Source organism: Theropithecus gelada, chromosome 19, assembly GCF_003255815.1.
Source record: "Theropithecus gelada isolate Dixy chromosome 19, Tgel_1.0, whole genome shotgun sequence".
NCBI classification, from domain to species: domain Eukaryota; kingdom Metazoa; phylum Chordata; class Mammalia; order Primates; family Cercopithecidae; genus Theropithecus; species Theropithecus gelada.
In genome coordinates, this window is record NC_037687.1 from 35,704,257 (window position 1) to 35,765,099 (window position 60,843).

General features: G+C 39.6%; 2 protein-coding genes across 5 annotated transcripts; both read right to left on the reverse strand.

The window, feature by feature from the left end:
- Window positions 1-24,342: 24,342 nt before the first annotated feature.
- ZNF226 (zinc finger protein 226) lies at window positions 24,343-36,560 on the reverse strand. Of its 2 annotated transcripts, none has more exons than XM_025369359.1 (7): window positions 36,518-36,560; window positions 35,859-35,909; window positions 32,022-32,027; window positions 31,314-31,369; window positions 29,484-29,606; window positions 28,746-28,838; window positions 24,343-26,530 (listed from the first exon to the last, which is right to left on the reverse strand). In XM_025369359.1, the coding sequence occupies exons 5-7, from the start codon at window positions 29,515-29,517 to the stop codon at window positions 24,354-24,356; spliced, it is 2,304 nt and encodes a 767-aa protein (XP_025225144.1). In that variant the 5' UTR covers window positions 29,518-29,606; window positions 31,314-31,369; window positions 32,022-32,027; window positions 35,859-35,909; window positions 36,518-36,560; the 3' UTR covers window positions 24,343-24,353. The 2 variants fall into 2 exon arrangements, with proteins under 2 accessions (XP_025225144.1, XP_025225143.1); XM_025369358.1 differs by lacking the exon at window positions 32,022-32,027 and adding an exon at window positions 31,791-31,854 and having other exon boundaries at window positions 29,484-29,610; window positions 36,518-36,557.
- A 6,513-nt stretch (window positions 36,561-43,073) lies between these two features.
- ZNF234 (zinc finger protein 234) lies at window positions 43,074-59,138 on the reverse strand. 3 transcript variants are annotated; one of them, XM_025369315.1, is made up of 6 exons: window positions 58,940-59,066; window positions 58,320-58,373; window positions 56,053-56,143; window positions 53,413-53,539; window positions 51,807-51,899; window positions 43,074-45,822 (listed from the first exon to the last, which is right to left on the reverse strand). In XM_025369315.1, exons 3-6 carry the CDS (start codon window positions 56,065-56,067, stop codon window positions 43,958-43,960), a joined length of 2,100 nt encoding a protein of 699 aa, XP_025225100.1. In that variant the 5' UTR covers window positions 56,068-56,143; window positions 58,320-58,373; window positions 58,940-59,066; the 3' UTR covers window positions 43,074-43,957. The 3 variants fall into 3 exon arrangements, with proteins under 3 accessions (XP_025225100.1, XP_025225102.1, XP_025225101.1); XM_025369316.1 differs by having other exon boundaries at window positions 43,958-45,822; window positions 59,058-59,138; XM_025369317.1 differs by lacking the exons at window positions 58,320-58,373; window positions 58,940-59,066 and having other exon boundaries at window positions 43,074-44,751; window positions 44,920-45,822; window positions 56,053-56,137.
- Between the last annotated feature and the right edge of the window lie 1,705 nt (window positions 59,139-60,843).

Genomic DNA, 60,843 nt, shown 5'->3' on the forward strand with positions numbered 1-60,843 from the left:
GAGTCTCGCTCTGTCGCCCAGGCTGGAGTGCAGTGGCCGGATCTCAGCTCATTGCAAGCTCCGCCTCCCGGGTTCATGCCATTCTCCTGCCTCAGCCTCCAGAGTAGCTGGGACTACAGGCGCCCGCCACCTCGCCCGGCTAGTTTTTTGTATTTTTTAGTAGAGACGGGGTTTCACCGGGTTAGCCAGGATGGTCTCGATCTCCTGACCTTGTGATCCGCCCGTCTCGGCCTCCCAAAGTGCTGGGATTACAGGCTTGAGCCACCGCGCCCGGCCTAGGAGTGTAGTTTTATACAACCACTTTGCAATAAAGTTTTGCAGTAATTACTGAAGCTGAGTAGTTTTAATGCTACTAAAACTTTTAGTGCTATTACTAAAACTGTCATATAACCCTTAGATCCATGCTTTTATATATATATATAATCAATAGAAGGAGATTCATATGTTCAGCAAAAGACATGTCTTTTTATGTTTATACAAACACTATTTTATTTTAATCATTTTTTATTTATGTATCTTTTATTTTTTAGATGAAACCTTGCACTGTCGCCCAGGCTGGAGTGCAGTGGTGCGATCTCAGCTCACTGCAACTTCTGTCTCCCGCGTTCAAGCAATTCTCCTGCCTCAGCCTCCTGAGTAGCTAGAATTATAGGCACATGCCACCAAGTCAAGCTAATTTTTGTATTTTTGCTAGAGATGGGGTTTCACCATGTTGGCCAGGATGATCCGGAACTCCTAAATTTGTGATCCAAACACTTGTGATCTGCCCACCTCGGCCTCCCAAAGCTCTGGGATTACAGGCGTGAGCCACCGCGCCCAGCCTACAAGCACTGATTTTAATAACCAAGGACAAGAAACTACACAAAATCTATCAACAATTAAATGAATTAATAAGTTATGTGATATTTATACATTAAAATAATACACATTAATGAGAGTAAACCAGTTATATTCACTTCCAACAGTATGGATAAATGTCATGGACATAATGTGGACAAACAAAGAAAACACAAAATTGCACGTATTTTATTATTCTATTTATATGAAGTATAAAAAACAGCAAAGTAAATCTATGCTATTATAAATCAGAATAGTGCCTACCTTCAGAGAAAAGTAGGGATTTGAATTGGGCATGAACGTTTTTAGGGTGATGTGCTAATGCACGTCCTCTTAGAAATAAAAATGCAGCCAGGTGAAGTGGCTCACGCCTGTAATCCCAGCGCTTTTGGAGGCCGAGGTGGGCGGGATCATCTGAGGTCGGGAGTTCCAGACCACCCTGACCAACATGGAGAAACCCCATCTCTACGAAAAATACAAAATTAGCCGGGCGTGGTGGTACATGTCTGTAATCCCAGATACTCAGTAGGCAGAGGTAGGAGAATCGCTTGAACATGGGTGGCCGAGTTTGTGGTGAGCCGAGACCTCGCCATTGCACTCCAGCCTGGGCAACAAGAATGAAACTCCATCTCAAAAAAAAAAAAAAAAAAAAAGAAAGAAAGAAAGAAAGAAAGAAAGAAAAAGAAAAAAAATGCAAAGGCAGGATTAGTTGTGTCAGAATTTTATTAGGGGAAATGACCGTGAGAGAAACCAGGAGAGAAGCTGGAAGAATTAATTGCCAGACCACGACGTAAATCTAACACTGAGTAAAGAACAAAAGGCAGCCTAGGGAACAAAGTGAGACTCTGTCTCTACAAAAAAATACAAAAACTAACTGGGTGTGGTAGCACATGCCTGTAGTCCCTGCTACTTGGGAGGCAGAGGCTGGAGGATCACTTGAGCAGGGGAGGCAGAGGTTGCAGTGAGCCAAGATTGTGCTATTGCACTTCAGCCTGGGTGACAGAGTGAGACCCTGTCTCAACAACAACAACAACAACAACAACAACAAAGGAAGATTGGATACAATCATTCTGGACTTCCATACAGCCTAAGAAAAGTTACATTAGGCTGGGTGCAGTGGCTTACACCTGTAACCCCAGCATTTTGGGAGGCTGAGGCGGATAGATCACCTGAGGTCACGAATTCAAGACCAATCTGGCCAACATGCTGAAACCCTGTCTCTACTAAAAATACAAAGATTAGCTGGGTGTGGTGGTGTGCCTGTAATCCCAGCTACTCAGGAGGCTGAGGCAGGAGAATCCTTTGAACCCCGGAGGCGGAGGTTGCAGTGAGCTGATACCACGCCACTGCACTCCAGCCTGCGTGACAGAGTGAGACTAAATCTCAAACAAAAGAAAGAAAAGTTACATTAAAGAAAAAGCCATTAAAGTCAGGTATTCACAATCTTATCTACCCAACAGAGAAGATCCATGTCTCCCTGAACAGGTCTACCTTAGAAGCCTTACTGCTCTCAGACATTGATTGGGAGCAGCAGCCCCCAGAAAATCTGGTCTTGGTTCTAACACAGGATTTACCTCAAAACACAACAATAGGGGTCTTTGGTTACTTGCATTAAAATATTTGTGAAGTACATTTTCATGGCTACCACATGCTGGTTATGTGCAGTTTCTTGATACAGATGCTGGTATTTTGAGTGTGTTGAAAATTAAACAATCATGACACATATGACATATACATTTTTATACATCTATTTATACTTCAATGAAAATTTAAAATACGTGGTGCTATTCATATACTGGAAAATTCAATGTTATAAAGCTATCAGTGCTCCTTTGAATAATCTATATATTTAATAAAATTCTTAGCAATTTTTTGGTGAAAACTAGCAAGCTGAGTCTAAAATCTGTAAAGAAAAGCAACAGTCAAGAATAACCAAAGCATCAAAAGAGAATAGAAAGAGGTAGGTTTATGCAATAAGACATCAAGACTTTTTATGTATTTGTAGTAACTAAAACAGTGTGTTATATATGCAATATGAATAGACTAACGGACGATAACAGAAAGTTCAGAAACAGATTTACATATATCTAGTCATTTGGTATTTGACAAAGATAATAACTGAAATAGAGAAATCTCTTAAGAAGTGAGGATAGGTCCTTTGTATATTCTTCAATGGAAAAATAATTCATCTTGACCTTTAGCATGTCTCATATGTAAATATCAATATGAGATGGAATATGGATCTTAAAGGATTTTAAAAAATAGCTACTAAAATATCTTTGTGGGCTTCTCTAATGTTGGCAAAGATTTTTTAAAGCACCAACTGAAAAATACAATAGAGAAACTTAAAATGAGAATGGTTGTTCACCAAGTGTACCACAAGGAAAGTGAAAATGCTGGCCACAGTTGAAAAGATAATCACAATACACACACACATGTCAAAAGGCTTATAAGCAGAATATAAATAAATCCTATAAATACAAGAATAAAACTGACAACCAAATAGACAAATCAACAAATCACTTGACTAAGTAAGCACTATACAAAGAAGAATATACAAATGTACAACAAGGCTTCAGATACATGCTCTGTTTGCTCAACTTCATTAGTCATTACAGCAGTATAAATTAAACCTTCAATGAGACAACTCTATTGACACACCAGAATGACTAATTTAGACTCATATCTAACTGACATGTTATATCTTTTGACCAATATGTCCCAATCCCTCCACTCCAATCCCTGGAGTTGGAGTAGCTACTCTAGTGCCCCTAGAGTAGCATTATACTCTATTTCTTTTAAAATGTGAGAATGATGAATTTAAAAAATAATTTTAAAACAATTTACGTCTGACAACACCAAGCATTGGCAAGGACATGAAGCAGATGGAACTCTACCACAGTCCTTGTAAAAATGTAAATTGGTACAATCACTTTGGAAAATGTTTCACAGTATCTGCTAGAGATAAATTTATGCATTCTCCATGACACAGAAATTCCACTTCTAGCAAGCAGAAACACACACACACACACACACACACACACACCCGAAATATATACAAGATTTCACCCATGGGATGTAGTGTGCCTATACTTGCCCTACAGTAACAAAGTAAGTAAACAATTGCTATAAAACAGCAGCATAGTTCAATCTCACAAACATAATGTTGAGCAAAACAGAGACACAAAAGGATATATACAGTATGATTTCATATATATAAAGATATACAAAAGGAAAAGTAGTCAACAACGATAGAAGTTAGGAAAGTGATTATGGTTGAGAGAGAGGGGTAGTGTCTGAAAAGGAGCAGAAATGGTTCAATATCAGTCAGGGTTCAATCAGGAAAGTGGAATCACTAGGATTTTAGGGACAAGGACATTTTAAAGTAGGAATTAGGAACACAAACATGGGAAGACAAATCAGAGATGGTAGGACTCTGAGAATTGAGGCATGTCCCACTACTGAAATGGAACTGGTAACAGGAATCATGGTAAGTTTAGTGAATTCTATGAACATGAGCCCAATAAACGCAATTCATTTTTTGAAAAATGACTGCCCTGGTCACAAGCAATGCTGGGTGGAATTCCATAGGAGAGAATAAAACATTTTGTAAAGTCCACAAGTGATGCTTTTATCAGAAGCATTGGAACAGGAAAAGCAAATTCCCATCTAGAGTAATTGTTTTTTCCATTGAAAACAAAGTGCTGTCTCCTTCATGATGAAAGTGGTTCGGTGTAATCAAATTCCAGCAGGAGATTGGTAGTCCCCTTTGAAGAACAGTGCCTATCTGAAGTCCAGTGTTAGTCTGTATTTTTGATAGATTGGCCATATAAATGTGATTGTAGCCAGATTGGATTCAGTGAATGGAATTTCATAGTACTGAACTAATAAGCTCCATTTCCTCCACCATGACTACACTGTTCATGCACCCACTGAGAATGGACATGGTTGGCTAGAGAAAAATCTTGAAGAACATTCACAGAATGTACCATCTTGATCACCTGATTTTTAAGCTCATCTTCTTGTGAGGTTGCTCATTATTGACAATTAAATAGGACACAAGTAATTTTATACTCTGCTCATTAAAAGTAGTCCACTCACACACCATTGTCAATTTGCCTTGTCACCAATTATCAATCAGGCTTATTTGAAGTCCATGACCATCTAGCAAAACTATTCGTTCCCCTGGCATCTTTCCTTCTGGAAAAAAAAAAAAAAAAAAAAAAAACTGAAGTACACTACTCAAAATTCTAACAAATGGGAATATTTTCTTTTACCACTCTCCTTTGGGGCCACCACAGCATGAGGCTATAGTGTGCCAGTTGTCCAGTTTTAGGTGATGCTAGAATATTATGAAGAATTACCTATAAACCAGGTCCACATGTTTCTTTCATTCAACTGATTATAGCAAGCTCCCCATGAAGTCAAATGTATGGACTAAAAGACTGGTGTCACTATAGCAGGACAAATGGAACCAGGGAAGGTCATGAAAAGAAGGTTCTCATGCACATATGCCTGATAAGAGGAACTTTTGCACAAAAGACTGAAAAAATCACAATCTTGCACAAAGGCCACCACAACCTTACACACACAAAAATACTTTGGTTAGGACAGCTGCCCAGCAACTGGCTGTCCAACCTTGAACTACTACCACCTTTGTTACTGATCCTTGCAGTCAAAGATAATTGTTTCAAACAACTCATGTAACCCTCCTCATTTCTCCTTTAAAAGTCCTTGTCTTTCTTTACCTCCCTGAATACACCCACTATATTCCCATTGCAATACTCATTCCTGAATAAATACAATTTTCTTTTAGACATCTTCTCTCTGTGTCTGCTATTTAGGTTGACATAAAGTTTGTGTCAAGAAGTGAGACTGAAGTCAGCTGACCTCAAATGGGCCAGCATCTCCTGGAGCCTAGTGAGATACCAACGTTGACCCCTTTTGAGCCCATGCTTCTATGGCCTTCCTTTTCTGCTCTAGTGAATCTTCGCTTAGATTCTCAGATGTCCTTTGTTCGGTAAGTTCTTTTGACTTTATTCAGGATCTGGGTTTGGCTATAAGGCCACCTTAAATTAATGACCTTGCAACGCTTGTGGGACTACAAAAGACTTTTTGTCTTTTCTGGAAAGCCTCTTCTGGTATAAGGCCAAGTGTTCTTTTGGAGACTACTCTGGTTCCTACAGAACTTACGTTCTGTGAGGCATGTATTTTCTAGTGAATTTGCTTTGGTTTTTCTGCAAACACGGTTTTATATTGTTTGATCTGCAAGCCTGGCTTAAAATTTTTGTGAGCACGCTTCATTTGGTTTCATGTCAGTTTGGTTACATGCAACTGTAAATAATTTGGCTCTTTTATTTGTTTTCCCTACTTGTTTCCGAACATCTTCCAAGAGAAAAAATAAACATTCTAAATGGCACAGTATATTACTGTTTTAATGTATCATGACTAAAATTTTAAAGGGAAAATATCTTTTTGTGTTGTCTGTATGTTCTTGTGTCTGTATCTTATATGTGTATAATATTTTCTACCAAAATATATGAAAGAGCTCTATTTAATTGACTTAAAGAAAAAAAATTAAGCATTTAAGTAATTTATCAGAAAAAGAGTAGTTAACCCACATTTTAAAAATTTCATATGACTTGGGTAAATCTTTGGTAAATAAACTGATTCTAGTGGACAATTAAAGCCACTAGGACCAGGCATGGTGGCTTGTGCCTGTAATCCCAGCCAGTTGGGAGGCTGAGATGAGAGAAACACATGAAACCAGGATTTTCATACCAGCCTGGGCAACATAACAAGACCCTGTCTCTAAAAATATTTCTTTAGAAATTAGCCAGGTGTGGTGATGCACGCCTGTCTCCCCAGCTACTCAGGAGGCTGCAGTAAGAGGATCACTTTGCCCAGGAGTTCAAGGCTGTAGTGAGCTATGATTGCACCACTGCACTCCAGCCTGGGCAACAGAGTGAGACCTTGTATCTAAACAAAAACAACAACAACAAAATAAGAATAATAATAAATGCCACTAGGAAGGTCACTGCCATCTATGAGGGACTCCAGTCTCCAAAGAAAACATCTCCCATGTAAGGATAAAACAGTCACAGACAAGGAAGATTACCACTGAGGCACCGGCCAGTCTCAAGAAAATTTCTGTGCAACCGGGGACAGAAAAAAAAAAAAAAGTTAGACAACTTTGACCAAGGTTAGACAACTAGGACAAAGGCCATCTGCCAAGTATAAAAAGATGAATTCTGTGCCAGGTACACTTGTTAAAATAGTTTGCTCAACGCTTTTGACAAAATTTATGGACTTTTCTTTGCTCTTGAGAGACTGATAAGAAATGCAATGGGATCTTCAACTTCTAAAGAATGCCAAGCCCTCTGGTGCTTGAGGCAGCTATACATTTGAAATGTATCATCCTTTCTCATGCACATTTAAAAAATAATTGGCAAATTACACTAAGGATAATGTATGGCCGTTATGGAAATTATTTAAACTCTCTAAGCTTGTTTCCTTAGAGCTGAATTAAGAGAATGCAACTGTAGGATTAACATGTAGGGGCTTCTAAGTTCTCTCTCTTTTTTTCTCTGCTTGCTCTGAATCTGCTGACTTGTTTGCTTGTATTAAATTTGTTAATAAATTCAAGGATTCTTGGAAGTTTATTTTTCTAGCCAATCCTAACTGAAATGTAAATATCCAGAAGTTAACTAAAACAACTCATTTGAAACTGAGGAGGAAAAAAGGGTAAAATATTTTTCAAAAACAAAAACGCTATAAAAACAGCTTTACCCAAAATCTGGTCCACTTCCCTCGTAAGATTACCTATCAAAGGCAAAAAAAAAAAAAAAAAAAAAATTCACAAGATGAACAACTGATCTTAACTTGTCCCATTTTTTCAGAAATATAATTTGGATCCAACTGTCCTTTTTTATATACTAGTGAGTTTATATTAGTATATTTTACTGTTTCTTGACTACAATTTTACAGTGACAAGCTGTAAGATCTTTTTGTGTTTCTGTATGTTTCTGGGTCTGTGTTATATATACATAGTATTTTTCTACAGAAATATATAAAAGAGCTCTATGTAATTGATGTAAAGAAAAAAATAAGCAATTTATCAGAAAAATAGTAAATAACTATTTACTAAAAATAGTAATAAACCCAACTTTTTAAAATTTGTGTGACTTAGGTAAATCTTTGGTAAATAAACTGATTTTAAAATTGTTGGTAAAATAGTGAGGTCTTCAGAATTGCTAGCATACATTTTGCCTGGATATATTTGTCAGATAGTTTTATATTTTTCTCTGATAGATATTTTATGCTATCAGGTTTGACTCAAATGTATAACTATAAATCCAGCTTAAGAGTAAAATGGTCTCTGCTTATGTACTTCTTTGATGAATAACACTAGTTTAATATTGTTGATTTAATGAAGACAGCTGTGTCTTCTGAGTTACTAGCAAAATACCTATGTATTTTACTTTGAGGTTATTATTTAGGTGAACATCTAACATTCACATACTGTAAAAATGGTTAACAAGGTAATAACTTGAAGTAATGACAAGCTCTGTTTAATATTTCAGGTTTCATAAGCAATCTGTTAAAAATAAGTGAATTTGGGCCGGGCGCGGTGGCTCAAGCCTGTAATCCCAGCACTTTGGGAGGCCGAGACGGGTGGATCACGAGGTCAGGAGATCGAGACCATCCTGGCTAACACGGTGAAACCCCGTCTCCACTAAAAAATACAAAAAACTAGCCGGGCGAAGTGGCGGGCGCCTGTAGTCCCAGCTACTCGGGAGGCTGAGGCGGGAGAATGGCGTGAACCTGGGAGGCGGAGCTTGCAGTGAGCTGAGATCCCGCCACGGCACTCCAGCCTGGGCGACAGAGCAAGACTCCGTCTAAAAAAAAAAAAAAAAAAAAAGTGAATTTGGTGAATTTAAATGGGATATACATTTATAAACCAACTTTTCATGTAATTTAAAATCCTAAAGATATGATATGTTAAATTACATAACAGATATTCATTAAATACCTAGATCATTTCAAATTAAGTTAAAATACTAAAACATTAATTCCTAAACATAAGTTTAAGGTATATATATATTGGGCAGCTTCTTTTTCTATGGTTCAGAGAAACTAAAATATCTTGATCTGTTAATAAACACGAAAAAATTGGGCTGGGTGTAGTGGCTTATGCCTGCAATTAGAATACTTTGGGAGGCTGAGGCAGGAGAATCACTTGAACTTAGGAGTTCAAGATCAGCCTGGGCACACAGTAAGACCCTGTCTCAAAAAATTAAATAAATAAACAAATAAATAATAAACATGAAAAAAACTATGTTATGGGGAAACATGTTTCTGAAAATTATAAAATAGTTCTCACCTACAAGATGCTGATACAAAACAGTTCAAAGTTTGCTTACTTTCTAGGGTTTTCAATAGGAACTAAAGTTATCAAAAGTTAAAAATTCCAGCATATATATAATTATGCATAAAAAGTGTACTAGAAAACAGGGTTTTTCATCAGAGAAATTATACAAAAGGTATAAAATGTTGTTTTTTATTGCAAAAAATAATTTTGTCTAATTCAGAGGTAATTTAAAGCTTGTTTTAAAACATAGATTTTAAAAATACTATAGAATCAAGGCAGAAAAGAACCAGTCAGCAAGAGAGAGATATATGAAAAACATTATATGTAAAAGGATAAATTTTTTTGTTAGGAATTTAATAGAGAATTAATAGAGAAAGAGAATTTCTTTTCAAAAGAAAAAATTTATTTTCAGATAAGATGAATCTTATGGAAAAAATTTGTGTTTAATCAAGTTGCCTATAGTTAAAAGGGAATTATTCATAGGTTTTATCAAAAATTGAGTATTAATACCGTGATACACAACCAGAATCTAGTCATCCATGTTTAAAGCAACAAGGTTTTCTTGAAGTATTTACCTGATTTTAGTTAAAAAAAATCTGCAAGAGGTTTTGATATTCTGAAATCTGTTTCTTTAAATTTTCAATCGTCTTCTGAACTGCAGCTTTTTCCTGCTTTATACTTTCCACTTAATTTCCCTTATTCCAGCCTCAGAATACTATCTCCTTCACTTAAAAATAGTAATTTAGTTTCTCAAAAAAACTTTCCTTTTGAAGCTTTTCAAATTCATATCTCAGTTTGACTTTGCTGTATCTCATTGCACATGATTTGATGAGAAACATGCTTCATGTTGTCTTTATTAGGTTTTTGATTACTTAGGTGCTCTGAAAGAATTAAGGTTTGTTTTTTTTTTACATCTATGGAATGTTCTGTATCTGTTTTTGGAAGCTTTTTTCACTCTGATTAAGAGAACGACGAAAATCATGCATCATTGCCTTCAGTTCTTCCTTGTCTCCTTAGGGATGATAACCCTCTCCCTCAACTTTGGTGTCAGCTCCTGTAACCTCTTCTCTCTCTCTCTCTATGGCTCTCTCTCCAGTTCTGACTCTGCTATTGCGGCCTAACACTAAAAATGTTTGTCTTTTAAGGCCTAGGAGAATCTAGGGGAATATTATTTTCTTCCAGAATAACTTGATTCTGTAATTTTGTCTTTTCTTGATGTGTCTGAATTGCTGTTTAACCAATAAATTCCACATTCTTTTACTTTTTCTAAGAGCCACATATCCCCCTGCTCAAGGTACTTATCTTTTCTATAATATGGTACACTCATAACCTTGGATACACACTCTTCCAGTGTTTAGTTGAATTCAAGTACCTTTTCATCAGGCTCAACTTCCAGGTTTTTGAAATGAGTTTCCCATAGGGAGAAGCAATCACAAGGGGTTTTTAAATATGTAGAAGGTTTTTATCTTTTGGTAACTGGCCTAGGAAATAAAGATTTTTTGTTTTATCAAAATAATTTCTCATGCTTCATGTTGTCTTTATTAGGTTTTTTATTACTCAGGAGCTTTGAAAGAATTAAGATTTTTTTTTTTTTTTTTTTTTTTAATCCATGTAATGTTCTGTATTTGCTTTTGGAATCTCTTTTCACTCTGATTAAGTGAATGACTATTATTCCACAATAATCTGTGATTCTGTTTTAATTAAATGTTTTAAGCATTTTGACATTTTGGCAGGTCTCTCCAGGATCAAAGTTCTAAATGAAGTCTTTTTGACTTTTTTTTTTTTTTTTTTTTTTGAGAGGGAGTCCCGCTCTGTCACCCAGGCTGGAGTGCAGTGGCCGGATCTCAGCTCACTGCAAGCTCCGCCTCCCGGATTCATGTCATTCTCCTGCCTCAGCCTTCCGAGCAGCTGGGACTACAGGCACTCGCCACCTCGCCCGGCTAGTTTTTTGTATTTTTTAGTAGAGACGGGGTTTCACCGTGTTAGCCAGGATGGTCTCGATCTCCTGACCTCGTGATCCACCCGTCTCGGCCTCCCAAAGTGCTGGGATTACAGGCTTGAGCTACCGCGCCCGGCCACTTGACCTATAATTAACTGAGAGATTTTCCAGTTGGGCCCCTGGAGAACCTTAAAGGAGGTATCATCTTGTAGAGATGTTAATTTGGCTTATTTAATTAATTGTACGGGAATCAATGTCAAGTAATAAAGTGATGCTAAATTTTCTTTAAGTTACATGGATATGTTATTTATGTATGTTAAATATTATGTGAAATTTATAAAGGTGTGATGGTCCTGATATAATGCTGTCAACCACGATTCTGGTTGTTACCTTAAAATGCTAAATACAATAGAAATAATTGAATTTCCTTCTCAATTGCTGAACTCCCATCAGATTTTTAATGATGGTCATTTTAAGTCTTTGACATCCACAGTTTTGATTTTTCTCTAAAGGTATCTGCAATCAGATTCATGGAAAAGACTCTAATAAGTACTCTTAAATATAAATTTCTAATAACTTCAAGATTAATGAACTAAATAAAACTTTCACAACTGCACTGAAGAAATTGATGAATTTGTGAAACTGCTAATCAAGATCAAGCATAACAAAAACTAATTACATGAAACTGAATAACTGATAATGTTTTATAACTTTAATTTAAAAAACATCGTTGGTTTTTTACTGAAATGTTTTGTCTTCCAAGTTTAAGGAAACATTTTTTCTTAAGCTATATATAGTTTACAACAATTTAGTAAAATATACTTTTGTGAACAAAGGTGGAAATATTTATTTTTTTCTCTCTATTTGGTCCCTTCAAAATCTGGAAATGATTTGTGTTTTGTAAATGATAATATAATTATTTGCATACATATGAATCTGTACCTCCTTGTAACATGATACAATTAAAAACATTGGTTGTATTACCAAGGTTTTGACTGGAATGCCATATTTAAATTTTTATTGGTACTGCAAACAAAGTCTGAAGTCTGCCTTTGTTTGGCTTTCTAGACTCAAGGGGTTTTAAAATCTGAGATTCTTATATTGTCAATTTACTACTCTTGCTGTCTTATGTAAATTATTAGGTTAAATAATAAACTTTAAAAAACTAAAATAATAAAACTAATAAAATAATACTAGAAACTAAAATAATAAAAAAACTAAACTTATTTATAAACAAATCAATCTTACCGTAATTATCTTTGGTAGAAATTAGGATAACTATACAGAGACAAAATTATGTTTCTAGAAAAGGACTATAATACATCTGTTATTAGACTGTAGTTCTGTGCATTGTCTTTGAGTTTTTATTATCTACCTGTAGACGAGACTGGATCCTAAGTTATTCTAGGTTCCCTAATCCAATTTTCTCCCATGTTATTACTAAGAATGGGAACTATTCTTTCCTAAAGCCTGGTAAGCTGAAGCTAGAAAACTTGATGTAAACTTTAAGAAACAAGCCTCATGCCTAATTTGTGGGTCATGTAGAAAGTTCACCAAACCACCCAATGCTATAACCAGAGATATTCAAACTACAAACCAGGATGAGAAGTTGATGTCTTTATGTTGTGGACAGTTTTCTCAAGATGTCAGAACAATCTTTATCATAATGAGACTGTTGCTCCTCTTAGTTTGTTCTTGCCTATGCCTAACTTTTTCACTGGGCACAATAACGGTGTAATTAAAATTTCACAATTAGTAGCTTATGTGGACAATTTGACAAAATGTTAGATCTGTTATGCCAACCTTAGATCTTTACATGACCGAAGAATCCTTTAGTCCAACTTTAAAAATATTCCTAATACAACTGTCACTCACTCTATGCTTTTAATTCAACCCAGTCATGAGATATCAGATGACAAAATTTATATTATCTATTGGTTAAATAAGGTAGTGTTTATGCTATTGCTAGGACTACATGCTGTACCTGGACAAATTCCTCCGGGGAAGTTGAGACCCAAATACACAAAATAAGAAAACAGGCACACAGTTACATTAGGTCTCACCTAATTGCCAATGGTCATTCGATTCATTCAGTTGCTTGCCTTTAAGCCCAGGTTCAAGGCTCGAAACCATTATGCAAACTGGGATGATCATAAATTTTACTTTGTATCTTTCTTTTTAAACTTTGTACCTGTTGCCTGTCAAATTTCTGTGGAAGTACAACTCCTAACACAGTAATGCTGACCCACAGCTTTGAAATAATAGTCAACACCTACAGAACAAACAAAATTGAACTTAACAATGGACTCCAGGTAGACCTAGCCTAAGAGCCACTCCCTCCAAACCTCCATTGTTGCTCAAATGTCATGACCTTACACAAACAAAACTACTTCCATGAAGACATCTGCCCAGGAACTGGCTGTCCAACTTCGGACTGATATCACCGCTGTTATTGATCCCTGTGGTCAAGAAAAATTGTTTTAAAGCAACTTATGTGGCCCTTTTCATTTTTCCTTATAAAACTCTTGTCTTCATGTACCTCCCTGAATATACCCACTGTATTCCCATTGAAATGTTCATTCCTGAATAAATGTAATTTAATTTTAGAGAGCCTCTTTCTCTTTTACTTAGATTGAAATTTATATCAGACAAAATAGACTTAAGACAAAAACTGTCACAAGAGACAAAGAAGGATATCATATAATGATTACAAGTTCAACTCACTAGGAAGATACAACAATGACAGTTGTTCCTCGGTATTCACAGGGCATTAGTTCCAGGACACTCTGTGGATACCAAAATCCATGGATACTCAGATCCTGTACACAAAATGGCACAATATTTGCATATAGCCTATGCACATCCTCTCATATGCTTTAAATCATCTCTGGGCTATTTATCCTAATAAAATGACGAGTTGATGGGTGCAGCAGACCAACATGGCACAAGTATACATATGTAACAAACCTGCACGTTATGCACATGTACCCTACAACTTAAAGTATAATAATAATAAATAAATTAAAAAAAAAAGTTAATACCATGCAAATAGTCATTATATTGCATTGTTTAGGGAATAATCACCCAAAAAAGGTTGTACATATTCAGTACAAACGCAACTGTCCATTTCTTTTCAAATATTTTTGATCCAAGATTAGTTGAATCTGTGGCTGCAGAACATGCAGATACAGAGGGCTATGTAAATATATATGCACCTAACATTAGGGTGCCCAAATATATAAAACAAACATTGACAGAACTGAATGGGGAATAAACACAATAATAGTAGGATACTATTATAGCAACACAATAATAGTAGGATACTTTAATATCCCACTTTCAATTATGGATAGAACCAGACAGAAGATCAATGAGGAAACGAAGGACTTGAACAACACTACAGACCAATTGGATCTAACAGATATATACAGAACACTTCACCTAACAACAGCAAAATGCACATTCTTTTCAAGTACACATGAAACATTCTCTAAGACAGACCATGTTAGGCTACATTACAAGTCTTAATAAATTTAGGAAGACTGAAATTATACCAAGTATCTTCTCTGACCATACTGGAATAAAACTACAAATTAATAGTAGGAGGAAAACAAGAAATTCCGCAAATACGTGGACATTAAACAATGCATGCTTAAACAACCAATGGGCCAAAGAATAAATCATACAGGAATTTAGAAAACATCAGGAGGCAAATAAAAACAGAGATACACATTTCAAAACTTATGAGATGCAGTGAAAGCAATCCAAATAGGGAAGTTTATAGTGGTAAACACTTACCTTTAAAAACAAGAAATATCTCAAATCGACAACCTAACCTTATACTTTAAGGAAATAGGAAAAGAAGAACAAGCAAACCAAGAGTCAGCAAAAGGAATAAAATAGTAAAGATTAGAGCAGAAAATAGAGAAAAGGAAGTAACATTTAAAAAGGAAACTAAAGAGTCTGTTTCGAAAAGATTAACACGATTGACAAATTAATTAGTAAAAATAATTAAAATTAATTTCTTAGCTAGATTAAGAAAAAGAGAGAGAAGACTCAAACATTTAAAATTAGAAATGAAAGAGGAGACACTATGATTGATGTCATGGAAATCAAAAAGTATAAGAGACTACTATGAAGAAGAATACAGCAACAGATTGGATAACCTAGAAGAAATGGATAAACTCCTAGGAATATGCAACCTATCAAGACTTAATCATGAAGAAACTTTAAGAAAACAACCGAACAGTTGTATAACTAGTGAGGCATTGGACATAGTCATCAGAAGCCTCCCAAGAAAGAAAACTCTAGGACCACATGGATTCACTGTAGAATTCTACCAAATATTTAAAGAAGAATTAACACACAAATTCTTCTTAGACTCTTCCAAAGATTTGAAGAGGAAGGAACACTCTCAAAACTCATTCTGTGTGGTCAGCATTAGCCTGATACGAAAGCAAAGACACACAATAAAATAAACTGTAGATCAATATGTCTGATAAATATTGATGCAAAAATCCTAAACAAAGCACTAGCAAACTAAATTTAACAGCACACTAAAAGAATCACATGTCTTGATCAGGCAAGATTTATATCTGGTATAATTCAACATATAAAAATCAATCAAAGTCATACACCACATAACAAAATAAAGGGCCTTTCATGATTAAAAAAAAAAAAAAACACTTAACTAGAAATGGAAGGAAAGTACCTAAATATAATGAAAGTCATATATGAAAAGCCCACAGTTAGTATCATACTCAATGGAGAAATACTGAAAGCTTTTACTCTAAGATCAGGAACAAGGCAAGGATGCCCAACTTACCACTACTATTTAACATAGAACTGGATATTCTATCCAGGTCAGATCAGAAAGTTTTTAAAAAGGCATCCAAATTGGAAAAGAAGAATTAAAAATTTCTCTGTTTGCAGATGACTTGGTCTTATATGTAGAAAGATCCCACGTACACACAAAAGCTACAACTAATAACTCAGCAAAGTTGCAAGATACAAAATTAGCGCTAAAAAATCAGTTACATCTCTATGTACTAGCAGTCACCAACGTGAAAAGAAAATTTCATTTACTATAGCATCAAAAAAGGTAAAATACTCAGGAAAGAACTTAATCAAATAACTGAAATATTTTTCCACTGAAAACTACAAAACATTGCTATTAATAAAAGAAGAAGTCTAAGAAGATACAAATAAATGGGAACTCATTCTGTACTCACGGGTTTGAAGACAATAATGTTAAAATTTCCATGCTACCCAAAGTGATTTACAGATTCAATGCAATCACTATCAAAATCCCAATGACTTTTTTTCAGAAATAGGAAAAAAAATCCTAAAATTTGTACACAATCTTAGAGGCCTCACACTCCCTAATTTCAAAACATACTTCAAAGCAGCAGTAATTAACATGACACGGTACTGGCATATAGACATATAACCATTATAACACAGAACCCAGAAATAAACCCCTGCATATATAATCAAATGCTTTCGACAAGAGTGCCAAGATTACACAATGAGGAAAGGACAATCTCTTCAAAAAATGGTATTGGGAAAACTGGATATCCACATGCAAAAGAATAAAGTTAGACCCTTACCTTACATTGTATACAAAAATCAAATCAAAATGGATTAAAGGCCTAAATGTAAGACCTAAAACTATTAAAATCCTAGAAGAAAACATAAAGGAAAACTTTCAGAACATTAGATTTGGCAATGATTTCTTGGCTATCACAACAAAAGCACAGGTAATGGAATGAAAAATAGACAAATGGGACTATATCAAACTCAAAAACTTCTGTGTATCAAAATAAACAATTAACAGAGTGAAAAGGTAGCCTACAGAATGGAGGAAAATTGAAAGTTATACATCTGATAAAGGGTTAATATCCAGATTATATAAGAAACTTCTACAGCTCTATAACAACAAAGAAAAACCCAAATGATCCAATGAAAATAATGGGTAAAGTTCTTAAATAAACATGTCCAGAGAAGATATATAAATTGTCAATAAGTGCATGAAAAGATGTTCAATATCACGAAACTTTTAGAAAATGCAAATCAAAACTGTAACAAGATATCACCTCATACCCACTATTGTAGTCACTGGTAAAGGAAGAGAAAAATAACAAGTGTTGTCAAGGATGTAACGTTGGAAGACCCGTGCACTGTTGGTGGAAATGTAGAATGGTATAGCCATTATGGAAAATAATATGGAGGCTCCTCAAAAAATTAAAAATAGAATTACTAGATAATCCAGCAATCCCACTTCTGGGTATATATCCAAAAGAACTCAAAGCAGGATCTCAAAGGAATAGATACTCATCACAGCATTATAGCCAACATGCAGAAGCAATCCAACTGTTCACTGACAGAAGAATGGATAAAGAAAATGTGCTATACACATATAATGCAATATTATGCGGCCTTTAAAAGGAAATCCTGTTACATGGCATGACATGAATCAACCTCGAGAATATTATGCTAAGTGAAATAAGCAAATCACAAAAGGGCAAATACTGTAAGATTCTACTCATATGAAGTATCTAAAGTAGTCAAAATCATAGGAACAAAATTTAGAAAGGTAGTTATCAGGGGCTGGGAGGAGGGGGGAGGAAATAGTATCTAATTGGTATAGATTTTCAGTGTTGTAAGATGAAAAGTTCTATAGATCTGTTGCATCATGTGAATAGAATTTACACTAATGAATTGTACACTTAAAAATGTTAAGATTAAAAAATGGTTAAAATGGTAAATTTAGTGTGTTTTTTTTACCATAATACATTTCTAAAGTCAAGCATACACATACAAAACTCACTAAGAATACTACTAGTCATTGTCTCTCTTCTCTGCTGGTTTTAGAAGGGTCATATGCAGCTATTTGCTCTTTACTTTGGAATAGATATCTTGGTATATCTGATATCACTGGCCTTTAGAAAAAAAAATTTTTTTTTTTTTTTTTTTTTTTTGAAACGGAGTCTCGCTTTGTCGCCCAAGCTGGAGTGCAGTGGCGCGATCTCGGCTCACTGCAACCTCCACCGTCTCCCAGATTCAAGCAGTTCTCTGCCTCAGCCTGCTGAGTAGCTGGGATTATAGGCGCCTACCACCATGCCCAGCTAATTTTTGTATTTTCAGTAGAGACAGGGTTTCACCATCTTGGCCAGGCTGTTTTTGAACTCCTGACCTTGTGATCCACCTGCCTTGGCCTCCCAAAGTGCTGGGATTACAGGCATGAGCCACTGCGCCTGGCCAGTCCTCTAGAAATCTAACGAACATAGCCAGCTCCTGAATTTTTGTATTATCCATCTTCTAACCAAAATGTCTATTGTAATTGCTTCTTTCTGCTTAAAAAGTACAATCAGCATTGTATCTACAGACTAGAGTAGGGGTCAGAAAGTTATTTCTGTAAAGAGCCAGGCAGTAAATATTTTAGGCATTGCAGGTCACATGATCTCTGTGGCCTAACCACTCAACACTGTCATTTTAGCATAAAAGCACTCATGTAATATGTAAAGAGTGGTTATGGTTATGCTTCAATGAGACAATTTATAAAAATAAGTTGCTGGAGATTTAGTCCATGAAATACAGTTTACCAATCCCTGGGTAAATTGTGAAAAATACTGGAAAGTAGATACAGAACTGAGCTGGGACCTTAAAACTGTACTGATGGCCCTACCAAACTAAACTTCTGTGGATGATATTTACAGGCAGGTATAGAGAAAAAGGCATATATTGGCTTAGTGGCTCTCTATATCAGGTGTCAGCAGACATGTTGATTTGCTGTACCAATAAAACCACATCTGGAACTGCAAATGAAGTCAACTTCTAATTAAGTTTCAAATAATTTCATGTAATTCTCTAGGATATAACTGTCTCTGCACAGGTCAACTGAGTGAATGAATCAGCATATAAACATGAAGGTGATCTGGCTGCAACATCTGTCACCCTATTGATCACCAGGGTTGAATCAGGATGTGACAGAAACCATAACCCTTGCAACTTTCAAGATACTGCTAGTGGCACTAACCTCTGCAATTCCTCCATGAATGTGGTTTTGCTTTCAGGTTACCATTTTTTGGCACATACAAAGCATTTATAGTGTTTGTCCTTGGCAAAACAGCCCTTTTTCCATGGATCAGGGAACATTCAGTATGAGGATTCTGCCAGTGATTGAATGCAGCCATTGCAATTCTGCATTCTGAAACTTGGGAAATAATCAGAGGATGAGTTCAGGCATCCATTCAGACCACAAAGGGGCCTGAGCAAAAGCATTCAGTAATTATTAGTCCTCTATAAGCCCTTCTGCTACCTGGTGGGCTACAGGAACATTTTAGGGTTCTCAGAGTTAACGTCAATTCAGCTCTAGTGACCGGTAATCAATCCCTCCATGGGATTGATTCCAATTACCTGTTTAGGCTGTTTCCAATTACCTAATCACAGCTCCATTAAATATGGCTGCAAGTCACTTTGCAGAAGTGCAGGATGATTTATGGTAGATAAGTCAGTTTTGGCAGCATGTCAGTGTACTTTCTCAAGGAGACTTGGTCTACACTTCATTCAAGGTGTTCTGGGAATGAGAATTCATTCACATTATGGAATTGCCTGAGAGGCCACAATTCTCTCTCATGTTGATTAACCAGACCCAGAGTCTTTCCACTTATTCAAATCAAACAGGGATTCAGTAGGCTTCTGGTCTATTTCAGCGAGAGGGACAACACAATCTATGAACAAATGCAAAGATCTCTGATAATCCCTTTGACTTCACTGGTCATTATGATAAACACGCTCATTTTGTCTTTACCAATGAAGTGCCTCCACTTGACCCCAGATGCTCCAGGATCCCATCATCCTCATTGAATTTTTTTTTTTAAGCCCATTTCAATGTCACAATTTTCCTCTCTCATTCCTGGTCTGCTGAGAAGAGTTACTACAGAGTTCTCCCGAACTGCCAATGCTCCTCTCGCCAATGAATTTCTCAAGTCCTTGGCAAAGAGTGTCTTCTGAATCTTCCCAGAGTACAAGGGTTGAGTAAGGCTTTACATAAATCCACTCCAGCATTCTGGCATTCCTATGTCTCTGTATATGTTCTATAACACTGGTTCTCAGTTGGGGACAATTTCCAAACCCCCGCACTGATGTCTGGCAGTGTCTGGAGACATTTTTGCTTGTTCTAACTGAGGGGTGTGTGTGTGCGCGCGCACGCAGTACTGGCATCTAGTGTCTAGAGACCAAGGATGCTGCTAAACATCCTACAATGCATAGAGCATCCCCTAAGAACAGAGCTATCCAGTCCAAAATGTCAGTTGTGCCAAGGTTGAGAAATTCTATAACATACTTACAAAGTTCTGGCTTTTTTTTTTTACTTTAGGGTAGGCTAACGTTTTTGCATCCAGGTTTCACACAACTGAGAAAACTACTGAAACTATTCCCAGGTGCTCAAGCTAACAGTGGGTCTGGAATCACTGTTCACTGCACCCATATCAGCAGATCCAGCCTAATCCATCACTATATTATTTCCACCTGATTCAATATCCGTGAGATCTACAACCATTTCTCAGGTTTCTATTGATATAAATTACAAAAATCCTTATTTTGTCAAGTGATCCTTCCACCTCAGCTTCCTGAGTACCTGGAACCACACGTGTGCCTCCATGGCTAGCTAAGTTTTAAAACTTTTTTTGGAGAGACAGGGTCTCACTATATTGCCCAGGCTAATCTTGAACCCCTGAGCTCAAGAGATCCTCTCACCTCGGCCTCCCAAAGGGCTGCGATTACAGGTGTGAGCCACTGCACCTGACTGAGTTCAAACTTAATAGCTCATAAAGGCCAAAAGAACTGGATACACAACTAGCTGTCTAATCTTGAGTGTAGGTGAGAATCAAGGCCAGAGGAACCACAAACATGGTGAGTAGTAAACTACCCAACACTACAAATGAAACAGCACCTCCCTTCCACTGACAGTGAAAAGATAGGTGCTCCCTGGTTGCTAGCCCCGTCTTGAACCTAAAGACCAGGGTTAACCAGAAGGATAGATATGAAAATCAAAAGAAAATAATTTTGGAATCCTGACCGAAGCAGGTCTAAGTCCTGCTCTACCTGGGGTCTTTTAAGTTATGGGAGACAAATCATTTTGGTTTAACATAAGGGTTGGTAAATTTTTTCTGTAAAGGGCCAGAAAGTACATATTTTAGATTTTGTGGTCCAGAGTTTTTGTCACAACTACTAAATTCTGACACTGCAGCAAGAAAGCATACATAATACATTAAAACATAGGCATTGCTATATTCTAATAAATCTTTAAGGGAGTGGGCTGGATTTGGCCCACAGGGGGTAGTTTTTTGACCCCTGACTTAACCCACTAAACTACAGAGAGTTGGTGGGCTATCCTGATATCTAAGAGCAAACTAAACATCGAAGACTCAGGATTTCTGATATCTAACACAATTTGAGGTATCATGGACTTTACATACTTAGCATGTGAAGTTGCAGTCCAGGAACAACAGGAATTGTAATCCAAGTAGAGAAAACTGTAGAAACCTCATAAAGATATACCCTTTGCTGAGTAAAGCCTTTAGCCAAATAAGCTTTAAATGTCACAGAAACACCTAAGAAAGAAATGGTATTAAATCCTGTTTAACTGCCTGTTCCCATGGTTTGTTTTCACTGGCATCATGCTGTTCTCTCCCTATGCACATCTTTTCCTCAGGGAATCTTTATTAAATTTTACCTCAAAATTTATGTATTTCCACTCTGTATCTTCAGAATTTTTTTTTTTTTTTTTGAGATAGTCTCCCTCTGTCACCCCAGCTAGAGTGCAGTGGCACAATCTCAGCTCACTGCAACCTCTGCCTCCTGGGTTCAAATGATTCTTCTGCCTCAGACTCCCGAGTAGCTGGAATTACAGGCACCTGTCACCTCACCTGACTAGTTTTTGTTTTTTTTTTTTTTTAAAGAGTGATGGGGTTTCACCATGTTGGCCTGGCTGGGCTCAAACTCGTGACCTCAGGTGATCCAGCTGCCTCGGCCATCCAAAGTCCTGGGATTACAGGCGCGAGCAACCGCACCTGGCCTCTTTGTAAATTTTATTTCTTTTTTCCACAACTTGATTTTCCTTGCCATACAGTACCTAGAAAGGCCCAGCCATTTCCCCCAATCAGATCAAGCACTTAAAAAGACAAGCCAGTGCCCTGGGTTATCTATCCATTCAGCCAGTGAGTAAGTCTGTCAAGAACTAAGCAACATTCCTACTACTGGAATTACACTAAAACCGTATTGATTGCACAGATTTGCACGTAAGAAGGTTCAAATGCATTCATTGCAAATATATATTCACTCTCACCAATGCATCCGTATCTTTGAACAAGTGTTTATAATTGATTTCCAGAGTTCCATTCTTTAATTTTGGCCTTATATACTATATGATGACACAAGATTTCTTAACTGTAAGGGATTAATATCTTCTAGTAATTTTTCAAACTATATTTTAGTTTTACTATGTTACTGTAAACTAACAGTATTTTACTATAAAACCGATGCTCAGTGAAAAAAATAAAATATAGAAGTTAAATGTGAAAAAATTCCTGCATTCTCTTCGATGCTGTGGGGGCATAGGATAGACTGTCACATCACTAGATGCACTGTTCACTCACATGGACACACACGAATGTAAGGTATGTGATTTTTTTTTTTTAAAGACTGAGTCTCACTCTATTGCCCAGGCTAGAGTGCAGTGGCAACATCTCGACTCACTGCAACTTCTGCCTCCCAGGTTCAAGCAATTCTCCTGCCTCAGCACCCCAAGTAGCTGGGATTACAGGCATGCACCACCACACCCAGCTACCTTTTGTATTTTTAGTAGAGACAGGGTTTCACCATGTTGGCCAGGTTGGTCTCGAACTCCTGACCTTAGGTCATCCACCCACCTTGGCCTCCCAAAGTACAGGGATTATGGGCATGAGCCACCACACCCAGCCTATGATGTTCTTAAACTAAACCATTATACTTTGCTGTTATAAAATGTGGCCATCATTTTCAAGGATTTTTACTATAATATATAAAAAATTATTTATATTTTTACAAAATTCAGCAACACACTGCTGTGTTACTCACATTTTCTATTTGAATCTCCTAATCAAAAATTCCTATTCTATGAATTCCAGAAAAAAGAGATGCACATTCTATATTGATACATACTAATTTCTCTTCCAAAAGCATTTTTTTCACTGCCACCACTAGGAAAAGGTAAAAGTCAGTCACATTCCAAAAATCGATTTTGGATGAAATTTATCAAATGTTAAATATTTTGTCCTTTTTCTCAGAATATGGGAGAGAGAAGTTGAAAAAAGAAATCTGCAATAGCCTCAAACTAAGTTCTGATTAAAGTAATGCTAAAGCCCTTAGAAGGCAATCATGTCAAAGCCTGAATGAAAATGTGAAGAAACCAATGATAAATTCAACATCTACTAAAAAATGTTTGTCATTAGCAACTCTGACACTTAAACCCCTGCCTTAACAGTGTTGAAAACATAAGTGTAGTATGTAGTGTCCACTTATTACAAGATGAACAAAGTTATCTCTTACAAAAGATAATTGTATCTATACTACATAAAACCAGTAGAAAACTAGACGTCTGGGAAGATAGTACTCAACTTGATTAGTGAGGCTAAAGGACAGGATCTAATCACAAAACAATATCAACTTACCATTGGAGAGTTCGGTATTGAGTGGTTTTCTACATTTCAATTGTCTCTGACTTAATCTTATTAAGGCTACTTTGTTTCCTGTTTACAAATTCAAGATATTCTGGAGGTGATCTCAACATAATTTTCAAAAATGTTTCCTATTAACAAATATTGAGCACCTGTGAAGTATACAGCAATGGTAAGATTATGTAGATTCAGTAGTGAACAAAGTCTCTGCCTTTATGGAGTTAACATTCTAGCGGACACTTAATTTTGGCATGTCCACCATGTTGTAAAAGGCCTGAGAAAAATCTTACTCTAACACCCCTCTTCTAAGTGACATTTTATAAAGGTCAAGGTTCTGACTAAAGCCCTTGCTATGCTAATCATAAAGATTGTTTTGTTGTCTTTGAACCACTGGGACAAGACAAGCTATGGCTGAAACACTGACTTTAGTAATTTTCTGAGACTTGATAATTGGAAGAATTCAAATGACACGAGTCTTCACAAATAATCATTTTATGGATTTTTTTTCCTGTGTGGATTCTCTGATGTTCTTACCACCCCTATTATTTTTATAGGATTTATCACCAACATGGATTCTGTGATGAATTGTAAGATTCGATCGCCAACTGAAGCTCTTACCACATATCTCACATTTATAAGGTTTTTCCCCAGTGTGAACTCTCTGATGAGACTGTAGTTGTGAAGACCGACTGAAGACTTTACCACACATATCACATTTGTATGGTTTCTCTCCTGTGTGGACACTCTGATGAAGTTGAAGACTTGATGCCTGACTGAAGTACTTACCACACTCCCCACATTTATATGGTTTTTCTCCCGTGTGCACCCTCTGATGCATGTCAAGATTCAAGCTCCACTTGAAGCCCTTCCCACACTCATCACATTTGTATGGCTTTTCTCCAGTGTGGACTTTTTGATGGGCTTGAAGATGTGCACTCCGACCAAAACTCTTCCCACACTCTTCACATTTGAATGGTTTTTCTCCACTGTGGACTCTCTGATGGGCCAAAAGATTTGAGGCCTGCCTGAAGACCTTCCCACACTCCTCACAATTATATGGTTTCTCTCCTGTGTGGATCCTACAGTGAATTTTAAGATCTGCTCTACGACTAAATCCCTTGCCACACTCTTCACATTTGTATGGTTTCTCACCCTTATGGATCAGCTGGTGAATCTGAAGTCGTGAGCTCTGATTGAAACCCTGCCCACACTCCTCACACTTAAAAGGTTTCTCTACACTGTGGGCCTTCTGATGGATTTGAAGATATGAACTTTGACTGAAGCCCTTCCCACATATCTCACATTTGTAGGGTTTCTCTCCTGTGTGGACCACTAGATGAACTTGATAATGGGAGTTCCTCCTGAAGCTCTTCCCACACTCACTGCATTTGTATGGCTTCTCTCCAGTGTGGACTCTCTGATGGGCTTGAAGATTTGAACTCAGAGTAAAGCCTTTCCCACATACAGTACATATGTATGACTTCTCTCCAGTGTGGACTCCCTGATGGGCCTGAAGACTTGAAGGCCGACTAAAGCCTTTACCACATTCCTCACATTTATAGGGTTTTTCTCCTGTGTGGACTCTCTGATGAATGTAAAGATTTGAGCTACAAATGAAGCCCTTACCACACTCCTCACATTTGTATGGTTTCTCTCCTGTATGAACTCTTTGATGGGATTGAAGATGTGAATTCCGACTGAAGCTCTTACCACATGCATCACATTTGAATGGCTTCTCCCCAGTGTGGAGTCTCTGATGGTCCTGAAGATGAGAGGCCTGACTGAAGGCCCTCCCACACTCCTCACAATTATAAGGTTTCTCTCCCGTGTGGACCTTACAATGAACATTAAGTGCTGATCTACGACTGAAACCTTTCCCACATTGCTTACATTTGTATGGTTTCTCTATCACGTGGACTTTCTGATGGGTCTGTAGATGAGTGCCCTGACTGAATTCCTTACCACACTCATCACACTTAAGTTTTTCTCCCACATGTACTTTCTGATGAACAGGAAGAACTGGGCTGTAACAGAAGCCTTTTCCACGTTCAACACATGTAAGAGACTTCTCTCCTGATTGTAACTGCTGATGAAGATCAAAGCTGGAGAGATCACTGAAGGGTTTTTTACACTCATTACACTGGTAAGATTTCTGTCCTGTGTGAATCATGCTATTCTGATCAAATGTCGAAATCTTCATGTTGTCTTTTTTGTAATCATTGGGTCTATAAGACTTGTCACTTTTGTGTACTCTATGACCATCATGATGTGAAATCCAACTGATGGGATCAACACCCTTCTTACATTGACATAATTTATTTTTTATGGAAATTTGTTGATCTCTGTTCAATCTCTGTGACTCAGTCAGGAATGTTTTCCTCCAAGAATCCTGGGTTCTCAAGATAGGAAACTCTGGATTCCCAGTATCACTGGGACCATCTGCTTTATTTACTGTATAGTTCTCATCTTCGGAAATTTGAACAGACAGTTCTGCCCCTACCTGGCAAGGGAAATCACCTTGTTTGTGAAATTGAGAATTATTGATCATGGAGTCTTGACACCTGGTTAAGTCATTTGCAATTTGTTGCCAGATTTGCCAGCAAGAAAGCTCTTCTTCTGATTCTCTGTCTTGAATAGTTACTAACTTACTTTGATTTTTCTCTCCTGTAAGGACAAAGAATTCAGAGAGATAGACAGTGAATTTTTTTGTTCAAAGATTTAAGATTTCTCACTGAGGACAGATTAAAAGACTTTAATGAGCCTCGGGATAGTTCTGCTCATCTTTTTCGACACATTTGAAGTTTCTGGTTTACATACTGACAGAAACCAAGAGATGGTCCACCAAGCTCCCAATTGCTAAGCACTAATGAAACCCATTTAAAAACACAACTACTGACATACTAAATTTTTAATCCCATGTCTTTCCTACCATAATATGGTATCAATAAGGAAAAACATTTTGTAGTGCTCACAGTTTACAACCACAGCCCAGAAGTTATTGCGTGGCAGTTATTAACAGTCACTCAAGGAATGTATGCATGTATGAATCCTTGTTTGACTTCTGATAGTTCTTCTAACTTCAAATCCAAGTTTAAGTTTGAGCCAGGTCATAGAGCAAAAGAGCTTTTACAAGTAAGGTATGTGAAATAGAAAAAGAACTGGAAAGTACAGTTTTGCTGCAAAGTTGAAAAGCTGTACCTGAGGCAGGGGTATACCAAGTGAGTTATTGCTGAAGAGAAAAATCAAAGGTGATAATCACTTGGGGTGAAAGCAAAGCATGAAGACCTATGCACTGGATCCTTCTAAGGCTTTTGCATTGAGTCAAAATTGGAAGGTTAGCAAAGAATGTTGTCTCTTTGAAAGAAAGGTATGGAAAGTTTCTGGATGTAGATATATTTGTCTTTAACAAGAATGTTTTCCAAATTGACAAAGTGGTCTATTAATGAATCGTGAAATAAATTTAATAGCTTGTGATATTTAGGAAAAAAATCAGATAAAGTATCATATCAGAATAATCACAAGCAGTAATGGTGTCATTACATAAAAGGCCTTCTAAAGACATACATATAAGCCTACACAATATAAATGTTTGAGAGGCAACAATGTAAGATCCATTTCTTTTTATGAGAGTGGACTTTGGAAGAAGCAAATGGGATGCCAACTGTGCAAACTTTTTAAGGAAAAGGCTAATGCTCATGTCCTGACTTTTAGTTTTACTTTTTCTTTCCTGATATAATGGATAAGAAAATCGAATTTTATTCCCTTCTATGGGGGAATACCTAAGAAATAGAAATAAAAGTCTGTATTTGAAAATATTCCCTCCCCGATGAATATGCTCTGCTACAAATACTCAAAGAAAGTCGTAAGGAAAGCATGTTATTCAGTTTGGTTACAGCTATGACGCTAGGTTCCCTAAGATATAGGTCAACTTGTATAGACAGGCAAACACATGCAAATATACAAACACAGACACTCATACACAAAGAGAAATTAAATTAGGTTAGGAATTTATTGGAAGACAAAAAATACTTTGCAATATCCCTTATTTATGCTGATTTGTTCACCACCTATTAGCTCCATAGAAGACAGATTTCCATTAACTCATTTATTTATTCAATTAATGTTTATAGTGTCTCTGCCATATACTAGGACTATTCTAAGTACTGAAGAGACAGCAACAAATAGATAAAATTCCTCCCCTCCTGGAGATTACACTCCAGTGAGGAGACCCAGGTGGTAAGTCACTAAATGAAAGCATATATGAGGTGATGATCAGTGCTTACACACAATATAAGGCAATGCACAGAGAGTAAAGGAAAAGACTGTGTTTTTAATAGGGTGGTCAGAGGAGGCCTTTCTTATAATACTAAAACTGAGCAAAGAACTGAATGAGGAAAAGACCAGAAGGCTTATAGGTGAAATATTATTTCAGGCAGAGAGAAGAACACACACAGGGCTGTGAGGCAGAAGCATCCTTGATAGGTCTGAAAAGCAAGAGGGAGGACAATGTGGCTGGAATTCACAGAGAGAGAGAGTATAGGAGATATATTTAGAGAGGTAGTGGGGGATGAAGAGCACACCATGTAGGACTCTGTCAGTCACATTAAGTGGATTTTACTCTATGTAAAATAAGTTACAGATAATTTTGAGCAGAACAGCAACATAGTCTGACACAAGGTAACAAAAACTCACTTTGGCTGTCACTTAGAAAACAGACTGTAAGAGGAGAGGGGTGGGAGCAGGGCAAGCGGTATGAAGGGTGTTGCAATAATCCAGGAAAGAGATTTGGCAATTTGGAAAAGGTGACGGCAATAAGGCTGACGAAAAGCAAAGCAGATGGACAGTTAACTATAAGAACTCACAACTGTTTGGTTTTTACCTAAATTTCTCTGTCTTTGGGTTGCTGTCGTCACTATCCAAAGCTGCTCATTTCTTTCTATAGGTGATACATCTTGTTTGAAGGGTTGATGCCCTGTGAAAATGCCAAATCACAAGTTGAAAATGAACATATTAGAGTTAAAATACACTGGAAATCTGAGCTGCAACTGCATATTCAAGACACTGAAAGCAGTGTTTTTCAAACCTTTATTTAAATTGTGACTCAGTAAAGAAACACCATTTATTTCATGACCCAGACACACATGCATAGATACATATTATGAAAACCAAGTTTGAATAATCTATTTTTAACTATTGTCTGTTTTCATTAAATCTCCTCCCATTAGTTCTCACATCAGTCAAGAAATTGGCCAGTTTTTGCTGCAGTGTGCGCCATTCTTCCTAAGGAGTTCTAGTATTTTCTACCCTATATTATTTCATTGAAATCTGCTGGCGGTATTCAATAAATTGGTTTTATAATTCAATAATGGGACAGGTGTAAAATATGAAAAAGAATAGACAAAGCATAGCAATATTCTGTTCATTTATAGTTCTTCTATAAAACACAAATGAAAAAGACCTAAAATACTCTGTTCAGAAAGATCAGAAACATCCAGTGTCTCTGCATCCCATAAAAATTAGGAAAGTCACGTTTCCACACTCAGGGAACCATTTCAAGGGCCACAAAGCCTTAAAACTCCAAGGTCACAAAGATACTCCAGAGGGAGGCTGTCCTCACCCACTGACAGCAGGTTCCTAAAGTTCTCCACCATCACATCTCGGTACAGCTTCCTCTGGGCAGGGCCCAGCAGCCCCAACTCCTCCTCTGTGAAGGCCACAGCCACGTCGTTGAAGGTCACTGCTTCCTACGACAAAAACACATGACCTCAATCTTACAACCAATGTCCACTGGAAGATGGGTAACACTGAGAAGGTGAAGAGAACAGGTGCAAAGTTGTTCTGGATGCCGAGACGTTTGTAGATTTCCCAGCCCTTCTCCTGTCTTGCCAATGCCATATACTGACTTACCAAAAGTGCTGCTATGAAAAAGAAAGCTTTGTATATTTACTGGATGCTCTCAGTGAGTACTCTTATAAGGGCATTTCCTAGAACTGTTACCTACTGAACCTAAAACATTGCCAATTTCCCCAGAAAGGTTTACCAATTTAGTCCCAACAGTGTTTGATAGCACCTGTGTTCCTACTGAGGTGGGAAGCAGTACTACATGTGGAAATAAACGTAAAGGGCATGTCAGGTTTCTGAATGAAAGACTCTTTCTCTCTGTCCTCCTGTCTTGGTCTTTCACTTGAATGTAATACACTGATCCTGGATCTTTAGTTTTCCATGTGAACTTGAGCAGGTTCCTCATTCTTCACAATCCCTTTTCTATTTATGTTTAAAACGAAGACAAAACAAAGAACCTCCTCATAGTTGCTGTGAGGTATCAATATAGGGGCACAGTGTAAGTGCTTGGCAAATCCTTTCCTACCACTAGGCATTTTAAATTAAGGTCACATATTACACTTTGACTAAAAAAATATTCAAAGGGAAAAAGACTAGTAAACACACAGGGTATGGCTGAGGCAGGGGGAAGACAGAATCTAGCTCTTGGAGTAAAAAGTCTAATATTTTTTTCTGTGTGAAGCAGTTGTTAAATCTTGACGCACTGTGCCATATTTGAATATTCTATCAAAAAACATCGGAAGTACCACACACAAAACATACCTTTTCAATTCTGAATACCTAATGTTACACATTTTAAAAGGCAGTATTTTTCAAAATTGATTTTTTCAGAAAAAGTTAAATGCAAGAAAACTAACACTATAGTTCCTAAAATAGTAAAAAATTCTACACTAACTGTCTATATAGAGAGAATAGTTTAAAAACTGGATACGTAAATTTGATAGAAATACAACAAAAATGAATCTTACATATTAAATTTAAGAAATGTAAAATTATATCTATGTTATGAATGCAAATATATAATTACGAGTACATACAATGAAGAGATTGCAGAAATAAGGTATTTGTCATTTCTATTAATTTTTCCTTTTTTTTTTTTTTTGAGACGGCGTCTCGCTCTACTGGCCAGGCTGGAGTACAGTGGCACGATCTCGGCTCACTGCAACCTCTGCCTTCCAAATTTAAGTGATTGTCCTGCCTCAGTCAACTGAGTAGCTTGGATTACAAGTGTGTGCCACTACACCTGGCTAATTTTTGTATTTTCAGTAAAGACGGGGTTTCACCATGTTGGCCAGGCTGGTCTCAAACTCCTGACCTCAAGTGATCCCACCCCCTGCCTCAGCCTCCCAAAGTGCTGGGATTACAAGTGTGAGCCACTGCGCCCGCCCATCATTCTATTAATTTTTCTACTTTTATTTGTAAAATAAAAATGATGACATAAAACTAAAACCAAAACCAGCTAAACTTAAACGGGACAAAATAAGCACCTAGCACACTCAACAGGTCCTCAAATGCCTTGACTCTTACTTGAAAAAGAAAAACCTGGTCCCATCTCTAAGTACTAAAATGGTATTTTTAACAGGTGGGAAAGGCAAGCTTTACTCACCTTGAACATATTCATTTTTAATTCTTCCTTCTGGGGAAGTGCAGAGTCCTAAGAAGCTGAACGAGGAAAGAAGAGAGAAGTAAATGAAAACTGGGCAAGTATGTTGCTAATCCATGTGGCTGCTGTTTAGGAATTAGCAAAGGTGTGTGCTTCTTGGGGTAGCTGCAGCTTTATGTGGCTTTTAAGCAGATTATGACATGGATCCTAGATATCCATCTACCCCTTTCAGTAGTAGTTCAGAACCAGGCTAACCACACAGTGGCTTCACTGCCCACATGCCTGTCATTCCACCCTAGTAATTCTTATTCTGAGTATGGTATAAATTGAGACAATATAAGCACAGTAGGCTCTGGAATTGATATGCAAGGGTTAAAATCCCGACAGGGTACTCACTAGAAGTATCACCTTGGGGAAATTACTAACATCTCTTTGCCTTACTTCTGTCATCTACAAGTGGCAAATAACAACAGTACCAACCTCATCGGATTGCTGGAAGGTAGAAAGCTCTTACAACACAGTCAGGTACCTTATTTCTTTGCAACTGCAATAAGTAGAAGATAGTCTATGGTTTGAAATTATCCTTAAAAATATAATTTCCACCAATAGAATATTATAACATAGCTGGAGTTCACAGGTTGTTGCTATGTCACGTGAAAGTGTCTTACAACTTCTGAAAAACATCTTCTGTCTTTCCAATAATTTGCTAACACTGAACTAATAAAACCTAAGATACTGCAATTAAAAAACACAGTTTGACAATCCACACCTAACTTAAATTAAAAAGGCAGGAACCTGGCCAGACACAGTGGTTCACGCCTGTAATCCTACTAGCACTTTGGGAAACCGAGACAAACAGATCACTTACAGTCAGGAGTTGAAGACAAGCCTGGTCAACATGATGAAACCCTGTCTTTACTAAAAAGACAAAAATTAGCTGGACATGGTGGCAGGTGCCTGTAATCCCAGCTACTTGGGAAGCTGAGGCACGAGAATTGCTTGAACCCAGGAGGCAGAGGTTGCAGAGAGCTGAGATTGTCCCACTGCACTCCAGCCTGGGTGACTGAGTGAGACACTGTCTCAAAAAAAAGGAAACAGGAGGAACATTACTCTATACTGTTACAAATAAAAGAATGTGTAATAAATGGGTGACAAGAGAAAGCTCCTATAGTAAAACAGATAAACTAATAAAGGTAGAATGAAAGATAACCAGAACATCATCAATAGATGCTAAAAACTGGTGAAAGTTTGGTGAGGAATAAGACGGCTACATAGTCTCAAAGTATTAAGTGCAAAAGGAAAAAGGTAACCTGGCAGACATTTTATCCAAAAAAACAAAGTTGAGACCACTAGTGGGACAAACCCACAAACCAACATTTGACTTCTCCTATGATGCACTGAGAAGGATGCCTACTTTGATGGCATCTCTGCTGACAACGCATAGCTTGAATTTAATCATGAATAAATATTAAGGAAACAAAAAAAAAGAGCATTTTACAAAATAATTTCTCAATACTCTACAAAGATATCAAGAGCAAAAAAGAAAGTCTAAGGAATCATTCTAGACTAAAGGTGACTAATGAAACAAAAACAGTACAATGCATACAATTAGACGGGAAACTCACCTGCGGGAAGAAATGACTTTCAAAGTCTTTAATGGGAAAATGGAATAAATTTAAATACAAACTGTGGATTAGATAACAGTAAGTTAGCAATGTAACTAATTTCATTTTGATCACTATCTCTAGCTTGCTCTCAAATGCTTCAGCAAAAAGACAAAAACAAAATGTAAGTATGATAAAGTGAAAGCAAAAAGACAAAAAAAACAAAAACAAAAACAAAAAAAACTGCTTTGACAACTAACAGCAGCAACAGCCAGAACCTGGTGTTTTCAATTTGTCAACAAGAATGAGACAGGTCTACTCAGTGATCATGGTGAAAAAGAAAAAAACAAGACAGCTTATAACTCAGAGAGAAATACATTCTACAATGACAAAAATAGCCAAATAATTGCCTCCTCCATCTAACATGACCACTTTGTTATTAGTAACAACTCCAGTCTCGTTATTTCCCCACCTCCTACATAAAAATTAAAATAGCCTGATCAAATTGCTGCTGCTTTTTGACAGCATCCAATCCAGAACAAACCCATAGCCTAAAACTCTCCCCAACTCAGCTAACATAAACCAAAACCCTATAACCAGGCCCCTACTAATTGTCTCCTACCAAGACACCCCATGCATGTGTGGGCTCCTTGGATGCAGCAAGCTAAAACAAACTTAACTGTCTTCGGTTACAGGTATGTTCCTGGTGATATCTGGCTGATGATGGTCATTAACAGAGCAAACAGGCAAAACATAAACAACTGATGAATCTGGGTGAAAAGCATATGAGATTTCCTTATACTATGATTTTTGCAGCTTTTCTGTAAGTTTGAAATTATATTTAAAAAAAACAAAAAAAGTTGGCTGGGCATGGTGGCTCATGCCCATAATCCCAATACTTTGGGAGGCCGAGGTGGGTGGATCACCTGAGGTCAGGAGTTCGAGACCAGCCTCGCCAACACGGAGAAACCTCATCGCTACTAAAAATACAAAAAAATTAGCTGAGCATGGTGGCGGACGCCTGTAATCCCAGCTGTTCAGGAGGCTGAGGCAGGAGAATCACCTGAACCTGGGAGGCACAGGTTGCAGTGAGTCAAGATCATACCATTGCACTCCAGCCTAGGCAACAAATGTGAAACTCTGTCTCCAAAAAAAAAAAAAAAGGTTAAATTAGGAAACAGTCATTAATCACAATAATAACGATGACGTGACGATGATGACAACTATGGCAATGATATCAAATGTTAAATTAACAATAACTAGGTAGCTAATCTTCCCACTTCAGACAGAAGGCCTCCAGAACCAAAGATGGCAAGGAATCTACTCCCCAAAGCCTGGGAGACATAGATCTTCAGGACACTAAGTCCCTCCATTGTGACTCTAGACTTGCCAGCTGCCTTCTACTCATGTCATGGTTTTTGCAAAGAAACTTGACAGTTAATATTTAGTGGGAAAGAAAATCACTGGACTGAGTAGGGTTCTCGTATGGCCAGCTCAGTTTTATCTGTGACATCTGGCAGGGTCAGTTTTCTAGTCCTGAGTTTCCAGATAAGACCTTTTCCTGAGCTTCTCAAACTTTAACTTGCACCTTAATCGCCCTGGGATCTTGTTGAAATGCAGATTTCTGGGTCCTATCTGCAAAAATGCTAAATCAGAAGGTCTTGGGTAGGGCTCAAGAATGGGTGATGCCAACGTTGCTGCTTTGTGAACCACAGTTGAGTAGTGTTGCATTGTACTCAGTCCTGCCCCCCAAAAAAACCCCTAATAAACAGAAATATATACAAGAAAAACTTGACAGAAAGGCACTAAAACTATAGTTGTTATCTTTATATCCTAAGGTCATGGCGAATTTACATTTTAAAAATATATTTCTGTATTTGCATGATTATGTGTTACCTCTATTATTTGAAACAAATAAAACTAATAATTGAGAAAACTATTATTTTTTTTTTGAGACGGAGTCTCGCTTCGTCGCCCAGGCTGGAGCGCAGTGGCGCCATCTCAGCTCACTTCTAGCTCCACCTCCTGGGTTCACGCCATTCTTCTGCCTCAGCCTCCTGAGTAGCTGGGACTACAGGCGCCCGCCACCACGCCTGGCTAATTTTTTTATTTTTTTTATTTTTAGTAGAGACAGGGTTTCACTGTGTTAGCCTGGATGGTCTCGATCTCCTGACCTCGTGATCCGCCCGCCTCGGCCTCCCAAAGTGCTAGGATTACAGGTGTGAGCCACCGTGCCCGGCCAAGAAAACTATTTTTAAAAACTCTTTTCTGTTTTTGAGAGTCTTGCTCAGTTGCCCAGGCTGGAGTGCAGCAGTGTGATCTCAGCTCACAGCAACCTCGCCACCTGGGTTCAAGCGATTCGCCTGTCCCGGCCTCCCAAGCTACTGGGATTACAGGTGTTTGCCACCATGGCTGGCTAATTTTTTATTTTTAGTAGAGATGGGGTTTCGCCATGCTGGCCAAACTCGTCTCAAACTCCTGGCCTCAAGTGGTCTGCCTGCCTCAGCCTCCCAAAGTGCTGGGATTACAGGCATGAGCCAGCGCGCCCAGCCACTATTTTTTAAAACTAACAGAATAGCCCAAACCTTGAGTGAAGTCCCAACCTATTTTCACATGATACCAGCCAGTTGCCTATGGCTCATGGAGAACATACCAAAGAAAACTCAGGTCTAGACTCAGACTGTCTCGCTTTCAATGCTAGCTCTGCCTCCTACTAGCTGGGTGGCTATCACCAAACAAGTTATGTTCTTATGTCCCAGTCTCCTCGGAGAAAGAGTATCATTTCACAGAGCCACTGTATAGTGGAAAGGTGTTTGTATAAATCCCTTAGAATGGAACTTAGCAACTAACGCTAAATTATAATCACTTCTCATGCCCAAATACATGACCCACACATTCTCTGATTTATGTGAATAAAACAAGAATAATAACAAATCTTACTCACATGGGGCTCTGCTGCCTCCTCCTCTGTGCAGTGCTTTTTGAGAAGTCAGCGCTGGGGAAGAAAAAGGGGCTGTGAAATAACTAGAATTATGTCTCCATCCCCGATACATCACAGTGGCATCTCCCAGTACCAGTTAGAAGCAACCCTCTCCTTCCTAAAAAGAGGTCAGAGGCAATCCAGCTTCATGGGCTCCCAGGAGTTCGCTACAAAATGGGAGTTTCTAGGGAAATTTTAGTAGTATTGGTAATTCACGTGCCAGGCAGTTTTAAACTTTTTGTACTACCTCGTTTTCTCTCAAAACATTAGGAAGGTATGGCTTTCATTTTCCTTCAGAACAGCAAACGAAGGTACGGGGATTAACTAACTCGCCCAGTGTGATACTGTATGAAGTGGGAGGGCTGGCTCATCAGGTGGGGGAGTCACAATGAGGGAGCGAATAGCCCAAGAGACCTTCAAACCCGACGAAGCATCACCCCAACCGCACGAAGCCACTACGCCCCCAATGCAAACAAGCTCCGTCGAGGGAAACGCAAAAGACCATCCTGGCCCCTCAAACCGCCGCTCTTTGCCGCTACTCCTTTTTTTCTCCAAACAAAAGACCGCTAGCTGTTGACACAAGCCCATTTCGGGGAAGTTTGAAAGGTTCCTGAGAAGCTGACCTGAATCACCAGAGCCGGGAAAAAGATGGCTGCTACGTCGTCTTCCTGGGCGGAAGTGCCTGCAATTATCAAGAGCACCGGGACTACACTTCCCAGAATTCCACAGCACTGCCTTCCTCGAGCCGGAAGTGCCTACAACTACCTGGAACGATTGGACTGTAGTTCCCAGGATTCCAGGGGAAATGTTTACAGCCTTAACTGTAGCTGAGGTATGTGCGAGTACACGGAGCTCCGGACTACATATCACAGAATGCTAGAGTTGGGGGAAAAACAGAACAGTACCGCCCTCCTGGACTACACTTCCGGAATATCCAACCCTTCTGATGTGGAAGTACCTGATGTGGTAATACTCAACTACCTTGAGCTCCTGGTTTTCATTTCCCAGAATCCCTCACTTCTCTTTAGGTATTATTATGGTCTGAGTGTTTTATGGCCCCCACCAAATTCATATGTTGAAATCCTAACTCCCAAGATGATGGTATTAGGAGGTGGAACCTATGGGAAGTGATCAGATCAAAAGGGCAATGCCCTCATGACTAGCATTAATGCTCTCTTAGAGGTGGCCTGAGGGAGCTCCTTCGCCTCTTTAGTTATGTGAGGACACAGCCAGAAGGACCATGTATGACTTAGAAAGCGGGACCTCACCAGACACTGAATCTGCTGGCACCCAATCTTGGGCTTATGTGCCAGCAATTCCACTCCTAAGTAAATACCCAAGAGAACTGAAACATGTCCACACAAAAACTTGATCTAAAAAAGTTCATAGCAGCATTAGTCATAATAGTCAAAGTGGATACGACCCAATGTCCATCAACTGATGAGTGGATAAACAAAATGTGGTCTATCCATATAATGCAATATTTAGTAATGTGAACAAACAAGATACTGATTCATGTTACAACATAGATGAACTCTGACGACATTATGCCAAATGAAAGAAGCCAGACACAAAAAACCATATGTGGTATGATTCCATTCGTATCAAATGTGCAGAATAGGCAAATCCATAGAGACAGAAAGTAAATTAGTTGTTTCCAGGCCTGGGGAGATGTAGCTGGGAATGGGGAGTGACTGTTAATACCTAGGGTTTTTTTTTTTTTTCTTACTTTTTTAGAGACAGCGTCTTGTTATGTTTCCCAGAATGAAGTACAGTGGCTATTCACAGGCATGATCATAGCATACTGCAGCCTTAAATTCCTGGGCTCAAGTGATCCTCCCCCATCAACCCCCTGAGTAGCTGAGACTCCAGGCATGCACCACCACACCCAGCTCATGTAGGGGGTTTCTTTTGGGAGCAGAAGAAAGAGTTCTAGGATTAGATAGTGGTAATCATTGCACAATATCGTGGATCTTTTCAAAGACACAAAAATGTTATGTGACAGTATCCCCTAAGTGTTAAAATGTAGCTAAACTCAAAGCTAAGACAGGGAAATCCCAAGGGCCAAAGATGAACAGGAAAGTCAAGCCCACAGATGGCAAAACTGAATTATCCCACAAGGGCTGGGCATACTAGGTAAGAGCTAAGGAGTTTATCTTGAGTGTGGATGGGAGTTAGAGTAGCCATGCATTTTGGGAGACATGAACTATACAATACTACAAATGAGACAGTTCTCTCCTCTTGACTGTGAACAACCAACCACCAACCAAAAACAAATAAAGCGGCCGGGCGCGGTGGCTCAAGCCTGTAATCCCAGCACTTTGGAAGGCCGAGGCGGGTGGATCACGAGGTCAGGAGATCGAGACCATCCTGGCTAACATGGTGAAACCCCGTCTCTACTAAAAATACAAAAAACTAGCCGGGCGAGGTGGCGGGCGCCTGTAGTCCCAGCTACTCGGAGGCTGAGGCAGGAGAATGGCGTGAACCTGGGAGGCGGAGCTTGCAGTGAGCCGAGATCGCGCCACTGCACTCCAGCCTGGGTGACACAGCGCGAGACTCCATCTAAAAAAAAAAAAAAAAAAAAACAAACAAATAAAGCCAGATAGCTCCCAGTTTCTACAGCTATCTTGTGACTAACCTGAAGACTCAGGTCACAAGGAAGGTAGATGTAGACTGTACCTACAGTCATCAGTTATGGGGTGGAGGGGCAAGAAATTATTTGGTTTAGTCTACTAGTTTTGGTTACAAATTACCTTGAAGGAAGATGACTTAATGTAGTATCTGGTCATACAAAGAAAGAAAAAGAAAAGAATATAGGTACTGGATTTCTGAAGCCCTGTGTTCAGAAAAGAGTTAACATAGGCCTGAGGCTGTTATACTTAAAAGGCCTGCTTGCAACAGGCTATAGTTTGATGGTGTTGCCTTGTTAAAACTTAATCCCTTCTTGCTCTTTCATTGCTCCCACCATATGAGGACATAGCACCTGTCTCCTCCAGAAGATGCAGCAACTAGATGCCGTATTGGAAGCAGAAAGCAGCAGCCCTCACCAGACATTAAACCTGCCAGCATCTTCACTATGGACTTCCCAGCCTCAAGCACTGTGACAGATAAATTTATATTGTTTATAAATTACCTAATCTGTGGTATTCTGTTATAGCAGCACAAGATACAAGGTTAGCCCTTGACTGGTGTCCAGGAACTTGAATTTCAGGAGGATTTCCAGAATTCCCTGATAAGAGTGGCTCACCATGCCCCAGCTATTTGTATAATGTGATTTATGCTGAATTCCTTCTGGGAATCTAGAATTTTGGCCCAAGCTGGCCTATGTGACCAGTTCCAGAACAAAACAAACAAAACACAACACAGTGCCTAGGGCACTAAGTCTCCATTGAGCTTCCTGGATAGACATTTCACATGTTACAATTCAATGCTGAAGAAACAGTACATCATGAATGATTCCACAGGAAGAGGATTATTGGAAGCTTGTACCTGATTTCTTCTGGACTTCATCCCATGCACATTTTCCCTTTGCTCAACTTACTTTATATATTTTACTATAATAAATCATAGTGACTATGATAACATAGGGTGTCTTGAGTCCTCCTAGTGAATTACAAGAATGTGAAGGTGGTATTACCAATTCTCAGCACACTATGCAAATTGAGGTAGCATGGACCTTAATGACTAGCAAGCATCTAGTGAAGGTATACTGAAGAAAATCAATAGTGGAAAAAAGTCTCCCCACTTAGATATAATTTATTGAGTAAAGCCCTTTAATCCAGCAGTTCCCAACCTTTTTGGCACAGGGGACCAGCTTTGCAGAAGACAATATTTTTCCACAAGGTGAGGTGAAGGGGATGGGGATGGTTTGGGGATGATTCAAGCACATTACATTTATCATTTTATTCTCACAAGGAGCAAGCAACTTAGTTTTTTTTTTCTTTAACATAGTTTCACTCTTGTTGCCCAGGCTGGAGTGCAATGGCGTGACCTCGGTTCACTGCAACCTCCATCTCCTGGGTTCAAGTGATTCTCCTGCCTCAGCCTCCTGAGTAGCTGGGATTACAGGCACCTGCCACCACGCCCGGCTAATTTTTGTATTTTTAGTAGAGATGGGGTTTCACTGTATTGGTCAGGCTGGTTTCCAACTCCTGACCTCAGGTGATCTGCCCGCCTCTGCCTCCCAAAGTGCTGGGAATACGGGCATGAGCCACTGCGCCTGGCTGCAACCTAGGTGCTTCACAAGCACAGTTCACAATAGGGCTCATGCCACTGATCTGACAGAAGGCAGAACTCAGCTTTGCTCACTTGCCCACTGCTCACCTTCTGCTGTCTGGCCCTGTTCCCAACAGGGCCTGTGGCCCAGGGGGTAGGGACCCATGCTTTAATCCACTCTACTGAAAATATCACCATCATGTCCAAGGAATGTGGAATGGCATTCAAACCCACCCTTAGACCTCACTTGTTCCACATTCAGTAAGTGGATTGCAGTATATTCTCCCCTTATGCACACCTTTTCCTCAGTGAACCTTTTTAAACATACTTCCCTAACATATGTATCCCACTTTGTTTTCACTTCCGGGATTTTCTCTCTGTGTGTTATGGATTACTGCTTTAAAAGATGTAGCAAGCGAGGCTGGGCACAGCGGATCATGCCTGTAATCCTGGCACTTTGAGAGGCTGAGGTGGGCAGATCACTTGAGGTCAGGAGCTCAAGACCAGCCTGGCCAACATGGTGAAACCCCGTCTCTACTAAAAATACAAAACTTAGGCTGGGTGCGGTGGTTCACGGTGGTAATCCCAGCACTTTGGGACACCGAGGTGGGCGGATCACAAGGTCAAGAGATTGCGACCATCCTGGCCAACATGGTGAAACCCTGTCTCTACTAAAAATACAAAAATTAGCTGGGCGTGGTGGCGCACGCCTGTAGTTCCAGCCACTCAGGAGGCTGAGGCAGAATTGCTTGAACCTAGGAGGCAGAGGATGCAGTGAGCTGAGATTGTACCACTCCACTCCAGCCTGGCAACAGAGTGAGAGTCCATCTCAAACAAACAAACAAACAAACAAAACACACAAAAAAATCTTAGTTGGTGGCATGCCCCTGTAATTCCAGCTACTCAGGAGGCTGAGGCAGGAGAATCGCTTGAACTCAGGAGACGGAGGTTGCAGTGAGCCAAGATCGTGCCACTGCACTCCAGCCTGGGCAACAGAGGGAGACTCCATCTCAAAACAACAAAAAAAAGTGTAGTAGGCATTAATTGCAAAGATAATGTTGTTCACACTCACCCATTTATCCACGTATTTGGACAGATAATTTTTTTGTTTTTATAATTGGCTTTCAGAATCCATTACTTATGATCTTATGTGCCATATAATGATATAGAACACATTTTGAGGCTTTAATTGTAAGGGATTATTATGTAGCACTTTTCAAAATTCTAATGTACATAATTTACTGCTTTGGTAATATTGATGTTTAATAAGGAATTAAAATTAATTTATGGAATTATAAAATGGAAAAATACCACAAAATACTCATTGCTAGAGAAAATTGCTTAAAAAAAATAGTATCCTTTACACATTATCTTATGCATGTACATACACACTCACTCACAAAAATGTATGGATTTCATTATGCTACAAAGGCTATAGTCTATGATCTTCCAAAGGCCATATTATTTCTTTATCCTGTCATTACAGATACCTGCCACCATTTTAATGGCTTCAGGTCAATACAAGAATGAAAATATCAAAAGTCAACTTATTACGGAGGAACACACACTTCCATTTAAAACAATTCATTGATATCATTGATATGTTACTTAGTCTTTTTGGTAGTTTAATCTCATAATCATAAATTCCAATTATATAACTTCCAGATCAGAGATATACAGTGTAAATTCTGAAAAACACTCTTCCTTAAACCCGTTCACTGGGAATAGGGAAAAGCATGGTAAATGTCAATCTTGCCCAAATAATACATTTGAAAAAATTATCAAAATTATCAAATAATTATAAAATTATCAAATTTCCACAAGCTGTTTTTGGTATTTGCTTAATGGGTGTGGGGTAAAAATATGGTAGAGCCCCTACCTGAGAAGTCTTTTTTTTTTTTTTTGGAGACAGAGTCTTGCTCTGTGCAATGGCGCAGTCTCAGCTCACTGCAGCCTCCGCCTCCCGGATTCAAGTAATTCTCCTGCCTCAGCCTCCCGAGTACCTGTGAGCCAAGATCGCGCCACTGCACTCCAGCCTGGGCAAAAGAGGGAGACTCAATAGGCGTCTGCCACCATGCCCAGCTAATTTTTTGTATGTAGTAGAGACGGAGTTTCACCATGTTGGTCAGGCTGGTCTCGAAGTCCTAACCTCAGGTGATCCACCCGCCTTGGCCTCCCAAAGTGCTGGGGTTACAGGCATGAGCCACCATGTCCAGCCAGAAGTTTTAATAAGAGAATGCTACAGTTATTAGAAGGCAATCATTTCAAAGTCTGGATGGAAATGTGGAAAGTTAGAAATCAAATAAATTCAAGGGGATTGATAAAAATTTGGCATTGGCAACTACTTCTGACATTTTAAAAGTGTTAAACTCCTGCCTTAACATTAATGGATTAAAAACTCAATTATGTAATATTCAGTAATCTCTTGTTGTCAGGTTAAATTTTTTTCAGTCTGCACTGTCAGAAAAAATCACAAGATACTTCAACTTGGTCAGGTGTGGTGGCTCACGCCTGTAATTCTAACACTTTGGGAGGCCAAGGAGGGTGGATTGCTTGAGCTCAGGAGTTCAAGACCAGCCTGGGCAACGTGGGGAAACCCTTTCTCTACCAAACATCGAAAATTAGCTGGGAGTGGTGGCACGTGCTTGTGGTCCCAGCTACTCAGAGGGTGAGATGGGTAGATGGATTGAGCCTGGGAGGACGAGGCTGCAGTGAGCCATGATTATGCCACTGCACTCCAGCCTCAATGACAGAGCGAGGACTGGTCTCAAAAATAAAATTAAAAATAAAGGTACTTCAACTTATGTTTTATACAACCCTTGGGAAACTAGACAGGCTCTCAAACAATAAGAACCAAATTTGAGAGGAGAGACTAGAGAGAAGACAGGTGTCAACTGTAAAAGGGTAATACCATATTAATATTGTAGGCTGTAGTATCCAATGGTTTTCTGCATTTCAACAATGTTCATTTCCCCAAATAATTTTATTTTGCAGGTTTCTTCCTTTGGATGCAATGTTAAAATATTGTACATGTACTCCTTTTGATTCAGTTAACACACAAGTATTGAGCACACCTACAAGCACTAGTCAATGTTAACATTGTATAGATTCAGCAGCAAACTTCCTGACCCCATGAAGCTTACAGTCTAATGGACATCAATTCTGGCACCTTCATCAGTATACTTTTTTAAAGCCAGGTCAAACTCATTTTCTAAGTCCTATTTCCTAGGTGACATGTCATAAATGTCAAAGTTTTGACAGATTCTTTACTGTACCACTTAACAAGGGTTCTCAGCTGTGTGGTCACTGGACCACTGGGATATGTTGAGCTATTGCTTAAACACTGACTTAAATAAAACAAATATTTTAAATAAGAGAATGCTATTGTAATTAGAAGGCAATCATTTCAAAGTCTAGATGGAGGCCGGGGCAGTGGCTCACACCTGTAATTCCAGCACTTTGGGAGGCCGAGGTGGGTGGATCACATGAGGTCAGGAGTTTGAGACCAGCCTGGCCAGTATGGTGAAACCCCATCTCTACTAAAAATACAAAAAGTTGCCAGGCGTGGTGGTGCACGCCTGTAATCCCAACCACCCAGGAAGGCTTAGGCAGGAGAATTGCTTGAACCCAGGAGGTGGAGGTTGCAGTGAGCTGAGATCGCATCACTGCATCCTGCATGGGCAACAGAACGAGACCCTGTTTCAAAAAAAAAAAAAAGTCTAGGTGGAAATGTCAAGCATTACAAATCGAATAAATTCAAGGAGGTTGATAAAGAAAATTTTTTCTCTCCTATGAAATCTGATTACAGGCATTCAGGTTGTACATGAGTTTTTTTTGTTTGTTTTTAATCACCTTGTAGAGCTTCCTTCCTCTGACAACTCTCTGATGTTATTATTCTCATCATTTTCATACAATGTACCAGCAGCATGAATTTTGTGATGACTTACAAGATTTGATCGCCAGCTGAACCTCTTACCACATATCTCACATTTGTAAGGTTTCTCCCCAGTGTGAACTCGCCTATGATACTGTAGTTGTGAAGACCGACTGAAGACTTTACCACACACATCACATTTGTATGGCTTCTCTCCTGTGTGGACACTCTGATGAAGTTGAAGACTTGATGCCTGACTGAAGTGCTTCCCACACTCCCCACATGTATAGGGTTTTTCTCCTGTGTGTACCCTCTGATGCATGTCAAGGTTCAAGCTCCACTTGAAGCCCTTCCCACACTCATCACATTTGTATGGCTTTTCTCCAGTGTGGACTTTTTGATGGGCTTGAAGGTGTGCACTCCGACTGAAGCTCTTCCCACACTCTTCACATTTAAATGGTTTTTCCCCACTGTGAACTCTCTGATGGGTTAAAAGATGCGAGGCCTGACTGAAGACCTTCCCACACTCCTCACAATTATATGGTTTCTCTCCTGTGTGGATCCTACAGTGAATTTTAAGATCTGCTCTACGACTAAATCCCTTGCCACACTCTTCACATTTGTATGGTTTCTCGCCGGTATGGATCAGCTGGTGAATCTGAAGTCGTGAGCTCTGATTGAAGCCCTGCCCACACTCCTCACACTTATAAGGTTTCTGTACACTATGTGCTTTCAGATGGATTTTAAGATATGAACTCTGACGGAAGGCTTTCCCACATACTTCACATTTATAGGGTTTCTCCCCTGTGTGGACTACCAGATGCACTTGATAATGAATTTTCATTCTGAAGCTCTTCCCACACTCATTGCATTTGTATGGCTTCTCTCCAGTGTGGACTCCCTGATGGGCCTGAAAACTTGAACTGTAAATGAAACCCTTACCACACACTTTACATACATATGGTTTCTCTCCAGTGTGGATTCTCTGGTGGGCCTGAAATTGTGATGGCTGAATAAAGCACTTTCCACATTCTTCACACTTGTAAGGCTTCTCTCCTGTGTGGACCCTTTGATGGATACGAAGGTTTGAGCTACAAGTGAAACACTTACCACAGTCCTCACATTTGTATGGTTTCTCTCCTGTATGGACCATGCAATGATTATTAAGTGCTGATCTACGACGGAAGTTCTTACCACATGTATCACATTTGAATGGTTTCTCCCCAGTATGGATTCTCTGATGTTCCTGAAGATGGGAAGCATGTATGAAGGCCCTCCCACATTCCTCACAATTGTAAGGTTTCTCTCCTGAGTGTAATTTGCAATGCACAGTAAGTGTTGATCTACGACTGAAGCCTTTCCCACATTCCACACATTTGAATGGTTTCTCTACAGTGTGGACTCTCTGATGAGTTTGCAGATGTGAGCTCTGACTGAATTCCTTACCACACACGTCACACTTATAGCGTTTCTCTCCCATGTGGACTCTCTGATGAATATGAAGGGCTGAGATGTAACAGAAGCTTTTTCCACACTCATCACATGTATGAGATTTCTCTCCTGAGTGTAACTGTTGATGAAGATCAAAGTTGCAGATGTCAGTGAAGGATTTTTTGTACTTATCACATTGGTAAAGTTTCTGTCCCGTGTGAGTTGTATACAGTCCTGCCCTAACCTGGCAGGACAAATCACCTTGTTTGGAGAACCGAGAAATATTTATCATAGAGTCTTCATACTTGATTAAATCACATGCAATCTGTTTCCAGATTTGCCCCCAGGAAAGCTCTTCATGTCGTCCTGCTTCTGGAACAGTCTCCATCTCACTTTGGATCTTGTCTGCTGTAAAGACAGAGAATTCAGAGATGTGGAAGCTCTGTTAAAAGTTTTCAAGATGTCATACTTAAGTGAGAGCATAGGATTTTAACAAATCCAGAGAAGGTCCAGTTTGTGTAATGGTCTTTTCCACTGTGTATCATGATCTCTGATTTCCATGCCTAGATAAATCAAGAGGTGGTCCAATTGGCTGCTATCTACCAGGCATTAGACCATACCAAGTCTCCTATGTGAGACACAAGGCAGAAGTCAGAGTTAATTTTAAAATTTAACATGATACAAATTGTTAAAGTACTGCCATTTCCATCCAATTTTAAAGTCAGTGTAGAATAATAAATAGTAAATTATACAAATATAAAAAGCATAGGCCAGGCATGGTAATGCCTGTATATCCCAGAATTCTGGGAGGCTGGGGCAGAAGGATAGTTTGAGGCCAGGGGTTTGAGACAAAGCAAGAATGTATCTCTATTAAAAATATTAAAAGTTAAAAAAATGTAGATAATATGAATCAACAAGAACTTCAAGGGAAAGTAAGAAAATAATCAAATACTTTGCAGTTTAGGTTCATGTTACATATTCAAATTATTAAATAACCTGAAATATTTATATTTACATGTTCAAAATACTGTTGAACCTTGAACAACACAGGTTTGAATTGCATGTGTTCACTTATATATGGATTTTCTTCCCTCTCTGCCATCCCTAAGACAGCAAGATCAACCCCTCCTCTTCCTCCTTATAATGTTCTTAATAACATTTTCTCTTCTCTTTATTGTAAGAATAAAGAATTCTTCCTTTATGGTAAGAATACAGTATATAATACATTATAACATAAAAATATGTGTTAATTGACTATGTTATCAGTAGGTCTTTCAGTCAAAGTAGGCTATGAGTAAAGTTTTATGGGGGAGTCAAAAGTTATACATGGATTTTTTACTGTGAGGGGAGTTGGTGTCCCTAACCCCCATATTGTTCAAGGATCAACCATATTATTGAATATTCTGCATAACACATACACTTAATCTTATTTTTCTGTGTTGATAGACATTAAATGAGTTGGCAGCTATTATAAACTCTTGACCACTTCTAATATAACTTAGATTTAAAATGTGTCTTCTGAAAGGTTTATTTATCCTTAATAATATTCCAAAATGTGTAATCTTGTACAAAGACATATAAATATTTGGAAATTATTTTTTAAATGAACTTTTCCACAAAAGTTTAGTGGAAAGAAGTACCTCTAAGAAAATTTTTACAGGGGAAAAACTTACTCCCCTCCCTGCAGGAATAGTCATTTAAAAGCTGCCTCTTGGCAGGGTGCAGTGGCTCACACCTGTAATGCAAGCACTTTGGGAGGCTGAAACCGGAGGATCACTTGAGCCCCGGAGTTCAAAACCAGCCTGGGCAACACAGCAAGACTCTGTCCCTACAAAAAAACTTTTTAAAAAATTGGCCAGATGTGGTGGCACGCACCTGTAGTTCCCACTATTTGGGAGGCTGAGATGGAGGATCACTTGAACTCAGAAGTTAGAAGCTGCAGTGAGCCATGATTTTATCACTGCACTTCAGCCTGAGTGACAGAGTGAGACTTTGTCTCAAAAAAAAAAAAAAAAAAAAAAAAGTCTACTGTATCAGTAGACATTTGTTAAATGGAGTCTATATAACTCTGCCTTGGGTCATTTTATTGGAAAGTTACTTCAATGTCCAGGTGACTGGAATGGTTAACATGACTTGCAGGCTGGGAGCAAGTATCTAACCACATACTGACTAAAATATAAGCAGATAAGCAGATGGTGAAACTTTAGCTTCTGTCAGCAAGTTTCCTACATGAGGACTAAAAGGAAAGAAAGTTGAACTGATAACATATATTATTCTAAAATCTGGCAGTAATTCAGACCTCCAGAAAAAAAAAAAGAAGTGAAAAAGAAGTAGACTCCAATATTTCACAACTGATATGGAGACAGAGAAAAGAAAAAGATGATGTCACAGTGTAAACTTTGAAAGCCGCCCCCACAGCAGGAGTTATATTCAGGCAGGAACTCTTCCCAGATAGCGAGATGGACGGTTCCTCACATCTTGTAGGTCTCTGCTCAATGTCAGCTCACCAATGAGGCTTGTTTTATTACCCATTGAAAAATAATGAATGCTGTCTTCACCCTATTCACCTTTGGCAACTTGAATTTGTCTATGTTCTTCACAGCACTTTTAACCACTGGGCACACTAAGTTACTGGTTGTTTAATGTATGTCCTTCCCACCACAATGCAGCATCAATGAGGGAAGCATTTTCTAATTTTGACATAATACTCATTTTACACTTTCCTACTTTCTAACCATTGTCCAGAACTGTGCTTGTCACAGTGAATGCTCAATAAATGCATGTCAAATGAATAAATGAACCCCAGCTTGACTCTTTTTTTTTTTTTTTTTTTTTTGAGACGGAGTCTCGCTCTGTCGCCCAGGCTGGAGTGCAGTGGCCGGATCTCAGCTCACTGCAAGCTCCGCCTCCCGGGTTCCCGCCATTCTCCTGCCTCAGCCTCCCAAGTAGCTGGGACTACAGGCGCCCACAACCGCGCCCGGCTAATTTTTTGTATTTTTAGTAGAGACGAGGTTTCACCGTGGTCTCGATCTCCTGACCTTGTGATCCGCCCGCCTCGGCCTCCCAAAGTGCTGGGATTACAGGCGTGAGCCACCGCGCCCGGCCTTGACTCTTTTTTTGCCAGAATTTAAACATCTTTTCCAAATAAGTTATTTGAAATAGGAAAAGAATAGAAAATTGTAATTTTTCAGAGAAGTTGAAAAGCTGTATAAGAGACAGGCACATTCAGGGTGAGGCTAATAAGAAAATTTGAAGGTGGCAGGAATCACTTGGGATGAAAAGAAAGCAGGAAGCCCTATACACTGGTTCCTTCTGAAGCTCTCAATGTAGGTAAGTTGGGCCTTTCACAACAGTTTTTCAAATTAAAAACTGTAGCCCTTTAGTGAGCTGTGAAATAAACTTAAGAGCTTGTAATAAGCAATCAGAAAAAAAGAACCAGGATAGAAACTATCAGAGTATTAACACCAACAGGAAAGGGGTCCTTATGTATAATGCCTACTAAAGCTATAATGTCAATCGATACAGACATGAAATGTTTGTTTCATTTCTCTAGTTTCCATGAAAGATGCATTTCTTGCTATGGCTTATGCTCAAAAGAGCTGGAAAACTTTGGTTCTAGAACTTACCTGGTCCTGAATTAAACAAACTGCTTCAAATGAAAAGATAATTTCCAACCGCGACACCTTGGAAAAATATTCATAGGAGAGTATGTAACTCTTGGTATATTATATATATATACACATGTGTGTATATATATGATGAATATATGATTATATTTAACAAACTAACCCTTAAAAATAGTTTTTGGAGGGGGACAAGTCTCTCTGATAATGTGACAATTTTGAGCAAGAAGTTTCTTCATTTTTCCCAAGTTATAATGTCAACTAGTTGAAAATAAAAGCCAGGTCTTTATAAAAATAAAGGAAAAAATGTATGACATCTATATTCTTTAGCATATGCTTAGTGGCTACTACATTTGTAGAAAATAAAAGCATAGCATATTTTTGAACCAGAGAGTTAGGCAACATTCAACTGTGTCACTTTTGCCACTCAAATCTTCCACCTCTGGCATAGGGGAGGTGAAACCTGGCGGCAGTGATGTGGATGGGCACTTTGGAACAAGCAAATGAGGTTCAGATGGGCAGTCTGTTGAAAGGAAAGCAGTTTGCAACCTAGTTACTATCTGACACCTTAGGAAATAATTATCTTCTTGTGTGGTGAGCTGTCTCAGAAGTAGACATCAGAATCTTCATTCGAAGATTATTCCTTCCCAGAAATGAATGTGTTCCATACTATGAAAGCCTCCAGGAAAGCCAACGGGAAGGCTTGTTACTCAGTGTGGTCACAAACACGATGCTTGTAAGTTTTCATGGGATGAGGTTCAAGTGCACACACAAACATTCATGTGAAGGGCACCTAAGGCAGAAGAAACCGGATGTGCAGCCATCAGAAAACAAATAATGTTCTGCAACCCCCTTCATTCACTCTGGTTTGTGTATGACCTGTCCGAGCTGCAAGACCCCTAGAGTGAGGTCGCATCCATCCATAACGCCTTCATTACACCAACAAATAATTATATTAACAGATATCTGCCATGTAACAGAATTATTTAGGCACCAATGGTAGAGTAATAAACAAACAAAAAAATTCCTCCACTCTTGGAGATTATATTCCAGTGGGGAGAAAGAGGGGACAAGCAAGTAAACCAAAGTCTATGAGACACAAGAGAAGGCAGGGCAGAGAGTAAAGGATGGCATTTCCAGTAAGGTCGTCAGAAAAGGCCTCCACTGTGAAATTAAAACAGCAGAGACCAGGATGAACTAAGAGAGGGGCCGAGAGGATTGTAGGTGAGTTTTTCCAGGCAAAGGCAAGGGCAAATAAGGGCTTTGAGGCAGAAGTATCTGTAGTTGGCAGAATAATCACCCCCCAAAGAATTCACGTTCTAATTCTCATCCTAAGAATATGTCAGGTTATGACAAAGGGTAATTAAGGTTGCAGAGGGAATTAAGGTTGCAAATCAGCTGAACTAAAAATAGAAGGCAATTCTCTATTATCCAAGTGCGCCCAATGCAATTAGAAGGTCCTTATACAGTGGAAAAAGGATAAAGAGAGAATAAAAGGGAAATGTGACTATGGAAGAATGATCAGAGAAGCAATGTTGCTGGGCTGTGAAGAGGTCACAAGCTATGAAATTTTTTGGCAGCCCCTACACACTGACAAGGTAAGGATACAGATTCTCCCTCCCTAGAGCCTTCGGGAAGAAACGGACCTGCTGACAGCTTGATTTCAGCCTAGTGAGACCCATGTTGGACTTCAAACAAAGAACTGAAAGACAATACATTTTTATCATTTAATCCACTCAGTTTGGGGTAATATGTCATGAGAGCAGTAAGAATACAGTGTCCAGGTTGGGCACGGTGGCTCATGCCTGTAATCCCAGCACTTTGGGAGGCTGAGGCAGGCAGATTACTTGAGTTCAGGAGACCAGACTGGCCAACACAGTGAAACCCTGTCTCTACAAAAAATACAAAAATCAGCCGGGCGTGGTTACAGGCATCTGTAATCCCAGCTACCTGGGAGGCTGAGGCAGGAGAATCGCTTGAACCTGGGAGGCAGAGGTTGCAGTGAGCTGAGATTGCACCGCTGCACTCCAGCCTGGGCGACAGAGCAAGCAGTGTCCTTAGCAGGTCTGGGAAACAGCAGGGAGGATGATGTGGCTGGAAAAGATGGAGCAAGAGGTAGAATACAGGAGATGTAGTCAGTGAGGCAGAGGAAGATGAACAGCAGACCACGTAGGACTCTATAAGCTCCTTTAAGAGTCTTCAACTTTAAGAAAAATAAGAAGCCATTCAGAGTCTTTATTTTTTTTTTAGATGGAGTGTCGCTCTATTGCCCAGGCTGGAGTGTAGTGGTGTGATCTCGGCTCACTGCAACCTCTGCCTCCTGCCTAAGCTGCCCAAGTAGCTGGGACTACAGGCGCTCGCCCCCACGCTTGGCTAATTTTTGTATTTTTAGTAGAGATGAGGTTTTACCATGTTGGCCAGGCTGGTCTCAAACTCCTGACCTCAGGTGATCCTCCGGTCTTGGCCCCCCAAAGTGCTGGGATTACAGGCGTGAGCCACCATGCCCAGCCCTGTACAAGGTCTTAAGCAGAAGAATGGCAATTTGACTTACATTTCCAAAGGATCACTTTAGCTGCGACATGGAGAACAGCCTGTAGGAGAACATACTTTATACTATTAAGGGTGGAAGCAGTGCGCCCAGTACAAAGGCTGCTGCAATCATCCAGGACAGAGGTTTGGCAATTTGGACCAGATGACAGCAACAGCAGGGGACAGAAGTACAACAGATGGACAATCACGTACAAGGACTCTCAGCTACTTGGTTCTTACCTGATTTCCCTTTTCTTTGAGTTGCTGTCTTCATCATACCAAGCTTTTTTTCCTTTTCTAAAGGGAATACATCATGTTTGAAGGGGTGATGCCCTAGAACATGCAAAGTCACATGTTTAAAACAAACACACTAAAGGTACAACTGAACTTACTGGCAATTTGAATTACTACTGTATACTGATCAATCAATCAAAAGAAGGGTTTTCAAACACTTTTAGAAACACCTAATGAAGTAGTATCAGTATTTCAAGATCCAGAAACATATACACAAATACGTGCTATAAAAACCTATTTCTGAAAGGAGTTAGTTCGCTTGCCTTAGGTAGACAGCAAGGGAAGGGTCTTTGGAGAGCTCCTGACCCATGGGTTAGTGCCTTATTTTTATAAAACATAAAAAGCAGCCTGGAAAAAAAATTTAAGCTGCAGGCACCAATAAGAGAGCTAGCACAGGGTGTTGTGCCTGGAGACATGCCCACGGCTGCACAGATAGAAAAACCTCCAGCCCATTTGGATAAAAACTTATACAAACCTCCAGCTCACTCAGATAAAGGAGGAAGGCCTGGCATAAGAATGCCTTTGTCCTTTGTAGTCAGCAGGCTCCCAGGAAAGTTTCTTCTCCTTTTGTGGGCATGGGTACAGTGCGCTCTAGTGGGTTCCAGTGGGCACTCTACTTTCTTTTGTTCAAACTATAAGTCCGGCCTCTATAAATCTTCACTTCAACCTGATTGGTTCCAGGCCAAGGTCCCGGGGCCAAGCTAAGTCACACTTTCTCCAAAATAGCCCACAAACAGCACATTCTTTCCCCTTCACAGTCCATAAAAACCCCCCACCCCTGCCTCATAGGGGGAACCCTGTTTGGGTCCCCCTCTCTGCTGGCAAAAAGCTTTCTTCTTTTGCTTATTAAACTTTTACTCCAACCTCACCTTTCTGTCTGCACTCATTAATCTTCTTAAAAATAAAACAAAAAACTCTGGGTGTTACCTCAAACAATAGAAAAACTGTTACATCTTGGTGCGTTACTAAACTTACATCTCTAACTAATGTCTTCTTTTTTTTTTGAGACAGTCTCACTCTGTCACCCAGGCTGGAGTGCAGTGGCGTGATCTAGGCTCACTACAACCTCTGCCTCCTGGGTTCAAGCAATTCTCATGCCTCAGCCTCCCAAGTAGGTGGGATAAGAGGCATGCACCACAACACGTGGTTAATTTTTGTATTTTTTTATTTTTTGGTAGAGATGGAGTTTCATCATGTTGGCCAGGCTGGTCTCGAACTCCCAATCTCAGGTGATCCACCTACCTCAGCCCCCCAAAGTGCTGGGATTACAGGTGTGAGCCACTGTGCTTGGCCCCCACCTATTTTCAATAAATCTCCTCCCACAGGTTCTCACACCACTCATGTGATTTACCAGTTTTATTTGCTATGTATTCCACCTCTTTTAACGAACTCTAATATTTTCTATCTCTTTTATTTCACTAAAACTACTGATAGGAAAGTCAGGTCCACAAATGCAGGCAACTAATTGAAGACCTCCAAAGTGCTGAACCCGTGAAGACACAAAATCACTCCAGGAGACTGACATTGAGTGTCAGAAGGCTCATGTCCTCACCCACTGACAGGAGGTTCCTGAAGTTCTCCAGCATCACATCTCGGTACAGATTTCTCTGGACAGGGTCCAGCAGCCCCAGCTCCTCCTCAGTGAAGACCACTGCCACATCCTTGAAGGTCAGTCCCTCCTATAACATTAAACACACCTCACTTCAGCCTTATTAATAACCTCTTGAAAAGAAACAGCACTGAGAAAGTGGAGAGTATGTGGGGGAAGCTGGTCCTGATTTTCAGAGACTTAATGTGTAGATTTCTCAGCCCTTCTCCTTCCATCTTATCAATGCCACACTTTGATTCTCCTTAGCATCAGTAAAAATACATCAGTTACAATAGCCTTCGACATTTCCTTTGTGGCTTCACTGAGTCTATTTGTAAGTAACCATCTAGAACTCTAAATGATGCATCCTGAGCCATACAGGTTTCAGCTTTTGGTAAATATTACCAAATGCCCCAGAAACATTTAGCAAGTCAGAACCAACATACATGATAACACCCACCTTCCTCCTCTCTCACATAGGAACCCTGGATGCTATCCCTTTTCATTAAAGTCTGCCAAACTAACAAGCTTTTGGTAACGTATCTGAAACTGCTATGTAGTTTTCCTTCTGTACACCCAGGGCACACAGCACCATCATTACCTGCAGCATTCAGTGTCATGATCTGGAGCCATCATGCCTCAGTGCACACAAGGGTACCCTTCAAAGTTGTGTGACCTTGGATAAGCTCACCTAGTTTCATCTCGGTGTGATAGTTCTTATATGTCAGAGTTCTTTCAAACATTGAACAAGAGACTACAAATAGCATTTGAAATAGTGTATGGCACAGACTAAGTGCCTGAGAAACATTAGCTATTATTTATTACTGTTGTCATCATCTATTTCACCTCATTTCATGACTGCATATTGTTCAAGGGAACTGATGATCTGCATCTACCTGTTCTAAATAATGAATATTTAATTTTCAATATTGTTCTCATTATAACCAATCCAGCAAAGAACATCATTTCATGTAGGTCTTTCTTTTTCTTTTTTTTTTTTTTGAGACAGAGTTTTGCCACCATGTTAGGACAGTGCCACCACGTTAGGAAGACAAGAGGTCCCCCACTACCTGTGGATGTCATCACCCAACAGGGCACTCCAGACATCCACACCATGGGTCATTCAATTGAGAAATATTTGTTTCTTTTTGTCTCTCACTTTCACTTGAATGGAATGGCTAATGTTTCTGACCCCTGACTTCCTATGCCAATCTGAGCAGGTTTCTCATATTTCACCTGTTTAAGAGGAAGAAGAGACCAGGAACCTCCTCATTCTGCTGCTCTGAGTAAATGCAGTAACAGAACACAAGTGACTGGCAAATCTTCAGTATCACTGGACATTTTAAATGAAGGTTATTACCTACTACTTTGGTCAAAATGGTTACTTTATAAAGGCAATAAGACACTAGTAAATAAAATACATACAAAGTATGATTGAGGCACAGAGAACACAGAATCTAGCTCTTCCTATATGAAAACTCCAACAATATTATTTGTGTGAAGTACCATTATAGCCTGTTGTGCTGTGCCATGTTAGAATATTCTATCTACAGCCAGGCACAGTGGTTCATGCCTGTAATCCCGGCACTTTGGGAGGCCAAGGCGGGCGGATCACCTGAGGTTGGGAGTTTGAGACTAGCCTCACTAACATGGAGGAACTCCATCTCTACTAAAAATACAAAATTAGCTGGGCATGGTGGCACACGCCTGTAATCCCAGCTACTCGGGAGGCTGAGGCAGGAGAATCGCTTGAACCCAGGAGGTGGAAGTTGCAGTGACAAAAAAATCAGCAGAAAGTTTTCAGAATTGATTTTTGAGGAAATGGTCATGTAGGAAAATTGTCATTGCAGTGTTATTTAAAACAATAAAATTCTTAAATCACCTAAATGTCCATGAGTGGAAAGTAGTCAAAAATAAAAAGACACATTAATTAAATGGGAATATGGCATAACCTCAAAAAATGAACATTATTTAGTACTTAAGGAAAAAATAACAACAAAAAATGAGATATATATCATGAATACCAATATAGTTATGAATGCACATTAGGAAAAGACTCTAAGAAAATAAAAACCGCTAATATGTAAGCAGAGAAGTAAAGCAAGAGAACTGTTCATTCCCACTAATTTTTGTACTCCATAAAATAAATACAGTTGTCCCTCAATATGCTTGGGGAATTGGTTCAAGGACCCCTGAGGATACCATAATTTGTGGATGCTCAAGTCCCTTACCTAAAATAGTGTTTGTACTACAGTCAGCCCTCCACATCCATGGGTTCCACATCTGCAGACTCAATCAACCACAAAAGGAAAATACGTATGGTCAGCCTTACGTGTACTCAGGTTTCAATCTGTGGTTGGTTGAATTCACAGATGCAAAATTCAAAGATGCAAAACCCCAGATGTGAAACCCACAGATACAGAAGGTCGACTGAAATAATAAAATAAACAACATCTAAAAACAAAGTCAACTCAAAAGGCAGAAGGACGCACTTAGCATAAACAGGTCCTCAAATGCCTGTTGTTCTTGAGTCTTCCTCAGGTGACATGACAATGTGAATAGTGAGATGGAATTTTAACAGCAAGAGAGACAAGCCTTATTCACCTTGAATGTGGTCATTTTTCCTCCTGTTTCTGGAAATTTGCAGAGTCCAGAGTTATGCCATTTGAGAGAAGGCAGAATCGTGCCTGGAACACTATGGAAGATATGAAAAGAGACATGAAAGTGTGGCCAGGGATGTTCCCACCAACACAGAAGTGTATTGTGAATTAGCACATGAATGTCCACAGCAGCATTATTCATAATAATCCCAAACTGCACACAACCAAAATGCCCTCCTATGGAAAAATGGATAGACAAATCCTGGCATATCCATACAATGGAATCTTACTTGGAAATTAAGAGGAATGAAGTACTGACTCACACTACAACATGCATGAACCTTGGAAACACTATGCTGAGTCAAAGAAGCCAGGCACACAAAACCACAGATTGTATGATTTCATGTATATGAAACGTCCAGAACAGACAAATGTATATAAAAAGAAAGTAGGTTACTTGTTGATGGGGATTTGGGGTAAGAAGGGGGATTAAATGTAAATGGGCAAGAGGAGTCCAATTGGGGGATGAAAATGATCTAAACTAAATTATGATGACAATTACTACATTCAGCAAAGTTCCTGAAGATTACTGAATTGTACACTTGAAATGGGTGAATTCTGACATGTAAAATGCACCTCAATAAAGTTGGAAAAAAATTATTAATCTACATGTCATTTAACAAGACTGAGTTCTGAGTCCATATTGATAGAATATTTACTTCTGAATGAATGAATAAGCAAACAGGGGAACAGGGGATGCTGGTCTTTACAGTATGATGCCTGCTAACAAGTATATCTACCCATAAAAATTAATTTTATTTTATTTTATTTATTTGAGATGGAGTTTTGCTCTTGTTACCCAGGCTGGAGTGCAGTGGTGCAATCTTAGCTCACTGCAACCTCCTCCTCCTGGGTTCAAGCAATTCTCATGCCTCAGCCACCAGAGTAGCTGGGACTGCAGGCGTGCACCACCACATGCAGCTAATTTTTGTATCTTTAGTAGAGACACGGGTTTTTGCCATGTTGGCCAGGTGGGTCTCGAAGTCCTGGCCTCAAGTGATCCACCGGCCTTGGCCTCCCAAAGTGCTGGGATTACTCGGGCTCTGACCCCGGGTGCCTTGGTTCCATAACTCAGGATTCAGGCCTGACCCACCATGCCCTGCCCTCTTATGCCATTTTTGCAACTTTTCTATATACTGAAGATTGTATAATTACTGTACTAAAGTTTTTTTAAAATCGGGAAATAGGCCGGGCGCGGTGGCTCAAGTCTGTAATCCCAGCACTTTGGGAGGTCGAGACGGGTGGATCACGAGGTCAGGAGATCGAGTCCATCCTGGCTAACACGGTGAAACCCCGTCTCTACTAAAAAATACAAAAAAATTAGCCGGGCGAGGTGGCGGGCGCCTGTAGTCCCAGCTACTTGGGAGGCTGAGGCAGGAGAATGGCGTAAACCCGGGAGGCGGAGCTTGTAGTGAGCTGAGATCCGACCACTGCACTCCAGCCTGGGCGACAGAGCGAGACTCCGTCTCAAAAAAAAAAAAAAAAAAGATCGGGAAATAGTCACAGGAGTAATAATAATGAGAAGAATAAGAATGAGCATGATAGAACACAGCAGGTTGCTAGTTTATTATCTCCGTATTTGGAAATTTCCATGGATAAGCAGATAAGTAGAAAAACACTGAGAAATGTATAATAAAAATGTTGTAAAACATAAGTAAATAAATATAAACATAGAACCACGAAAACCAAACGTATTAGAAATTTAACCATTACTATCTTTACATCCTGGTTTCATAGGTAATTAAAATTTTTGTATCTTCATATTTCTGTAATTTCTGAATGCTCCACAGTGATATGGTTCTATTAGAATGTGAAATATTTGTAATAAATGACACAAAATAGTTGACAGTTTTTAAAAACTGAGAAAACTCCAAGCCAATTAGCCTTGCTCTTAAGGTCCTTTAATCAAGTTCTAACTTACTTTCCCCACCTGAGTCCAGCTAGTTCCTCTGCCTTAATGAGAATATATCCAAGAGATGATCAACTCGGGCTCTGACCCTGAGTGCCTAGGTTCCAACCTCAGCTTCATCTCTTACTACTTGGATGACCAGTACCTCTCCACAGTCACGCTGCGACTTAAACGTTCTAATTGTATAAAGACCCTAGAATTGAAGTTAGCAATTAAGGCTTAATTATTATAAATGCCCATACCCTATTACACATGCTACAAAGACACAGTCTCTGTAAAAAAAAATGACAAGTCACACTCACGTGGAGTTTTGCTTTCTGTAGCCAAGAAGTCAGTCCGCGCAGTCCTTTTTCAGGCTGGGGAAGGAGAAAGCTGTGAAAACACCCTGACTGGGTCGCTGTCCCCGAGAAAAGTTAAATGCTCCCCTCCCTTCGTGGAAGTGGACGCAACCCTCGCCTTCCTAAAAAGAGGTCAGAAGGCGTCCGGGATCGTCCAGCGTCCTGCAGGGATCAGAGACAAGGGCTGGGGCTCTGACCCCACCCGGGGACCTGACAGGTTTCGTGGGAAATTAACAAGAAACCACCACTCACCAAGTGACAGGGACTGCTTGTGTTGTGTAACCTATTCCAGTTACCAAAACGATTCTACAAGGATGGTCCTAACGTCCCCATTTTAAAGAACAGCAAGCAGAGGCCCAGGGAGATTAAGAAGCCAACCTTGCACTGTAAAAAAGTGACCATGCGCCTGGAGTGCAGGGAGGCGGACTGGGCGAGCTCAGAGCCCCGGAAACGCTGAAACCAGGCGAGACGCCACCCAACCAAGTCCCAATGCCCCCCGCCTCCCGCCCCGAAACGCGAGGAGAGCCCCAGCCCAAGAAGGCTCCGCTGACACAACAAAAGCCGCCGCCCTCGTTCCTCCAAACCTTTGCTCTCCGACGAGGCTTTTTTTCCCATAACCGGATCACCAAGTCCCAGCAAGCCCCAAGCTTAAGACCCTGACAGTATAAATGGCCCGCAAGTCGCGGAACTGGAACAAACTACGCTGTAATGCGCCGCGCCAACCGCTCCCTCTTCCCCGGAGCGGAAGTGCCCGCGACTCCACTGATTGTCGGGACTACATTTCCCAGAATCCCCCGGACCCGCCCGCGTGAGCCAAAATGACCACGACTCCACTGAACGTTTGGACTGCGCTCAGAACGCTGAGGGAAAAACGTTCAGAATCTCACCCTTCAGGGAAAGCGCTGGGACTCCGCGGTGATCCTTGACTACGATTTCCGCAATGCCCATGGGGAACGAATCCTATATCTCTGAGCGCCTAGTAGGGAATGTGGACTGTGACCCTGAGGATCGTCCTTCCCTCTCCCTGAGTCCTTGAGCGAAAATACTGAACAGACAGGAATTCCTGAAGTCTAAACTCCTCCCAGGACTACAGGAGCGTTATTGGAAAGCGAGGAGATCCAATCTTCAAGGAATAAACGAGGAATGACTTTTTAGGGGTCAGTAGATGATTGATGATTGATTACTATAAACTGATAATATAAGGCTAAAACTAAAAGTTTAAAGAATGAGCAAAGTACAATGATTTGGGAGAGGCAATGAAGAACAGAGGCGCCAGGCCCTACTCTGGACGCTGTGGTACCACTGGTTTGGCAGGAAAGGGCCAGTGGGGAAGCCTCCTCCTCATGGAAAAGCTATCTTCCTTCATTACACTTTTCGTGGTATTATGTCTACTGAAGAGGTAAAAACACCAAATTTCAGAGAAGGCCGTAAATTGCCCAGTACTTCAAAGCAAGTGTAACTGGTGAAGCGCTTGGCATTGATGTCAGACACCCAATGCCTATGATTTATTTAATGCAGTAGCATTAAGAAGGATCTTATACATAGGGAAAATATTTTATTTTCTCCCTTTATATTTTTTGGTTAAAATATCGTTATTATAGTTAGCAATTTGGAATCTGGCTTCTGTTGGTTGATACAAATTAATAATAGAATAAGGCAAAATCAGAAAACAACCCATCTAAAATCCTTCTTCAAGATAACCAGGGGCTGGGTGCGGTGACTCACGCGTGTAATCCCAGCACTTTGGGAGGCCGAGGCGGGCGGATCACAATGTCAAGAGTTTGAGAGCAGCCAGGAGAATATGGTGAAAACCCATCTCTACTAAGAATACAAAAATTAGCGGGGCATGGTGGCGTGTGCCTGTAATCCCAGCTACTCGGGAGACTGAGACAGGAGAATCGCTTGAACCTGAGAGGCGGAGGTTGCAGTGAGCGGATGATCGTGCCACTGCACTCCAGTCTGGGCGACAGAGCAAGACTCCGTCTCGGGAAAAAATAAAAAAAGATAACCAGATTTTTTTCTCCTCATAAACATACATTGGCCTATGTATATTGTTTAGATCTGTGTCCCCACCCAAATCTCACTTTGAAATGTGATCCCCAATGTTGGAGTTGGGGCCTGGTAGGAGGTGATTGGATCATTGGGGAGGTTTCTAATGGTTTAGCACCATCCCCCTAGTGCTGTTCTCCTGATAGAGTTCTCATGAGATCTGGTTGTTCAAAATTGTGTAGCACCTCACTGCTCGCTCTTTTCCTCCTACTGTGGCCATGTGAAGTGCTGGCTCCCTAGTTGCCTTGCAGCATAATTGTAAGTTTCCAGAGGCCTCCCCAGAAGCTGAGCTGATGCTGCTATACTTCCTCTACAGCCTGCAGGACCCTGCATTAGCCAATTAAACCTCTTTATAAATTACCCAGACTCAAGTATTTCTTTATAGCAATGCGGGAATGGACTAATACACATCAATCTATGTTTTTGTTTTTTAAAAAAC

What these genes read in the sequence shown, in the direction of transcription:
- ZNF226 (XM_025369358.1), bottom strand. An exon ending in TAGGAACCTGCTGTCAGTGG is followed by an intron (nt 28,839 to 29,483) that starts GTGAGGACAGCC and finishes GCATTTTCACAG; the next exon opens with GGCATCAACCCTTCAAACAA. An exon ending in CCAAAGACAGAGAAATTTAG is followed by an intron (nt 26,531 to 28,745) that starts GTAAAAACCAAA and finishes TTGTCCTTACAG; the next exon opens with GAGAGAAAAATCAAAGTAAG.
- ZNF234 (XM_025369315.1), bottom strand. An exon ending in CAGGAACCTCCTGTCAGTGG is followed by an intron (nt 51,900 to 53,412) that starts GTGAGGACATGA and finishes TGCATGTTCTAG; the next exon opens with GGCATCACCCCTTCAAACAT. An exon ending in TCAAAGAAAAGGGAAATCAG is followed by an intron (nt 45,823 to 51,806) that starts GTAAGAACCAAG and finishes CTGTCTTTACAG; the next exon opens with CAGACAAGATCCAAAGTGAG.